General features: G+C 47.0%; 1 protein-coding gene and 1 long non-coding RNA gene across 2 annotated transcripts; both read left to right on the top strand.

Annotated features, from left to right (window-relative positions):
- Positions 1–22976: 22976 nt before the first annotated feature.
- On the top strand, positions 22977–24515 carry LOC135806783 (uncharacterized). The gene is made up of 2 exons (XR_010551271.1): positions 22977–23657; positions 24294–24515. It is a non-coding gene; the product is annotated as an uncharacterized LOC135806783 (long non-coding RNA).
- Positions 24516–35299: 10784 nt separating this feature from the next.
- On the top strand, positions 35300–35992 carry LOC135807014 (uncharacterized). Its single transcript, XM_065321112.1, has one exon. The coding sequence runs from the start codon at positions 35300–35302 to the stop codon at positions 35990–35992; it is 693 nt and encodes a 230-aa protein (XP_065177184.1).
- The last annotated feature ends 36097 nt before the right edge of the window (positions 35993–72089 follow it).

The following is a 72089-nucleotide window of genomic DNA, read 5'->3' on the forward strand; positions in this document are numbered from 1 at the left end:
TTCATTCTTATTCTATCCTATACTACTTTCTACGGCAATACCTCATGATACTCATTAAAAAAAAAAAAAAAAAAAATTCTAAAGAACAAGTATGGGTGGCGTTGTGTCGAGTAGTACGTCCACGGAAGAGTGCTGCCTTGCCTCTTCGGACTCTAGTATTCCCACTGCTACTAGTGGAGAATGGGTTGCAGGATGTGAAAAGAATGGAATTGGGAAAGATGAACCAGGGTGATCTCATGTGAACACCATCAAGGAATGCGTCATTCATGACAAGATTAATCATATCAAGGTTCCATCATCTGTTTTTGGCGGGCTTGATGGTGATTGGTTGACAACTTTGCATTTTCAACCCAACCCATTCTGACTTGTATAAATACGCATGCTTGGCATGCAGTCGAGTCATTCCTTAACCCGATACAGTACTGATCAGTTGCCTCGTGTCTTCACAAACTAGGAAATGAATTCCCTTTACGAGAGATGGTTTCACGTTGCAAAGAGTCTTAACGGAGCGGTTGATAACAAGACTCATGAATGTCAGGTGTGTCATCTGCTAGTACGAGTTGCTGACCATCTTCTTGCATCATACGCAAAGGATGAAGGTGAATGTTCGGAGACTCGTCATGCCTTTGCCATTGACCATTTGTTCGTTCGTGATTCGACATTATTTCACGCGTGGACATCTGCTAAATATATCACTATGAAGAGACCTGACATTCTCAGGTATGCTGCGAGCTTTACTGTTGGTGATGGTGATCGTGAACAAGCTGAACGACTTGAAAGTTGCATATGCGGCATCATGGAAGGTTTATGGAGTCATGCATCAAACGATGTCGTTGCCCTGGAGATGACCTTGGCATATTCAGTCACTCTGTTGGACATGCTGGCACGGAAAGGCGATCGTGCGAAGGTGTTGTTAGCACGAGATTTCCTCATGAAACACATTCATGATCAATCGAGAAGGAGGATGAACGTTCGACTCATCAACACGATGACTGTGGCCCTTGTTTGTTGTGCATTGCCTGTTGTTTACCTGTTCTTATGAGCATCATAAAGATTTATTTGAGAAAGAAAATATTTCCTATCATAATTAGTACAGTGTGTGTGTGTGTGTGTGTGTGAAGATGGCGTACTGGGCTACGCATTTCCATAGGAGTGATGGTGATGAGGCCTCCCTCAAACACATGCAAAGCATGCGGAATGACATTATCGAGATGCAATCGGTTGTGGGGAACGATGACACCGAAAACACCTTGGTTCATGATGTGGAGAAACTGAAAGAGGAGAAAGCCGATGAGAGTAAAGTGGAAGATGTGGAAAGCAGATCTACGCGCTACACAGATCAAGCCATAGCAGCTGATGAGCTGCACGTGAAAACAGATGGATCCGTGTCCATGGATGCTAACCTCGACATGAACGAGCATTCCATCTGTAATTTGGCGTACGATGATAGTTCTTTGACATGTGCTGTCCCTGCCGGTTGGGTCAAGAATGAAATCCGTCAATCCTCATCGAGATTGCAACACGACATCGACGCTGTGCGCAAGATGAAAGGACCTCGTGGTGATCGGGGATTGGGATGGCTTAGTGGAGGTGGCATGCCACTGAACTCGGTAGGGAGAAATGGTGACTTCTACCTCGATGCAACCACGCTGATCGTGTACAAGAAATTCAGCTCGAAATGGATGGCTTTCGGTCGGCTTCATGGATCAAGAGGTGAAGCTGGTCCACATGGAGAACGCGGATTGATCGGTCCTGAAGGCGAGACTGGACCTAGAGGAGCTGATGGGCAAGGGGGTGAACGCGGTCAAAAAGGTGATCAAGGAATACCTGGTCCAGAAGGTCCCAGAGGTGAAGTTGGACCACGTGGAGAACGTGGATTGGTCGGTCCTGAAGGCGAGATTGGGCCTAGAGGAGAAGATGGACAAGACGGCCCACAAGGTGAACGTGGTGTGCAAGGTGATCAAGGAACCACAGGTCCCGTGGGTCCCCAAGGAACCATCGGTGCAACCGGTCCTCCAGGAAACAGAGGTCCTGTGGGCCCCCAAGGAATCGTCGGCCCCATAGGTCCTCCAGGAACCAGAGGCCCCATGGGTCCGCAATCAAATCAGAACCTATCCGATCCGTTTCATCTACTACCTCACATTCGGAGAAACGCCTACCTCTACATATACTCTCATCCTAGCAGATTTGAATCCGTCACCAGGGTGAGCAGAAACAGATACAGAGGGATAAATCTCGTTGACATGAAGGACAAGAGAATCAACGTGAACAACATAGACATGTTCCGAGACGATCACTTCTACCTCAACATTACACATCACCAGCAAGTTTCCATTAGAGAACGATTCGTCAATCTGTTTCACGACAACATGTCTTTTGCAATGTTCCAAGTAATTCAAGTGGACGCACCTGACCCTAGAAACATGGCATTGAAGGCATTCGACATCGATACTGTCGGAAATTTCAGCTTGGATAGTTTGTACGTGTTGTTCACTGCCACCCACATAAGTGGCAACTACTTCACGGGTTCCGGCCATTCATCATTCAACCTACCCGTTTCGTCTTTAGTCAGCCAATTATCGGCGGCTTTGGATAAGCCTGTGTCGAGCATGACGGATCTCTTGGGTACAAAGTGTGTCATAAGTTACGCTCGGAATTCAGAAGGCCTATTCACTCTATACGTAAACTCCTTTTTGATACATTCCAACTTAGCCACTGACCCATTTTCCAGGACCAATGGAATCGAAGATTGCAATTATAGCATTGGTGGTACTCAATTCTTCAACGGCACTTCATCAAAGTTGTTCTGTCATTTGCACTTTGCAGAGAGTTTATCTTCTCATACAATCCAGCGCATACACACAGAACTCATGACACACTACAATATCTAGCACACATATATAGCACACATGCTACACTACATTCTTGAGATGAAAAATAAAACCTATCTATAGTAATCATCATCACATCACCAGAATGTCTGTGATATTGACAGTGGCGAACAACACGTCGGGAGTGAGCAGGGGATTGCACAAACCGAACTTTACTCTAAATGTGAAGGGCCTCGATACGCGCGATAAAGTCCTGCATGTTGAATCGGCTCAGTTTGAAGTACACTTTGAGAACATAGACGAGGCAACGAACAAACTCTATGTGGTACATGGTGTAGAAGAAGAAGAAGAAGAAGAAGAAGAGGATAGACTTTCCATCAAGACGGGAACATACAGCGATGTAGACGATTTGGCGTCTATTATCAATGCCACTCTGAAACGAGCGGGACACGGAGACATTGTGTTTTCCTACTCTCGTCACACCAGCCGCATAAGTGTCTCGGTACCCAGGAATAAACGGTGCTTGTTGAAGAAGGACTCACCCGGATTGGTGCTGGGTGTGGGCACTATTCTCAAGCCATACACGATCGAGGGATCTCACACGTTCCCGTTCGCTGTGGATCTGACAAAAGGCAGAAGACTTGTCCTGCTCTACACCGACCTCATTGGACCTGCTGTGGAGTACGAAGACAATACTGATTCGAGGGTGCTGAAGACTTTTCTTATTCAAACCCTCAACGGTTTGAATAACTACGTGTTCGGGAAAGAAGACAAACGATTGCTGCTTCCACACGAAAACGTGACTAGCATTTCGTTCTGGTTGAAATTCAACACCGGTGAACACATCACTTCCGGATATCCCGTCTACCTTGATCTTCGGATCACCAACACAACTACTTAGATGGATCTTCCAGATGTTCGTGTCCGTCACGTACGTGACATGGTGGAGGATATAGCAAAACGAAAGAAATTGGAGAGCGAAAAGGTGCGTTGCCGGGAGAAGTACGTAATTTACAACACTGCAATCTTGTCCTTTCTCATACTCATTCAAACCATTCTCAATATCCTTCAAGGGAGTGGTGTCGTATCTGGAGAACATCGCATTCGAATCATCGCCATCAGTAGCACGATCATAGGTGTGATCATGGCATGCATTGGTAAACACGTTCTCGACACCAAACGTCAGCTTGTCAAGTGTATTGAACAACTGCAGCAGATGGAGAGAGCTGAAGACTCGTTCATGTTGGAATTGGGCATTACTCTGGAAGATGGGAAGCTCACTAACGAGGAGCATCAACGATTGATAGCGATGATGAACGACTTTCGCAAGACACTGGATATTGGATCTTTGAAAAAAATTCACCCCTATTATAATGTGACTCGCAAGAATGGCACAGGAGATATACTCACCACAAGCTCCGGAGTCCTTCACGGGACTCCTGACCAACACGAAGATCGTTCAGAAGAACATCCTCGACAGGACGGAGAAGAAACTCTCATTGCTTGAGGGTAGACGCGGAGTACGACTCTTTTCCACAGCAGATCGATCACCACCATCCCTGAACAATGAACTGGACATCTCGTCACCGAATTTCATTGCTCTCGGGGAGAGCTATTTCATCGTGAAAATGCGCTATAGTGTCAAAAACAATCTCGATAATCAACCTGGAGACTACACGCGATGGGTGTGCACCACGTCACCAGCCTTTTCGTGGTTCAAGAACATTCGAGTGGAGATCAACGGAACAGAGGTCACGCAATCGAGTAAAGTTGCCGACATGCAGATGGTTCAGCACATCCTCAGTCTAATGGAAAGCAGCAGCGAACGCCTTCAATACGTGGACTCGGATCTCTACGGTCTACAGAAACTGGATCCGCAAAGAGCATTGAGAGGTGTGGATTTATCGCCCTATCAACTTGGTGTGAAGCGTAAGCATGGCTATGCCTTCGAAACAAACGCTGCAAACGCTAATGCAGCACAAGCACCGGATTTCGTCGATGATTTCACACTCAGGCGTGCACCCACCGTCGAGCTTGTCACCAACGAAGGCTTCTCCAACACGGTTCAGGAAAATGCACTTCGTGCAGCTGTTGGACGGTTTCAGTACAAGCTGAGACCCTTCCTACCATTTTTCAATCAGGACGATGCTTGGTTACCCCCGGGTACACAGGTGAAGCTTCGCTTTGATCTGCCACAATCCGAGCTTTCCAGATACATCATACTTAGCGATCAAGGCGGTGGTGCCAACAGTGCGCTGAGTGTCGGTGATATTGAGATCGATCTACTCCAATTGGACTTTGTGTACACTACCTATCGCATGGAACCCAATCTCACCGATCGTGTACGCCTTCCCAAACAACTCTATTTCCACACGTGGTGCCCTCGCCTCATACAAAAGAGCATTTCAGATGATGCTGGTACACTGGAACTGCTTCACAATGCGGACATTCCACGCAGGATGATCCTGTTCTTCACAGATTTGACTCATGGTACCCAGCCAGCATTGGCTGGAGGTCAAGCATCGCATTCTTCGAACAGACTGGCCATGATTCATGCAAATCTCAGTCAACTTCGTGTCACTGTCAACGACGAGACGCTCTTTGACAACCCGCTCAAGTTCCAGTGGGATGTGAGTCGTAATACTGAAGGGCAATACTTCTACGATTACAACAAATCCTCCTACCTGCGTGGCTATAATCTGGTTCAAGACTTTTTCGGCAAGACGTATGGAACGCAAATCCCCATCACCGCTGCAGATTACTGCAATCACTACTTTATGGTGCCTATCAACTTGAATCTGGATCGGACCACAGACAATCCAAGATCGAGAGGAAATCTGTCCATCGACTATCAATTTAGCGACGTGACAAACGCCCCCGTGAGGAGACCTAGCGAAAATGGTGCCTCGATCAAAGTCAACCTTCTCTGCATGGACAAGTACTTGTACACCATGAGCAAAGATGAAGGTATCAAAGCCGAAGTTGTATGAATTAATTCCGACCTAGTAGTAAAAGGGCATCATGGAAGGTGGTGACCTGGAGACCAGACATCGTGTCTACGGTGGTGATTTGAAAACATCGAGTCGACAACACGGTGGATTCTTCTGGAAAAAGAGCTTCTGGAAAAACCTTATTGGTGCTGGACCCGAGGAGCTGGACAAACAGATGGCGGAACCCATGACAAAACAAGATGACATGCAACGCGGTGGACTTGGACCCCTGGCTGCCATGGCAGGAATGACACTTCTTCCCATGCTTTTGGGGAGAGGAGAGCCCGGAGACATCGTGGAAGCACAAATGAAAACGGCTTACAATCCTGCCATGCACCGAGGCGGTCTAGCCATTCCACCAGGATTAGCCGCCAAGGCCATACCACTCCTGACGAATCTGGCTGCTCCCTTGGCCATGGGTACCATGGCATCACTAGGTGACAACGTAATGGATAAAATATTCGGTAGAGGAGTGAGGAAGGGAAGCTCAACAGGTACCATGAAGCGCACTAAAAGTCGTCGTCGTCACGCTCCGAAGAAAATTCGACAACGTGCACCTCGAAAAACCAAGAAGCCAGCTCGTCAAATTCGCTCCAAAGGCCGCAGTGCACGAGGAATAAAGAAACAAGGAAGGACCTTGTTCAAAAAACTAGGACATCGGGCCCTCGACGAAGCCTCATCGTTCCTGTCTGCACCTCGTAGATCACTGACCCGTCCTGAAACTCCATTTGCTCAAAAAATTCGACAGAACATTAACAGTGCAGAACCGTCTTCTATGAGTTCCGCTCACATCGGTCCATCCTACAACATCTGATCATGGACTTTATCTCGCTCCTTGGACAGGAAATCGGGAGGAAGAAAAAGACTAGTCCCGTAAGGAACGACGATGTTCCGAGCACGGCCACTGCTCGACACAAGCTGCACATTCCTGGTCTTCAGTTCGAGTCTAAGGATTGGTTCACGGAAATCATTCCTGCCCTGAAATCCTGGGGTCAAAACGTATTGTTTCTGGGACAGAGCAACATGGGTAAATCCTACTTTCTCATCAAGCTCCTGAAACGTGTGCAACCTGAGCGTATAGTAGTCATCTCCAACACGCCGGCCGATCAGTATCGTCTCCCAAACCTCAAATCCTTCAAGCATTACAGCACCATGCCCGAGTGCATCGAAGACATGGATCTCCAGCCTAACACCTATGTGATCATTGATGACATTAGAGTGATGGGTTTGAAGCACGGCAGTCAAAGAGAGTGTCTCTACAAGTTCTTCACCATGTACAGTCATCATCATAAGTTGAACGTGTTCTTTCTCTCTCAGAGCTTTGATAACATTAAGGACATGAAGATCAATGCAAACTTTATGTATCTATTTCGCTTCACTGATAAAAGCAATATCAAGCGTTATCTCAATACTCTGTTTGGTGGTCTGTGCACGAAGTCATCCATTATCTTTAGATTGTATGAGAAGTTATTGGCGGTGTGTCGCAGACCTATCCTAACCATTGATTGCTCTTCTAATCAGTACTACACGTATTGCGAAGACACTGCATTAAAGGTGACTTTTGAATAAACCCCTCGTTGATGTGTGTGTGTGTGTACGATATTAGTCGAAGAGTTAACCGAAAAATTAGCCGAAAAGTTAGCCGAAAAGTTAGCCGAAAAGTTAGCCGAAAAGTTAGCCGAAAAGTTAGCCGAAAAGTTAGCCAAAAAGTTAGCCGAAAAGTTAGCCGAAAAGTTAGCCGAAAAGTTAGCCGAAAAGTTAGCCGCAACATTGAAAAAAATTCCAATCATGAATAAGAATGGAGCATCTTATGGTGAAATTCTCAAATGGGCTACCGAGTAGTATACAAAGAGTGGGACCCAGAAAGGGATCCTTCTCGATACCCAAGCGTAAAAGGTTGCAAACCTTGCAGTTTATGACGAAACATCCTCAACACATCATTAAGAAGAGAGCAAATTCGTGGGAAGTTCTCGGTATACCACCACTCATGCGGCAAAAAGGAGGTAATAACTACAATGCATACTTGAAAAGCGTTAAGAAAGTTCTTTCCCAAGTACCAGATCACAGTTTGAGCACCTCCACCCTGTTGGAACTGCAAGCCGATCCGCGAGTAAAGCGTCTATATGACACCCACTTCAAAAACAATCCCGATCACATCAGTTACCCGTCTGTGAGAAATGTGATTGCATCCAACATACTCAACTATGATTCCACTACCGATCAAGTTCGCGATTCCGTTTCAGATGTCAGGAAGAAGAGAAAGGCACCTTTAACATCGGTGCCTTTCAATCTACTACAAGATCATGAATTTGACCGATGGATCCTGCAAATCCTGGACAGTTTCCTCCGGCATACAAATATACCGGTGACCTTTTTGAAGAGCAACTATTTCACAAGCCGATCACAACTGCTGCAACTCTACGATGAAGATCGCCTGAGGTTCAGGAGTCGGGTGGAAGCGGCTGCGGATGCCCTGAAGACGCAGACGATGAACGACTACACTACTCTGGTCAACGAGACGAATCGCATCTACATGTCCAGGTACCCGTTTGCAGCCATAGCAGGTGCCATGGGAATCAACAAACACGTCGATGGGTTCCTTCGATCAGAACGAAAGATTCAGGAACTAACCACCCTTGTGATAGCTATACCGGGATCACAGCTTAAGTTTCAAGATCTCAACGATATGACTTCCACCTATGGTAGAACAACAGAAGCAAAATTGATCCATCCCGAGCATTTCATGATCAGAGCACAAAAGGTGATGGTGGACGATGCATCATTCATTCAACAGGTGCTGAAGGACAAAAGCAGGATCACTCGTATCATCAAGGATATCCTGAGCGGACGCTCCATGTGATCACGTGCCAAATATTTTCAGGCTATGATCAAGAATGGACTATCCTCTCAGCAGTGCCGATATCAAAGGAAGATTGAATGGTGTCGGAGGGTTCGTGGGCTGCACGAGTTACGACCTCTTGCCACCCTTGAACAATGGAGACTTTTGTATCGTCAACACCGACAACGTTCTACCGGTGTACGATGCAACGGAAGGCGGACATCATTGGTTGACGGTGTGTCGCGAGCAAAACGTGATCCTGGTTTTCGACAGTTTCGGACGCAGTCTATACACTATGGAGCAAGATTACACTGAACCTGCACTGTGCGATTTCTTTAAAGAAGCCTACGCAGACTGTAAGATCATCACCAACACCCAAGCCGTTCAAGACAGAAGCACAGCAGTATGTGGATGGTATGCCATATTGATGGGAAAGCTATTTTCCAAATATGGTCTGGATGAAGCACTTCGAATTTTCCGAAGAGTCTTTGATGATGACGAAAAGCTGGAAAACGATAAACTGGTTCTCAGTTCAGGTGCCCTGGAAGGTGCTGGAGCCTTTTGGGACAACAAAGTGCAAAAGGCAATTCATGATGGAAGACGGAAGAAGAAGACAGAACCCGCACAGTTCCACACGAAACTGGCTAACGAATTGCACAAGCCCAGACGAGTGCATTTCAAAAGACGCAAGGTGAAGAGCAGAGCAATTGACCATATATGGAGTGCAGATCTCGTGGATATGCAACGGTTTGCCCGAAGCAATAAGAACATCAAATTCCTGCTAACAGTCATCGACTTATACAGCCGCTATGCCTGGGCAATGCCTTTGAAATCGAAGACGGGTACCGCCGTGAGAGATGCGTTCGATAAGATTGTCAGTACATCCGGAAGGACACCGCTAAAACTCTGGGTAGACGAAGGCAAGGAATTCTACAATGCCCCCATGAAACGATGGTTATCACAACACAACGTCATCATGTACAGCACCCATAACGAGGGTAAAGCGGTGGTGGTCGAGCGCTTCAATAGAACGTTGAAGGCAAGAATGTGGCGTCACTTTACAGAGAAATCCACGAACACGTACCTCAACGTCCTACCTCATCTACTAGACCGCTACAACCAGTCAAAGCATAGAAGCATTGGGATGACACCTAACGAAGCATCGAACGGTAGAATACCAAAAGATGCAAATCAACAAGACCCCCTGCAGTCAAAACCTAAGTTCCAAGTGGGTGACGAGGTGCGCCTAACCGTATCTAAACGTCATTTCGAGAAGGGCTACACTGCGAACTGGACGGAGGAAGTATTCGGGGTGGATGAAATCCTATCAACATCACCACACACCTACAGGATTCGTGATCTGATGGGAGAACCCATCATCGGATCGTTTTACGAAGCAGAACTGCAACACGCCAGAGAGACCGGTTTGAGATTCGACAAGGTGTTAAAATACAACAAGGATCAACGTCTTGTGCAATGGAAAGGCTACACAGATAATAAATTCAATACCTGGCTCACAAAGAAGGATGTGAACAGTCTTAGATCATGATTCACAATGATACTCATATCGAAAAATACAAATGAAATGATTGAGTGCTATGTACAAGCTGATGGCGTTCATGAGAATTATCGCATGAGTATGAGGGGTATACTGCTGGACAATTTCACGAGTGCATCAGCACAATTGAAAATATAATGGGTACGGTATGCACAGAGTACGAATGTTATAATCCATTTATCCCATGTACTATCCCAAATAGAGCGTGATCAGCACTAACATCTCCCTTATTTACTCTGCCGCAAGACCCGGGGAATATTCGTGCTCCGAGCGGGGAATATCGCTCTATTGACAGTTGAGTCCTCTTTCCAAGATTCCTTTTGAATTCCTCTCTACCCTCTCTGTATGAGAAGAGACCACGGAATTCCGTATATGTATAGCATCCACCGATCGTGTAGTTCGCTGTGATGTCATTGCACAGTGTATGTATATTATGTGCATGTGTGTGTGTGTGTGTTTGTGTGGTACATGATGCATCCTACAATCCACTGTGACGTCAATGCACACTCCATGATGTGCGCATCCATGGTCCGTGTGCCTTACGTATTTCCACCCCTGAAAATATGAGAAAATTAAGTACTATGAGAGTAAGAATTATATGAGCAGAAAGCTAGAAAAATCCTCCGTCTCATCGACCTTTCAATAGAAGAAAGGCATTCACATCTCAATCTGATATCATAGTCGAAAGATTCCAAACCCGAACAAAAAAGACTCACCATGACCGGGGAGGGGGGCGCCTTTCCGCTTTCGAAACACATCGTGTTCTCCAAGGTCGCCACCTCCCCGTGGCGTGACCCCTTGGTCTTGTTTGAGACGTCTAGACGTAGCCTTGTTTACAAAGGTCATCGCGGCGTGACCTTTGACCTCGAGGCGAAGTAGTCTCAACCTGCAGTTTCATTATTGACTCCTTCTTGCAGTGTGAAGAAGCTAAAATGGCGTGGACATTTTCTGAGACGTGCAGAGCAGAGAAATGGTATTTATTTTCATGCGATAATGAAGAGTTCTCAATCCGTCGCCTCAGTGCTAGCAAGACAACCAGGGATCTTGACCCGATGATAGCACATCCCAGAAGATTCGATATGTCACCACTCACTGCTGCTGAGTATATTATCTGCAGGGTCACCAGTCTGATCTTGAATGTGAAGAATAGGAAACAGCACCTTCCTAAAATCGTCATCGGTGGTGTGGAGGACTACGGAACTATTAGTGAGACTGATGATGGTGTCATACTGCGAAGGTGGACTGATGGTAGACACTCATTCTACAAGCTTAGTGACATGCGTGACGAACCGTGCTCTCAACACATCATCGACCTCTTCGCTGATGCAACCTATTTGGATTCCAGCGACGTAATGCAACTTGTCAAGGAGGTGAACGAGAATGAAGTCTCTCGAGTTGATCGTGTGCGTGTACGACGTAGTACCAAGGCCGTTCAACTCCGTGCCGTTGCAACAAGAGTAACGCGGATTCGTGTGCGAGTTGGTACGATCGACATCGGCGACGATGGATTCATCTCCAAATTACCCGAGTCGACTGTTGACACGATGGCGGTGCAAAGGAGGTCGTCGACTGACAGTTCCATTGCTGACTGGGTGGAACCATTGGTGCACATCAGAGCGTCCGACAACTCCACCTCGTACTGCGTGTCACGGAAGAGATCATGGGTGAATCCATCCTCACACGTATTCGAAGAGTAAACTTTGTGGTCTCTCATCCAATACCAGCTTGATGAAATCAGGACAACAAGAACTGAATTGTACTACCTTTCTCCTCCACTCCATTGCGATATTCACTGTTCGTTCCATTATTCTTTGTAATGACATGAAAAAAAAGGAGTACAAAATAACAGTCGCAACATTATTTTTATACGCAAAAAAAAGGGGCCAAAAATAATTTTCACTAAAAAAAAAAAAAAAAAAAAAAAAAAAAAAAAAAAAAAAAAAAAAATGGGGTCCTAAGACCCAAACCAACATTTTTTTCATCCGCAAAAAAACCGGGCCAAAAATAATTTTCAACGCAAAAATGGGGTACTATTAGTACCCCATTTTCATGTACCTGACATGAGACAAAAACCTCACATAGCTAACTACTCATGCGAAAGGTGTGTGTCATCAAACATCACAAAGTGACCTAGTATGTCAGGCATAGCCAGGATCCAACACTCTTTATTGTGTTTGTGTGTGTCAGCTATTGTAGTATATACATAATTGAGCCCGAGCGCGCTAAAACATGACCACAGCTTTTTTTGAAAAAGTCGAGATAATCGCGATTTGAATTCCGCGGCAAAAAATACGAAGTGCAGTGCAACGCGAGTTGCTGTTGTTGTTCTCCTCAGTCGACTGGACTGTTCCGGATGCAATTTTCTGTTGCAAGTAAGTTTATTTGTTAGAGTTTGTATTCCACGTTGCGCTGAGTCGCCTAAAACTGATCGTCCTCAATGTATCGACAGAAGAGCGTAGTAGTAGTAATGTACTGCGGAGCGGAAGAAGACGACATCATCGCACTCCATGCGCAGGATAAAATATTTTGGGGATTCGAGTCGGAAACAGAAGGAAGACGATGATGGATACAGCGACGAGTCATTTGAGGGCGACACTTTCATCGAGCGTAAAAAGAATTGATGCTGGTAGTCCCACGATCTGCTGTGACGAGTAATTCTACTCTGATGACAACCTGGCAAGCGATTGGCATCGACACTGACTTGGGAGGTGAGTCGGCCGATGATTTGGCCAGAATGGACATCGCTGCACATATCCGGGACAATGCCAGTATTGGTTGCAAGTGCAAAAACAATCACTGGACTCTGCTGCTCCCTCAACTTGCTCAAGTCGATAATTTAAGTACCCTTATGCGGAACATCGCTAGCATGAGCAGTATGCAGCGAAAGCAGTACTCTCTGGCGAGCGGAGAAAACCGTGTGCAGATGGGCTTTAGTGTGGGGAATATGAGTGCGACGTCTAGTATGTTGACGAACAATGTGTGCAGCAGTGTATACTGTATATATGTAGGACTCAGTATAGAGTCCATGCACTATATGATGTCCAGCACCCTATATAGAGTCCATTGGTCCAAAATCCACTATACAGAGTCCAGGAGTCCACTCAGTTAACTGTTTTGATCAGCTTCATCCTGCCGCGCAATCCCCTATAAGGAGTACACTTTTTCTACAAGTCCCCTATTCACGGTCCAGGAGTCCAGTTTATCCAGTCACGCCGTCCTGTGTGTTGTGCTCGAAAGAGAAAACACCTTTTCAGTTTTGCTTGCCTCATGGCAGCGCATTCCTTTCTTCACTTCAGCCATGGCTGCCAGTTCTGCTGTGCAGTTGCTGACAGTAATCTGTCTCGAGGTGACCGAGGAGGATAAGGAGACGTTCAAAATCAAATCTGGAAAGCGTCTTGTGGTTCTCTGAAGACGTTTCATCCGTGCGCGGGATGAAAGCAGAAATTGCAGAACGAGAAAAGTTCAGCACAGTTCAAATCTGACGAGTCAGGTACACTGACACTCTCTTTCGTCCGACGCCACAAGGATCCCCTGTTTGGCTGGCCATTGCTGCCAGGAAGGCGTTTGAACGGTTTCATCAGAGCGAGGGTTGAAAGCAGAAAGCGGAGAACGAGAAAAGTTTAGCACAGTTCCAATCTGACGAGTCAGATACACTGACACTCTCTTTCGTTCGACGCCACAAGGATACCCTGTTTGACTGGACAAGAGCTGCCTGTACCACCGTGTCAAAAGGCTGTCCAACTACATGGCAGGACGATGACTGAGGTAAGGAAGCTTTTACTCGTTTCGATTGGTCTGCTGTACTGTCGTTATGCTTGAATTTTTTTCCATTTTCAAGGATCGTATCGCGTTTTTGTTTGATGTTGCTTGAATGAATGCCATAAAAGTAATCAACCACTTTGTAATAGTCCTCAAGGACTGCAAGGACTTTGCATCAATCGTATACGATCGTCTAGCTATCATCAATTATTTTATTTCATGAGAAAAGTATTTTTATCCCTGTGATAATTATGTGAACTCCACGACACTCTTCCTCTACTACTAGGCTCTAGTATGATGTCAAAATACAATGGGATCCACAAACGCAGTGCCAGTGTACCGTAGTAGTAGTAGTAGGAGGAGGACTTCTTGTATGCCGATGACAAGAAAAAGATTCTCAAGCTAATACATGTACTCGTATTCCATGAAGTAACCGTTTTGATGTCACAAACATGACATTGTGTCAGTGAAACTGCCTCGTGACAACAAATTATTGCATTTCCATCTTGGGGAGGACTGACTGACTGCAACGCTGTACAGATTGTTTAAATCATCTCATTTCAATTTAGTTGCATTGAAGTGAAACACTGTGTACACATGTATGGTGGTGTGTCTGTGCGTCTTGAGTGTGCACAAACAATCTTATTCCTCGTATTACTAATAGATTATTGTCCCCACCGTCACCTGTTCACAGGTCTTTGTGTGGATGGATTTTCATTGAGCATCACATTCGTTGAGAACTTGGTAGTTGTGTGCTCCCATGCATCATTACGGTAATAAGCGTATCCTTGTGCTATCTATTTGTTGCAGGTGTGCTGATCTTCAGAAGCTTGCAGAACTGAGTGCTGCTGAACATTTGCATGGCCATGAGCAATGGTGAAGCTTGCTATTGCACTCTCAGCATGTGCTAGTATTATGCTGACTACTGCACTATGTTATTCTCTTACACTACTACATGTATGTAAACGTGCGTGCATCCGCCCACGTATGCATTCGTTTCGTATAATTATTTGTTATCCCTCTTGACTTTACGTGTAAATGGGTGGACGTTTGCATGGCTGTTGGAGTTGCGTGTGTATTGTGTCTCTACTCTTTTCTTGGTGTTTTCTTGGCGTTGTATAAGTTTGTGTGTGTGTGCGCGCGCGCGCACAAGAATTTGAAAACAAATAATTATAATATTCCTTGTCTCTCCATTATTCTCTTTCGATTCCTTGTTTTTTTCTAGGTATTTTCTTGGCGTTGTGTGTGTGTGTGTGTGTGTGTGTGTGTGTGTGCATGTGTGTGTGTGTGCGTGCACAATAATTTGGCAACACTACATGATTGAGATATTGTAATTTGCAGCGTCTGCGAAGAGACCACTTGATTTGAGGATGGTGTTTGTAGGGTTTTTCATGTAATGAAGTGGATACAGTGGCGCCTCAATACTTATTTTTTATCTTGAGAAGTGAATGATGTAGAGGATTAAAGGGAGAGGCCGTTTTCTGGTTAATATTCACTGCTTACAGCAGATCCTATGTCTAATTTCAAACTCTGGATAGGGGATGCCTATATGGCTGGACTTTATACAGGGAGTGTTGTCCACATAAAGACTCCTTATAGTTGATTTCAAAGTTTGGACTCCATACAGTTGATTTTGGACCAATGGACTCTATATAGGGGTGAAGCCAATTGGCTGGACTCTATACAGGGAGTGATGTCCATCTACAATTACTGTATCAACTTTGAGCTCACAGTTGATTCCAAGTTTGGACTCTGTACAGTGGATTTTGGACCAATGGACTCTATATAGGGGTTGGACATCATATAGGGGCTGGACGTTCTACTGAGTCCAACATATATCTGAAAGTACAGGTGGAGTGTGATGGAGAGGACATGGAGTGCCAACTTCTTCGGCCATCTCACAGATGTTGACCGTGTTTTCGCTGGCGGTTCTCCAGTGGTGCTCCAAACAGGAGGTATTTCGGACACCCAGCTCAGCTGCCTATAGACAATTTGGATGTGGCTGAGTACCTGTCAGCTCATGCTATAAGACCCTGGACAGAGGAACTGACCCGGAAAGGATGAACCAAGGGGCATATCAATTGTGTGCAAAAATGACAATCCCATTGCTGTACATAGAATTTCACCATTTCAACAGTGCTGCATATAATACCATTGTAGCAACACTTAGACATTTCGGATCAATCCAAAACTTTCAGACAGTGAACATTAGGTGTGTTGGATCATTTTTTAACAAAAAACTGAAAATCGAATTTCTGGTCTGTGGTCATATTTTGGCGTGCTCTGGCTCATATACTGCATGGCAAGAGATCCCGCTATGTTTTTAACTTATACAACTCCTGCACCTTCTAGGTCGTGAATTAGCAAACATAAATGCGTCGCAAACATTAGGCTTGGGAGAATGAAGTTGATGACACCACTGAAGCTGTGCTTATGGTTGATAATCATGGTGGTACAGACATACCTGGCCACACTCTCTCTATAGGCTGCAAAGTTCTGGCACAAAGCTCTCCTTCTCACCACCACCACCATCAGTTCGCGCCTGGCGCTTCGTTGATGCATGATTGATTGGTGGTATCCGACATAGCAAGCTGGTACATCAGGTAGCACATAGAAGATGACACAGCAATGGCATAGCTCGATTGCAACGTACGCTTCGTCCCCGCTGGACTCATTAGGCAATCTTTTTCTTGGATATCTTCTTATGGACCTTGACCCGGGAGAATGAAGTTGAAAACACCACTGCAGCTGTACGTATGATTGATTAATATGGTGGTACAACAATACCTGGCAATATGACCGGCACGAAGCGTGCTCACAATCAAGCTATGTCGTTGCTATGTCATCTTCCATGTGCATGCGCTGTACCTGATGTACCAGCCTGCTATGTTGGATACCGCCACCATGCATCGACTAGGCGCCAGGTGAGAACTGATGGTGGTGGTGGGAAGAAGAAGAGCGCTGTGCCAGAATATTAGGCTGTTCACAATATTAGATTAAACATTACCTTGACCTCCGCTTTGCTGCTGCTGCTGCTGCTGCTCTCTCAAATCTATACTCCGTTGTTGTTGCTGCTGTTGTTCTTTACATGCATGCTGCATGGCAGGATCCCCGAGTTCTGACAACTGAATATATGCAGCATACAAATAATTACATCACAAGCCACAAAAATCTCATTGCTAGTGTTCTCTATGAGATTCGTAGAGCCTATGTATTTTAGTATCATTGCAGTTTGATCAGGAAAACGGGTCAGAGTTGCGGCACTGCAAAACACGTTTATGAGGGCATTGCCGCCCTGCTTCTATCAAGAGCCACATTGAAGGCTCTCGCATTTCTGCCACCACGGTGGCCCGTACAGTGCGCGGCGGAATGGTAAAAGCAGCGCCAAGCGATAGCAGTATTTCTGATAAGGACACGATCGAGGCAGATGTGGTAAGCGAATTTTCAGATATATTTAATCCCTCGAGCCTCCCACCCATGCACAGCGAACAAATAAAGATTTACCTGAAGTCCGACGCTAATCACGCCCCACGCACCATACCACATGCATATCGGGAGCAAGTTAAGACCCAAATCGAAGAATTGGTACAGAAGGGAATCATTGAGGCAGTTACAGAGCCCTCGGAATTGTGCCACCCTATGGTCATCATACCAAAGAAAGGGAGCAGTGAGAAGCGTTTAGCAGTAGACCTCATGAAATGGAACAAGCAGGTGAAACGCCCCGTTCACCCGGCGTGCACCATTCGCGACCCGCAATCAGATATTGACACCGCACAATATTTCACGACTCTGGATGCTAGACACGGCTACTGGCAAGCGCCGCTGGCAGAAGAGTGATGCCTTTTGACCACATTCATAACTCTCTGGGGACGATATCGATATTTGCGCAATCCCTAAGGTCTTATGGTGGCGGGCGACGAGTTCAATCAGCGAATAGATACCATGTCGCATTTCAAAATATAGGGAATATGGGCAAAGTGGTAGACGATTGGTTGCTCCACGGCCAGCAGTTGGATACACATGTCGACTCGGAGGACGCGTAGAGTTTTGAACCAGGCGCGAGAACACGGTATCACATTTTCTGAAAAGAAGTTCAAGTTTGCAGAAAGTGAAGTACACTTTTGCGGGTACATGGTAGGCCAAACGGATTGGCGTATGGATGATGAGAAAATGAAAGCAATCAGGGAGTTTCACACACCGAAGAATCGCAACGATCTGAGGTCTTTCTTGGGACTTGCCAAGAAATTCACTGAATTCACACCTTCATTAGCCACACATTTACAGCCGTTGAGAGATTTGCTGAAGAATTCCACAGAGTTCATGGTTGTCTGGGCAAGAGCAAGCAATGCTTACTATGAAAAACACCCTCCTCGATTCCCCCACGTTGGCGTACTTTCGGTTCGACTGTCCATTGTGCCTTGAGACAGACGCGTTGAAGACAAGCGGCTTGGGATTTGCACTGTTGCAGTTCCAAGACGGCGCATGGCGATTGATTCAATGCGGAAGTAAATATATTTCGGAAACGGAAGCACGTTACGCAATGAAAGAACTTCAGTGCTTAGCAATAGTATGGGCAGCACGAAATTGTAGCGGATTTCTGGCTGGCATCGAATTAACGATCATCATAGATAATAGGCAATTAGACCAATGCTGAATCTATACACAATGGATAAAATCGAAAAAAACCGATTGCTACGTTTGATTATGAAAATACAGGCATTTCAATTCAATGCAGAATGGAGAAAAGGCAAGGATCACTTTCCCGCTGATGCCTTGTCCCGAGCCCCTGTGGATCAACCAACAGGGGGGGGGGGGGGGGGGGACCATCTGCCCAATGGTGGACTAAACAGAGCTCACGGAGGATGACGCCGACCATGAAGACAGCGCTTTAAGCATTGGCAGAGTGTGCGCAGTTGAGGGACAGCAAGAGCTGGACATGCAGACGGCAACGCTCAGGGAGGCAGCGGACAGCGACCTGGAATACCAGGTGTTGCTGGCAACGATCTAGAATGGATTTCGACAGCAGACAGCCTACAGCTGCACAAAGCCATATCGGAATGTACGAGAACATTTAACAGTCGAACACAACACTCAGTACATGACGCAGGAACTCCCAATGTCCTTGGTCAATCTCAAGCAAAATCGGTGCCGAGTTCCAGATGTCGTACAAGTGCTTGTTGCTGAATGTGTTTGGGAACTTTTGAAAAGGGGAAGTATACCCTAACATCAATTGATCACCACTTGTAGTCTTTGGGGTGCTGAGTCGAATGGTCTTACAGGCTACAGCTTTTACAGCGTTCCTGTCACACGAGTTGAACCGCTGAACCTTTGAGTTAAATCTTGGTTTGAAAGCTGTAGCCTGTAGGCACGGTGACCAGGTGGCTGGTGTACGCACGAGCACGTGGCCGCTCACTCAACCGGGGTGCAAAAAACTACAACATACGGGCCAATCTTGATCATCCGTGCTTTTATAAGAACAAAATGCCGCTTTTAGTGACATTTTGCATACAAATCCCAATCTTGTAGGGGGGGGGGGGGGCACAGTCACCCTGTTTTGGTGGAAGTGGTGAATTCGATTTGGAATAAAGGAGGAAGGGAGCTTCTCCGCTTTCTCGGACCAAGAACATCCGACTCAGCACCCCGAAGACTACAACTGGTGAAACTTTGATTTTAGGGTATACTTCCCCTTTAACGCTAGCCATTGCTCTCAGATGCCTTCAATGAAAGGTGTCGATCCCTCTGATGATAGCATCTGTGAGGCCCCATGTCACACAATGGTAGAGCAGCACTGTCTTCACATACAAACTGTACAGCACAACTCTAAGCAGGAATGAGGTAAATTGATGCTGGGAGAGTGCGTACAACGAACAGAATGCCTGGGTTGCTAGGGCCTTTCTGTCTTGGACATCTTGCGCTGGGCCTAGCCGTGATCCAAGTGACTTCGCATTTCTCCATGCTAGGAAATACGCTCCTCCGGATCATCAGCCAGGTAGGTTTAGTGGTAGGATATCATTTATGTTCGAAGTAAGTGAAATGTATTGACCACACAAACTGAGTAAAGGAGAAATCTATGTGATACTGGATGCAATTGAAATGATGAGCTTTTTTGTTTTACAAATGACGAGGGTTGAGTTGGGTGTTGCCTCATTTTGTCCACAATCTCACCTATTTGCTCTTCTCCAGAAAACTTGACCAGGGATACTAAGGCATAACCGGCCAGGTCTCTTTCTCACTTCTTTTTGGTTCGTCCTTGTCATTGGATGCTTCTATATTTAAGATTCTTTATCCTCTCTTAAAAATAAAAGGGGGTTTGTCAACTGGAAACTGCTCTATTTAGTTGCTATTCACTCTTTAGATGAAAATCCATACCCAGTCTTTGCATACCCACTCTTTCAGCGCATTTCTCCTTGTCGGTTGTACATGCAAATTCCGACACTCCATTGCATACGACTATTGTGTGGTTTTTACATACGATCTCGCTTGCTTTCGTTATAAAAGGCCAGGTTTGCTCCTTGTACATTGTCCTGACGATGGGTGACTGGCCCGAAACGTCAATAGTTTTTCAACATCATTAATAAAAAAATTTTCATCTAAAGAGTGAATAGCAACTGAATAGAGCGGTTGTCAGTTGACAAACCCCCTTTTATTTACAATGCAGTTGCATGATATCCACCACTTTTTTCTCCTCTCTTAATGATCATGAGGTATTCATCGCTGCATATCAACAGCTAACGGGGGTTGTTTCTTTCTGATACCTGCACATTCTGAGATCCTGGAGACTTCTACCCAGGGCTTCCCTAAGAGTCCCGAGGTGCACATTGCTTTTACTTGCGCATGCGGCATTCTCTCCAAGGTCTATACAATTTCCTGGTGTGGTGTGAAATGTGCGCGATCAGACTAAATCACATAACAGCAGTGGATAGATGTGAACAAGCATGAAGTATAAACAAACAGATCCACGTTTTGACAAAGAAACTGTACATAACTCACCTTAAAGTAATAGTATTCCGTTTGCATGCAAAACCGGGCAATCTTCTGGCAAAGCCAATCAGGTAGACCAGGATTAGACATGGCGGACTTTTGAACTCTGAAGAGAAAACATTTCAGAAAAGACAAGAGTCGGTAGTTACTTGCGCAGTAAATGTCATTGGGCACAGATGAAAACAGATGTCCACACAAACCTCTTCAGCTAAGGACAACCGTTCACCTTTAGAGCCTATGTTGCAATTGACACATGCCCCTGGGATACAGTGTTGACGCACCCCACCACGGCTTGTGCTGCCTGACATCAGACCAGTACAACAAGGCAATGCAACTAGTATTACACTACATACCATCAGGCGAAATAGCACGTCATAGTACATTTGAGATCAGCGGGAAGAAGATGACGACGTCCACTAATTTAGTATCTGTGCACACGAATCTGCTGTGTGTGTGTGACTCTGTGTGTCAGCTATGATATCATCTTCTGTGGTTCCATGCCTAGCAATGAGATAACTCTCATGCCAAGGCTGATTCGCCACAGGTAGACACACTTGCAACAATGACTAGATCGATAAATTACAGTACCCAAAGCATCACACCCAGAGAAAACATCACAGGAGCAGCAGTAGCGTCAACACTCGTACAACCATTGTACAAAGCTGTTAGCGAGTGAGATTTCTCAGAGAAAACGATACAGGGTGCTTGCCTCTCCAAACTCAAACACAAAAGGTGTTCAGGATAGAAGTGTGAGGTTAGAAAACAACCCAGAGCACTATGACTCTCACACGAAATAGGCGAGCCAGCAGTGCTCAAAGTAAGAAGATGAGTTTGGCACTACACAGGATAAGCCCGGGGGTTCGCGACAGTTAGCGCCATGTTGGATTTCCGAATTTTATTCTGAAAAATAATGCCTTTCGGAGTGGAAAAATGGGACGCGATCGATCATGCACAGTTTGACCATGCATGCATGAGGCATGACTTCGCAGCGCGTGCTCGAGTCGAGACAAGATTTGAGGAAGAAGCTCAGCCGCTAGTGGACTTGCGGATTTGTTTTGACATCGGCGGTTTTTGGATAGCTTGGTTCTCCTGCCGACGTGTCGTGGAGATGAAGACGCGGGAGAGGAATCTGTCACCCACGACGCTGCCTCGCATTCTGCGTACTGGACGATTCAAGAAGCCGAGGAGGGGGACGCTTCGCAAGCTCAAACGATCGATCGAGTTCCTGAAAAACGGAAAGGGCGATCTCCACCACCAACGCCACTGGATTCGACTCCCGCGAAGAGGTCGTTCAGTGCCCCTCTTCACGGTCGACGAATCGTTCATCTCAGGTATCTGGCTGTGGGATTGTCTGCGTACCAGAATGCTGGATGTGGCAAACAACAACACAACAACAACCTCTGGCGCTCATCAAGTTGATTGCGTTGAAGAGAAGAGGTACGGCCTTTTCAGCGTACTTGTCATCATCAGTCCGTGTCAGCAGTGTGGGATGGAGAATTTTATGCTCAACACCCTGGCCTCCGTGCTTCCACAAGCAACACCAAAGCTGCTTTGGGTAAGTGTGTTTTTCAATCTCATAAGATTTATTCATTATATTTGCGAGTCATTTCCACCCTATGGCTATGGAAATGTATGAGCACACTGTATGCGCGGCGCGCGCGAGCGTGTGTGTGTGTTTGCATAGACCTGCATGTTTGTGCATGTGTGCACCATACGCATGTATGAACATGCACATGCATATGCGCTCATGTGGACGTGCCCTCGCACACATACTATACACACGTGCATGACCGCTCCCAGGGCATGTTGGTGTGACATGTGTATGCGGGCATCTCCACTCATGCACATGCCGTGGGTGGGTACGTACACGTGCGTGAATGTATGTGTGTGTACGCGCGCGCGTGTTCTATTGCGTGTGAGAGCATGCGTGTGTGTGTGTGTGTGTGTGTGTGTGTGTGTGTGTGTGTGTGTGTGTGTGTGTGTGTGTGTGTGTGTGTGTGTGTGTGTGTGTGTGCGTGTGTGTATTGGCGTGGGCCTGCGTTTTGTAGTGCGTTCAATGATGAGTGTTTTCAATTCTGATTTGCCTGTACTTGTCTCCGCCACCACCCATTATTGCGGTTCTATAATTGTTTTGTGTTACGTGTGTGTGTGTGTGTGTGTGTGTGTGTGTGTGTGTGTGTGTGTGTGTGTGTGCACGCATGTGTGTGTTGATGGTGTGCATTTTTGTGCTGGGTGAACACTCTGATCCCTAAACCGCGATACCGGAGCTCCCAAGCTACAGCCTCACATTGATTTATAGTTCATCGTTGGGAATGAGTTCGCTGCTCATGATGCTGTTGCGGATGTTGCGGCCCTAGCTGAAATTGTCGAAGCTCGCCCTGATGCCAGTATCCTGTAGCACTCTGTCACTTTTGCATCAGCATGTTCGGCGAAGGAGTTTGCAGAACATCAGCAAAAGCGGCTGGCCACCCTTCAACCGTTGGTCCAAGCAACGTGCTTCTCTAAATCAGTTGCAGTGCGGGCAGCTGCTAGTGAGGTGGTGATGAAGCACTTTGTCTTGTCCTACAAACGAAGTGGTGAGTCAGCCATTTCCAGACTGATGAAGGAGCAAGTCGGAGGTAAGAAGCGGGTGACAGCCTCAAGGAAGATAATATTAGCGGTGGCTGAACACCTAGCCAAGAACCAGCAGCAACCCAACTGTAAGTAACGCCCTGTGGCACAGGGCTTCACTTGTTTGTGCGCACCGTAAAATACCATCATTTTGGCCAGTGTGGGTTCACGTTCTAGCTCGCATAGTTGAAGAACAAGAGGACTCAATGTTGTCTGATTCGTTCCAACATGTCAGCTTTCATTGTAGTTTGATATGGGGCAGTGCTAAGCGCTATCACAGCTACATGTACATGTACATGTATCAAAACCAAGTACCAACAGGAGAGTAATCATGGAGAAAAGTAGCTATCGATAATGCGTGCACCCAGGGTTTTCCGGCAAATTCACTAGTTCAGCTATTCCATCCTTGTATTGTTCTGAACGCCGAGGGCTCTAGCGAGTTTATGCAACACCTAACAGCCAAGAATCCAATAAGCTATGACCAAAGCAGCAACAGAGAAGTACAAGCAATATAGATACGTGAATTTACCAATTTTAGGCAAATTTTGACAGTTTTTTGGATTTTTCTCCAGAATATGCACGGTGACCCCTATTTTCGCCGCGGTAAACCTGTTCCAACCCACTCATAGAACGTATTTGAAGTATCCACATGTGGGGCAAACTCAAAAATAAGCTGCAAAAAATATTCAAAGTTTCATTTTTTGCGTCTTTTTGTTCTTCTCCAGGAAATGACGACCTGGATCCCATCGTCAACCAAAGTGTACATTTTTCGGTGTTGATATCATCTTAGTCAATACCTCGAACAGTCTGTGTAATTTTATGTCATATTTTCTGTCCTATCTGGTGTTATGGACGATTTCTCATCAATTTTCGGATTTTGCGATATTGTGTGTTATCAAGGAAAATTGTGTTTTTGGCAAGACCTATTCAGGCAATTGAAAAACTGATGTCACTAAGCGAAAATATAAGGCTGTACCTATTCAAACCTGATGTCAGATTGGGCTGATGTTGAAATTAATTTTTTGGGCCTAACTGTCCCCAACCCCCTTAAATGTGCTTCGTTTGCAAAATAAACAGAGAAACATCTGCATATGCTCATTACTCAGAAAGAAGGCAAAGTTTAGTTCATAGTAGAAGTAGAAAGAGATGCACAGACAAGCAGAAACATAGTTAACAATGGAAAACTTACATTTGCTTGATATACTCGATGTTGGCCGTGGGGTGAGCACCTGGCTGTTGCATATTGCCAGCATATACATGACTTCTAGGCAACGCAGCAGTGGGAGCCAGGCCAGGACTACCACCACGTGTATCACAACCTGGAGGAGCCAAACCAATAAAACCGAGATTAGAAGCACCAGGCAGCGGCGTTGCACCAGCAAATCCGGCACCAACACCATTCCCAGGCGGAGGCAACATTCCCGTGCCTTGGTTTACTTGGATCATGGGGGCAGCAGCTGTTGCTGGGTTTAGTCCATTTACCATGCCCGGTGTTGGGTTCACGCCATTCAGAACATTTGTACAAAACAATATAGCTCTGTAGCTCAGTCACAAGAGTCATTTGGTGATTAGACCAGAGAACAGGTACAGTGAGGGATACAGTACCCGCCAGTGGCAATGAGAGCGCAATGGGATTTGTTCCAAAGTCAAGCAGAAGGTGTGTGTCATCAAACAACGCAAAGTGACGTAGTGCGTCAGGCATAGCCAGGATTCAGCATATTAATTTTGTTCCTGTGCACGTGTGTGCCAGCTATGGTAGCATATACATGCACATAGTACAGTGTATGGCAAAAGATTCCGGTATATTGTTTTCTTGTACAATTCCTACAACGTCTAGCTCCTCAATGCACACCTAAATGCCAGTTGAATTGTGGAAACCCCACAACATCACTATTTGAATGGTCATCCAAGAATGGAGAGAATGCAGTTTAGTCATCCACAATCAGACGAGATCCATCTACCCTTTAAAAAGTATCATTAACACAAGAGCAACTAACCAGGTTGATCGGGTGCCCGTCCTGAACTATACATAGCACCTCCCAGCTCAGTAGAGTAAATCTGGCTATTTATGATCTGACGCGATGATGAGCAGTGTGCAACTGAAAGGAGCAAAGAAGAGGACAGGATACACCATTCTTACATAAACCACAGTGAAAATTGATAATGTATCACCATGGGTCGGAAAATCAGTATATTGTTTATAAACAGTTTCCTCTGAGACAAAATGCGATAATACTCATAAAAAGGACACACTTCAGGCTAATTACAAACATTTTGAAAGTTTTTGTCTTCACAAGTATACTTTCAGGCCTGTATTTCACCTGACGAGAAGGCTTGAAAGTATACTTGTGAAGACAAAAACTTTCAAGATGTTTGTAATGAGCCTGAAGTGTGTCCTTTTTATGAGTATGTATTCATTATTTTCACAGGTTTGAGGGAAAGACCCAAACGGGAAAAGTCTGAAGAAGAAATCGATTGTCACCACCAGGACTCAAACCAGGGACCCTCGTTTGTAGCCAGCGGTGCTCTAACCACTTAGCTATGGTGTAGTCGTCATCCCAGCAGAGCCCGTTCAACATTTTCTTCAGACTTTGTAACTCACACTTTCTGAGAATCCACACAGGCGGGTGGGACTCCGCCTTCACTGTACCCACACACTTCACGTACAAACTAGCACACGGGAAGCCCCAAGTCATATAACTTTTATCATTTATTATTTTTCTTCAGAATTTTCCCGTTTGTGTCTTTCCCTCAAACCAGTGAATATTTGTTATTTATTATTATTAAATTTCATTATACAAAAGAGAAAGACCAAGGAACTGCAAGTTACGCTTTACTGTCCCCTAACACCACCAGTTACTAAACAATCAGCTCATGCGATAACATTGCATGTTATTTATGTTATTTCTTTTACTTAGAAACTTCCAAGTTGGAAGGCTGTTGGAGTGCGCATCCAAGATGTGCTAGAGCTATTAGCCAGTTAGTTGTAGAACGTCAGTACCGTCGGTCAGTGTCGTGCAATGTTTATATCACATGAGCTGATTGTTTAGTAACTGGTGGTGTTAGTGGACAGTATAGCGTAACTTGTAGTTCCTTGGTCTTTCTCTTTTGTATAAATTAAACCTTGGCTCTCCATCTGAGTCCAAATTTTATTATGTATTTGTATGTTCCCGTTAGAGTCGATCAATGATCCACACTTTCGCTTATGCTGAGGAAGGGACACAGCATCAAATGGTGCCAAACAGAGGTGTCGAACAAAATAAAAACAAAGAGAAGCGTATGTGCTTAGGTGGTGAAGGTATAATGTACTCTGCCTACTATGTTAGCTAAAGCACATGAACAGGAATTCGCATTCCGGTGGCTGAGATGAGAAAATTAATGTTTCATTCATTAGTGATAAAATGATGTTGCAGTAATATTAAAGATGATATTGTTTCAGTCATAGGTCATCAACTGAATGTTTCAGTCATTGCCAATAAAATGATGGTATTGGAGTGTTAAGATGATATTGGAGGGATACGACGATATTAAAATTGACGTTGAATCTTTTCGTTGACAAATGGTATTTCTTTCTTAGTGTTACCTGTAGATATTACACTTGGCAAATCCTCTTGCAGATCTGTTGCCATTGAGGCCGATCCTTGGCAATTTCACGTAGATGATCCAAGTCTGACGCATTCGAGAGGCTACCTTGTCCAGCCCGAGTGATGTCGGCATGAAGAACAGTTGGCAGTGTATTGCGAGGACGACCACGCCATCCACCATTGGCTGCAGCCGTGAAATAGAGGTTCTTGGTCATTGCTGCTGGAATGGTGGCGGCTTGTCGCAAAATGTGACCAAACAGGCGCCATATTGACTCTTTGACCAAAGCATTGAATTTTGGTGTCCTGCATCTCTCATACAGGACATTGTTGGAGATTCTCTGTGCCCATTGGATGCCAAGCAGAGATCTCAACTGCTGACGATGGAAGGCATCAAGGCGGGCAGATACTGTTGATGCCAGGCCCCATGTTCCCGAGTTATACACGAGAACTGGCAGGACAAATGCTGAGTACAGCCGGAGTAGACGCTCACTGACATGGGTGCGACGCTTGAATCAACTCAACATAGAGCGAAGCGCTGCAGTTGCTAACTGCTTGCGTCGCACAATATAGAATTTTATCAATTATCAATTATCAACTGTCATCAACTGTCAAGTGAGGGTGTGCAGAGTTTGTAAAAATACATGATCCAAGTCTGACGCATTCGAGAGGCTAGCTTGTCCAGCCCGAGTGATGTCGGCATGAAGAACAGTTGGCAGTGTATTGCGAGGACGACCACGCCATCCACCATTGGCTGCAGCCGTGAAATAGAGGTTCTTAGTCATTGCTGCTGGAATGGTGGCGGTTTGTCGCAAAATGTGACCAAACAGGCGCCATCTTGACTCTTTGACCAAAGCATATTCCCGAGTTATACACGAGAACTGGCAGGACAAATGCTGAGTACAGCCGGAGTCGTAGACGCTCACTGACATGGGTGCGACGCTTGAATCAACTCGACATGGAGCGAAATGCTGCAGTTGCTAACTGCTTGCGTCGCAAGATATAGAATTTTTATCAATTATCAATTATCATCTGTCATCAACTGTGAAATGAGGGTTTGCAGAGTTTGTAAAAATACTAGACTGTACTATACAATCACGGGTGTCACAAGGCATTGGGGAGTGGTACGTCCGGGGGAGGGGGGACCGGGGTGTCCCACGTGGATGTTTTGGCCAGCAGGGCACGTTTTAGCACCCATCGGGCGCTCTGGGTGGACCATCCTCTGGACGAAAAGTGGTACGACCATGGTCATACTGGTTGTACCGTGTGTGACGCCCCTGCCAATATATAGAGAAAAAAATGGTCCACCCAGGGAGCCAGGAACAGCTATTATGTGCAAGGGCAGCCAGTGGTTCACAATGGCAAGATGGTGTCGGAGTGGGCGTCGCCCCAATTTTTTGCATGTTGCACTTTTTTCTAGGGAACAAACGATTACTCTAACTAACGAACAAGCTATCGAATACTCTTTAACTGTATCTATTGCCTTATGTACGCCGTTTGTCAATGGATGGTATGGAAAATTCAAAATGACCCATTTTTGCAAATCGACCTTTTTCTGGGTTAAGAAACAATTACTCTAACCAACCAACGAGTATTTGTACTAACCAACAAGCTATCAGTCATACCACCACGACTCGAACCAGGGACCTTGCTATTCGCTCTAACCAACTGAGCTACAGTATTACTCTTATCCACAATAATGGCAAATCTCTCCTTTTTTGATCAACTTGATAAATATCTGGCTTGCATCTTACTGACAACTCACATCATTTTTTTGCATTTATTGCTCGCAAATAGCAAGGTCCCTGGTTCGAGTCGCGATGGTGTGACTGATGATTTTTCTTTCTTTCGTATCTGGCTTGCAAGTGTTGACTTTCGGAGAGAAAAGAGCAGTACGAGGCATGTGACCTCTAATTTCCTAATACTGTAAAAATCTCCGTGAAGTCCAACTTAAAATTTTGAGATTGCAATTTGTGTTTGCTCACAGTGGACATAGTTTGATGTGCTGCCCATGATATCAAGCGAATGGCCGAGGGCCTTCAAGAGTGGTGTGAGTTACCAGTATGATGCAAGCCAGATATTGATTGATCGCAGAAGGATAGAGAATTTGCCATTACTGCGGATAGGAGTCATACTGTAGCTCAGTTGGTTAGAGCATTGCTCGCGAATAGCAAGGTCCCTGGTTCGAATCGAGGTGGTGTGACTGATGATTTTTCTTTCTTTCGTATCTGGCTTGCAAGTGTTGAGTTTGGGAGAGAAAAGAGCAGTACGAGGCATGTGGCCTCTAATTTCCTAACGTTCGGGACTGGTTTAAATCTGGCTTTGCAAATTGTATTGTTCATTACTGTCAGGGTTGATCTCATTTTCTTTGTGCTGCACTGATTAGTCCACAAAGAGCGAAACAGTTCTCTCCACCAAATAAGGATTTCACTCCTGCTCTTTTAGTAGTTGACCACCCTCATGCAGGTAGTGCCTTTGCTGTTTGCGTTATGCATAGCTCACTGACTTTTCTGTTTGAGCACTCTGGCAAGGTACGTTCGGGCCTGGTTTAAATCTGGCTTTGAAAATTGTGTTTTCAATTCAAATCAGGTCCGGTCTCATTTTCTCTTTGCTGCGCTGATGAGTCTACGAATGACGAAGCAGTTCTGTCCCCGGATTGAGTATTCCGCTCCTGTTCATAGAAGTTTAGCACTCTCGTGGTTGGTATCGCCTTTGCTGTTTGCGTTATGCAGAGCTCTCTAACTTGTCGGTTCTCTTGTTGATTGTGCTTCTTCTTCCTGTTTGTTGTCATCATTATTATTATTAATTGTTTTTTCATGGCAGGTGTACTAAAGTATTTACACACTAGTCAGAACAACAGATGGCTTGATCAGTCACAACTTAAAGTTTCATGCCATCTCAATACTAAGTATTTATTCATATTTCTCTAGGGCAGTCCCCACAGACCTATGGTCTCCTTACGGGGTACCCTAGCCAATCCAGGATTGCGTTACGAAATTGGCTCGGTGAAGCAGCAAGGCGGACCGATGCCGGAACTGAGTACCAGCGGTCGGCGGCTAGATAAGACGGAGGTGAAAACTTGTCTCAGGGCATGGATAACCGCTTCACTTCCTGCGGGTGTCCTGCACAAAGTTGGGACGCCCCAGCAGCGGTAGTGATGTCATCCATGAGGAGTGTCTCCATGGATTTACCAATGATGCGCCGCAGGACTTCTCCTATCCCCACAGGTCGCTATCACGTGATACACACACGTAAAGCACATACGGAGTGCGTGGGACAAAAATCTCCCTGGCATCTGCAGTTTACTCCTCTCTGACATGTTCTCCCTTCGCGGTGACTTCGCTCACACAGATAGAGTCACCCGTGGCAAAGGCAATAATTCCCTTTCTTTACCCATTGTGAAAACTCAAGCTGGATACAAATCTATTTCATTCCTTGGTGCTGACCGCTTCAATGCGCTTCCCGACGGAATCCCTTTGCACAAATCCTATCCCCAATTATTCATTTCGCCAGGAACTTAACACATTCATTCATCTTGGGCACCCTGTAGGAAGACCTTAGGGTCTGTTGGGAATGCCCAAGTAAAGTAATAAAATATAATAGTGAAGTAGAAAAAAACAGGGTCCGTCCTTGGTTGCAATGCGCATTTTATGGGTTCGAGGGCAGAGATACTGTAGTTGGCAAAGCAAATTTTAGATTCCGTTCCAGAACCGCCAATGTCGAGCAGGTACTCCAGCAGCGTAGGGTGACTGACTTTTTCAAAAGCCTTTGACATGCCAAGTAGGCATATGGCATCACCTGCTGCCGATCGTACCTATTTAGGGAGTAGTCGGGGAGTTGGTATAGGGAATCTGGCTCGAGGAGATTTGCCCAAGTGGCGATCTGTGCAATCTCGTCCATTTTGATGAACAAGCTGCAAACTTTGAAACTCAAATATGAAGAGATTGTGTGTCGTCGTTGTCATCGCAGCGACAAGAGTTTTTTGGTCTTTTATAAGGTTTTATTATTGCTATTGATGTAGCTCTGAGCTACTGATTAGAGCAGAAAAAATTGGTCTCTACTCTAAGAAGAGACACGAAGAAGACTCGCGAAAAGCTGCTTGTAGAGCAACAAAATATAAAGTCGGCAAGTTCTTGCTGGGAACGACGCTACATTCGGATCACTGGATCCATACTAGGCTCAAGCGATTCCTCAGGGGTCAGCGCGAAGGCAGAAATAGGCATGCGGGTACAGCCAGAAATGGACGTGTGTACACATAGGAGAGCAAGGGAAGCGCAACGCGAGCTGTAGCAGCCAGAAACGGATACATGCGCAGAAAGGGGAGCGCACCGTGACATGCACGGCAGCCAGAAACGGATACATGCGCAGAAAGAGAGCACACCGCGACATGCATGGTAGCCAGAAATGGATACATGCGCAGAAAGGGGAGCACACCGCGACATACACGGCAGCCAGAAACGGATAGATGCATACTACAGAGAGCAAGTAGAGCACACTGCTAGCTGCAGGACAGCCAGAAATGGCTGGGTTCATACAAAAGGGAATCGCTTGGTGCCAAAAAAGGGGGCACATAAATGATCACGACTGATGTTCGAGACATTGTGAACAAGAAACGGTAGGGGTGGGGTGCAGTCCTAGTATTATGGTCAAGGAATCCAGGGATGATAAAGGCATTGGTGTTCATTATGGTGAGTTTGATTAGATATCTGATGGGCTTACCTGGTAAGGATTGGATTTAGCGGGGTTCTTGGTCTTCTTGTTCTTTGCTACCTTGTCCGTTGCCTTGTGTGGTCTGTCTGGCTTACTTCGCAAATGCTTGGAGCGATATGCTTGACATGTAGATCTACGATGAGCCAGAAGCACAATTGCAGTGTACCCAGTCACTGCACAACTCACGATAACTAATGTAGTTGGAAGCCCAGCGATTAAGGAGGCACAACACAAATAGGGCAAGGAATACAATGTAGCTGTATTGTTTTGAAATTTCTCCGGTGCAAGAATGCTAGACAACCAGGAGCAGAAAGACTCAGGGACACCGAAACAAAGAGAGATGATTATTCCAGGGAGAAGTTACAAAAGACCTGCATTTGCTTCTAAACACAATTTCCTGAACAAAATGCGTCGCCATTGTGTTTACATGACGGCTTACTCACCTGGCTCACAGATAGGACAACGGGACATGTAACGTTACTGGACTGTATCGGCAGCCTTGAGTAAGAAACTAAGGAAGGAAAGCACAAAATAATTATGTGAACAGACTCCGATAACCCAGCAGCTTTTATATGCAGACAGCGAAAGTACACGTTCAACGAATCGGGAAAGAGCGTGGAAGGCGAAAGGTCAAAAGGGGCTAGTCTTTGGCTGAAAAGTACTTCTAGGTAGGGGGTGCAGGGATAATGCCGGCATGCAACCTTATGCATTTTTCCAAGAGTACATGTCTCTGTACTCTTGATTGTACCGATATATGACGTTGTGATCGTGTAGACCCGGAAAACCGAGGGCGTTGCGTTAGGGTCAAGTTGAGGTGTTGGTTTACTCATTGTTCAGATTCAGCTTGGTCAGTGTTGAACCTCAGTGCGGCGGCGGTGTGGGTTTTGCCACCCATTGTCGCTTGTGCTTGTATCTTGCGTTTGAGGCTCTAGGAGACCAGTCAGAGTGGGGAGCATTCAAGTCTCCTGCAAGTACAATCGCAGAATTGGGAAGGCTAATATTGGACAGACAGTCCTCTAGTCTAGGAGGTCACTAAATGTCTGGACTTGGGAGATGCTGTCTCCAGGGGTCTGTAAACAGAGCAGATGATGAGGGGGAGTGAGGGAAGGATCACTGGCCGCAATTCGAGCCAAACCACCTCCAGTCCACAGCGCTCAAGGTCGAAGTGGCGATATTAACAATGTGTGACAACATGGTGGAAGCGGGTTCAAAAAAACCGGTCAACCATTACATAAGCATTAGATTGCGGGAATAGCATAAGTGGACACCGTGTCCTCCACCTTGCTTCATGCTGTCAAACTAAGGGCGCGTTCGAACTGTCACTCTTTGACCTTTCGAGGAGTTTTTCTGAAGAGGTGGCCTTATTTCCCTCTTCAGCAAAATTGGCATGTGTGAGAGAGAGAAGTGCTCTTCCAAGACCTGCGCATTACTGTCGGCCCGGGGTAGAGACTGGGTCGTCTTTCGTTTTCGAAGCAGTTCTTCGTCACACTCGCGCGAATGGTGGTGCTGCTCAACAATCGTTACATGAACGGTTGGTGTGACCACGGTGACGTGGAGATGCCATAATGGTCCGTGCCGGCCGGGGCAAAAACGCAATCTCTTGTGCGGAACACTGATCGGCTTCAGATGGGTTCAGTCACTTAGGGCGCGCTCGTCAATCTTTGACTTTTCGAGGATTTTCGTTTTTCTGAAGAGGTGGTCGTATTGGCCTCTTCAGAAAACGAAACTCCTCGAAACTCCACAACCTCATCCGATGGGAGGGGTGGATTAGTTCCGAAGGGTTTGGAATAGCTACATGTACGTCACGTAGTACGTGGAGATGGTCGATCTGATCGGACGTCATCATCGCGATGACAATTCCACTGAAAAACTCTAAAATGATAGAAACCGTTCATGTAATCTCTTTATAAAAATGGTTTGATCAGTTGATGAAGACAATTCGAACGCGCCGTAATTTTGTTTTATTTGGAGAAGTTTCTCCTTCGCTCTCAAGCCATCGTGCAGTGTTTTCCTGCTGAGTGTTCACCAGCACCTGAGAGATAAGAGTTCTGATTTTTGCTTGCCGCTGGACAAGGAAATGAGCCCAGAGTTGGTTGGTCTCAGAACTAAAAGAAATCAGCGATCCGGCGATAGAAATAACAGAGACACCCATCATTACTTCTTGGCGGCGACTTCATGTAAAGCCAAAAGACAGTACAGGCACAGCAGTGGCCAAGGAAAAAATATGCTACGACTTCTCCTTCTCTACAAAGCGAAAATTACAAACTCGGCGACAAGTAGCAGTTTATAAATCCCGTATGTCACATGACTGTCGCCTTGGAGTCGACCAATGACAGATCAAATTACGCGGGCTGGAAAGCGCGATCCTGCCTGATGAATGGTGATGGAACTAGTTCCCCTGCCCGTCGTCAAGTGACGACGGGCAGTGGACGGAATCCACTGCCCGTCGTCACTTGACGACGGGCAGTGGACAGAATCCACTCATGAGTCTACCATGTACCATTGAAGTGAAGTAAGTGGAGTAGCCCAAGACGAATTCAATACTCTAGTATTCATACTGGTCGGCGTTAAACAAAAAGTACAGTGGAGAATAAGAAACAGTGGAAGGAAGAAGAGCTAAAACTAACAAGGCAGAATGAGTGTCACATTCACTTTGTTTTACAGGCAACTCAGCCATGCGCTAATGCAGGCCGATGCGCAATACTGATAAATCTAAGAAACGTACCTGACAGACCTGGACAGCGCTGTACTCGGCAGAGGCAGACGCGTTGCCAGCAAGAATAAGCGAAGGTTCCTCGGTAAATGGGTCCTCTGCAGACACGATTCCGCAACAATCTTTTCCTCACTGCTCACCTCAGTTCGAAACCCCCTTGCTTAATTCTAGAAAGTCAAAATGTAGTTAGAAGGGCAGCTTCAGAAGGATCTTCGATGAAAGAAATAATCACACTCTACGACGATCTGCCAACATTGCAAAAACAGACTAAATGAACAGACTCAGTGGACTATATAGCACTTGTACTACTGTGGACATGGACATCCGGTCGTCGCTGCTGCTCGCATCAGATCCACGCCCTCGAAGTCTGCCGTCACAGCTTCTTGACAACGCGTACAATAATCATGTAGTTACTTGGCCAAGTAAAGTAAAGTAAAGTTTGCACGTCCGCGTTACCACCGACTATACAGTTGTATTGAGAAACACAACCAGCTTAGGAAGGGCCGAATGGTGACAAAACAAAAGTCGCGTCACCTGCACTTGTGTTTCCAGTGGCATGCATGCAGTGAACACAGTTACATCATCATTTTGACTGAGGACATCGACTGTATCAGCATTGATCTCAAACACAACAGCCAGAGTAACATTTTCCAGCCAGCTTGGAGAGGCCTTCCCCACGAACATTGGAGTGGTGCAAGGTGACCCTCTATCGCCCACTATGTTCAATATGTATGCCGAAGGAGCCATGCGGAAGATCGATGCAGTTAGTAGCCTTGCAAGAACTCAAGATGTACCCCCACCTTCAGCACAATACGCAGATGATACAACTATGCACGCGTCATCGAGGAGTGATGTGGAGACCATGGTAGCCACATGTGAGCCGATCTTCAAAGAAGACAACCTCAACCTTAACGTACAAAAAACCGTCTATTTAACTGCTTCCCGCACTGATGCATCGTGGGAAACGGTCAAGCTCCTTGGTTCCTTGCTGGACTCCACGGAGGATGTGGCAGCCAGGATCGGTGCAGCGAACCGAGCATTCGGCTCGATAGCATGGAAGCGGCATTGCCTGGACTCACGGCTTTGCATGTTCTCGGTTCTCATTGTTCCAGTGCTGCTGTATAACTGCGGCCTGTGGACCCTCACGAAGCGACAGAATGAACAGCTAGATGTATGGCAGAGAAGAAAGCTCCGTTATATCTTCAGAGTCCACTACCCGCACTGCATATCCAACCAAATCCTGTATGAAAAAATCAAAACAGCATCCAATCAGCAGGGTCTGCAAGAGAAGACGTCTTCTATGGTTCGGCCATGTTGTTCGGGAAGGTCCGGGCACGGCTTCCTATGGCGCGCTAACCATGGCCATCGACACGACAAAGATCAAGCGTCCACGAGGACGACCGAGGCTTCGGTGGATTGATGTGGTGAAATCCGACATCTCCCCTCTCGGACACACGCTCGAGGATTGCCTCAACACTGCACGGGACAAAAAGCTATGGCTGGACTTCATTGACAAATGTACATCGGTGTAAAAAAATGGCATGTACTTGTCATCTGCTAGAACCTGTATATGGTTTTTTCGTATGCTATTCTTCCTGCTGCAATCTATTTCATGATAAAAACAGTTGACAGATGCGTGGAACCCATTATTTGGGAGACATGCGACCTGTACTATTATTATCATTATTTGACTGAGGAGCGCGCGAGCGAGACTATTAGTTTTTCAGTACAGTATATCAGTATAAGTATCCGTACAAGAGGCCTAACTTGCCTGGGAAAACCACGTATAAGCACTGTGGCGGGTGCAGTACACTACTAGTTTGCGAGGTTACGTTTCCCAGTGCACAGGTTTCACTTCTTCTCTAGATTTACTTCATGGTGTTCTTGTTCTAAAGCAGCTACTGAGCTAGGTGAATACAGCTGTTTTCGTTGCTGAAAGCCAAATTCTCATCCAACTACAAGGCTGCATATACTCGGCAGAAGCTCACCTAGACGGATCGAAGACTCTCACTACCACAGACGGTAAGGTGAACCTTACTTCGACATCTGCTTCTACTAATTTTGCTGCATTTTCCCATTGTTGGTACATATTTTTCGCACGAAAGCAAAGTTGCGTTAAAGCTGTTAGTGAATTACCCGCAGGTAAAACGTTTCATCAATCAACACATACACTGGGCAGATATTCTCTTGAAATGCATGCAGTTGTGGGAAATGAAAAATCGGGTGTGCAGTTTTTTTCTGTTTGCACTACCACAACCATTTTGGTCTGTCATTGACTCAAGGCTTATAATGTTTTCCGCTGGAGATAGGTGATTAGGGCTCCGGCTTGAGTCTGGATGCAATGAAAGTTCTGGAACACCATGTAACAGGTTTAATCAAACTTGAAAAGTAAGAGGCCTGGTTGAGCGTGCCTCGACCAGTTATATGCAAAATGTGATAGTATACATGTGGCAATGGCGCCAATGAAGGTGCTAATAGACAGGCGTAAGACGCATGAGGTGCGAGGGAGTGTAAAGTTATAGAGAACAGGGGAAAACTGTTACATCATCCCCCTCCTATGGAGAGGAAGGAGCTTATAACCCAAATGCTCAAGTGGAATAGAGTACAATAAGCGCAAACACGTGCGAGACGAAAAAAGGCTTCGCACTGAAGTAACACAATAAGACGACTGAAACTCCATGCAAATAAAGTGTAATAAGCTCAACAAATGTGTAAGGTGAAACTAGAAGTTCAACTGCAAAACTCAGCGGGCAGAAGCCAAGGTTTTGTACTTCTGAAGTGGAACAATGTCATTACCAGATTCATCCAACAAATAATGTTCAGGGTCCCAAGTGGCATCAGAGTAGCCTTGCCACTTGACTAGGTACTGAAGCTGATTCTGCCGGCGGCGGTGACTGAGAATGTTCTCCACCACATAGCGGGCATGACCATCAAGGTCCGTGATAGGCGGAGGCGTAGGCTGTCTCCTATTAGGAATAGCGTTCTTCTCGTAGGCACGGAGTGCCGACACATTAAATACCGGGTGACAGCGGCTGGTATGAGGCAACTTGAGCTTGTAGGCATTCGGGCCGACCACATGGGTTATAGGAAAGGGGCCAAACCACTTGGGGCGTAATTTATGGGATGGTCGGTCCCGAGCTTCAGGAGTCAGGAGGAAATCCCGGTAGACCATTACCAAATCTCCCACCTTCAGCTTTCCCTCGACCCTTGTCCGATCTGCATAGAAGGCCTGACGAGCTTGAGCTGCCACTAGCGCATCTTGTGAGATCTTGACCGCGTCTTGTCTTGCTTGCAACCAATCAGCTGAATCTCTGCCTCCCTGAATAGGGTTGAGGAAGTCGGGTGGCGCTCTGGGATTTAGACCGTAATTTAAGAAGAACGGTGTGTTTCCTGTAGATGATTGAGTAGCGCTGTTGATAGAAAACTCACAGAGAGGTAGGAGCATATCCCAGTTATCTTGTTTATGATTTACAAAAGCCCTCAGCACATCCTCTACTATTCTGTTTACTCGTTCAGTTAGGCCATCTGTCTGAGGGTGATTGGCAGTACTAAATGCTAGTTTCGTTCCTAAGCGATCAAACAATTCCTGAAAAAATGCTGCCGTAAATCTTGGATCACGATCACATACAATACTAGAACTCAAACCATGAAGTCGAAATACATGTTGAATATACAGATCAGCACTTCCTTTAGCGTCAATAGTAGAGGAAGTAGGTGCTAAATGTACACACTTTGTCAAGCGGTCTACAAATACATATATAGCATCATGACCTGTATCGGTCCTAGGCAAACCCATGATAAAATCCATCGAGATATCCGCCCACGGCTGACTGGGCACTGGTAAATTCTGCAAGAGACCAGTTTTTAGCTGGCCGCCTTTAACTCGTTGGCAGACGTCACATGACTTGACAAACGCCTTTACATCCAGTCCCATTCTGGGCCAATAGAAATATCTAGAGAGTCTGAAATAGGTGCGATCTCGACCGGGATGCCCCGCAGTCACACAGTCATGGTATTCTTGAAGCAGGGCGAGTCGGAGTTTGCTACTCTTTGGAATGCATAACCTGTTCTGTGGTGAAGATCTGAGATAAAGATAACCGGGTGTTTCATTTAGAAGGTAACGGTCGTGCAGATTGTCATGGCTTGAATTTTTCAGTCTCCTGATAATGGGAGCAAGATCCTTGTCGCACTTGTAACCGCTGACAATTAACTGCGCTAAGTCTGGATTAATCTCTAGGGTATGCTCTATGGCATTCAACTGAATGTTAGGAGGATAGGATGACCCGCCTATTTCAGAATCACTGAACAGATCTGGACGGCGTGAAAGCGGGTCGGCAATGTTTTTCTTTCCTGGTTTGTGAAAGACCGTAAAGTCATAGTCAGCTAAAAACTCTACCCATCTTGCCTCACGCTTGGTGAGAGTCGGTTTGGTTCGTAAATAGACAACACCCATATTATCAGTCATCAGGTCAAAGTGGCGGAATAGATAGATTCTCCAGCACTTTAATGCAAATACCACAGCCAACGTTTCCCTCTCGGCCGCAGTATAGTTGCGTTCTGCAGCTGACAGTTTCCGACTACAATAGGCTACGGGATGCAAATCCATATCTTCTCCCTGCTGCAGGAGCACACCCGCCACGGCAAAGTCACTTGCGTCAGTTTCTACCATGAAGCTTTTCTCAACATCGGCCAGTTGCAACACTGGCGCCTCGAGTAATGCTGATTTTAGAGACTCGAATGCCTTCTGTCTAGCAGCGCTCCATTCAAAGCGTGAATTTTTTCCGGTGATTTCTTCTAATGGACGAGAGATGGTCGAGTGTCGATCTATGAACCTTCGGAAATAGTTTGCAAAGCCAAGAAACTTCCTCACATCAGTTACTGACGACGGAGTTGGCCATGTTTCCACAGCACTTATCTTCTTGGGATCAGGGGAAATTGATGTGCCGTTGATTTTATGCCCCAAGAAGAGAACTTCTCTCACGCCAAATTCGCATTTAGACTGTTTGCAATACAGCTCACTATTTCTAAGTGTTTCTAGAACTGTTTGAAGATGATGCTGATGATCTTCCCAGGTCTTGCTGAAAACTAGAATGTCATCCAAGAATACTACAACGAATTTTCGGAGATGCGGTTGCAGAATAGAGTTCATGAGTGACTGAAAGGTGGCCGGGGCATTAGTCAGCCCGAATCCCATGACTCTAAATTGGAAGTGGCCGAACGGCGTATTAACCCTTTAAGAGCCGCCCCATACTTGAATGCGTCGTAAACGACGCATTCAAATGCAAAACTTCAAAAGATCGTAACTCAGTCCAATCTCGCTGAAATCCAGTCATCGAAATATCCAGGGCGAAGAGAAAACTCTCACCTGTCGGGAGAAGCAATCCGCGAAGCGCTGCGAACAACGGTTCCTGAGATAAATCACTCGTAAGTTGAGCCGCGATCGCGGCAATTTCAAAAGCGCGCAGTGCGACTTTAGTATTGAGAATTTTGAGACTTTTCGTCGCGCTGGTTTACTCGAATTTGCACGGGTTTCACTGTTGATATTGTCAAGAGTACACAGCGAAAAAATTGGAACTCCACGATCGAGTAAAATGAAATATCTGGAGCGGGACGCAATTGGACGCATTTGGGGCATTTTTCGTACTGTCGCTGCGATCGCTGGATAGACGGTGTGCTGGCTATCATGATCGACCTCATTCTCTTCCTCTCGCGGAGACCGTTCCAGGAAGCTCTAGATTGTGAGAATTGAGTGAGTAGAACTGAAGCTATGATCCAAGGAACACGAAAAAATGCAGAATTTTGAAATTTTCCTGTGGCTCTTAAAGGGTTAATGGCCGTCTTAGAAACATCCGAGTCTTGAATTCTGATTTGATTGTAGCCTGACCGCAAGTCCAACTTGGAGAAATATGCACTGCCCTGGATCGTGTCGAATAAGTCATCAATATTAGGAAGACAAGCTTTGTTTTTGATCGTAATTCTATTCAATTCTCGCCAATCGCACACCATTCTCAGAGTACCATCCGACTTTTTCACAAAAAACACAGGTGCACCGTATGGCGACTTACTTGGCTCAATGAATCCCTTCTCAAGTAATTCTGATAGCTGTGACTGGAGCTCGTCCATCTCTGGTTTCGGCAGGCGGTAGGCGGGTCGAGACGGTGGTCTGGCTCCATCTTCTATCTGGATTTCATGGTCGACTGGTCTCTTCGGTGGAAGCTCATTCGGCAGCTCGTCTGGAAATAAATCCTGGTACCTCTTGAGCAGGTTCTGGATGTCTTGTTGCTCTGATTCCTGGAGTTGTGGCCCGGAACGATTCTCCTCGTTTGCAGCAGTGACCCATGCAAGAAACCCCTCGGCTCCACTCCTCAGGGCATGACGAGCTTGTCGGCCACTGATAAACATGCTTTCCACAGATGGCCGGTCGGCTGTCGGCGGGTTAGCTGAAGGCAATTTGGCAACAAAGGGCTCACCGTCCAACTGAACTTCGTTCGTACGGAAGTTGATGCTGGGGTTGTTCCTTGTAAGCCACGGCTTGCCAAGAATAGCGTCGTAGCGAGTCAGGGGATACACAGTAAAGTGCTGTTCCTCACTGAAGCCCCCGACTGTCACCCTTAGCGTGCGTGTGGAAATCTGCGGGACCTCGCTGGTCGAGCCGTCCGCCAATGTTACGCTCAGCACTGCTGAGCTTGCATCCGTGTCAAGATGATGCTTTCGAACAAAACTGTCTGCAATGAAGTCATGCGTCGAACCGGAATCTATCAGCATCACTGCACGGCGACCGCCGATCTTTCCCTGTATGCGCAGTAGGTCGTGTTCAGGTTCATTGCCGACGCTGACGTTGCTGACATGACACCTTTCTGCAACGGGACAATTTCCTACAGCTATGGGTGTCTCCGGCTCCGTAGGTTCCTGGAGAGCAACGTCTTCAACCTCCAGAGCTCCGAACCGGTTAGCGACTGGTACCGGCGTGGGCGCTTGGGTCGTCGCCAGTAAGCGCACCCCCTTTCTTACTGGCGACCAGCGTTTGGGTAGCGCTGTCCACCCTCAGTACAGTCTTTAGCGAGGTGGCCTGGCTTCCTGCAAGCAAAGCAGTGTCCCATTGCTCGCAGTTGGACACGCTCTTGGTCCGTCAGCTTGCGGAGGCCCTGACCACGGAAGCTGGGCACGGAACGCGACTCTCTACTGGCTGGTGGCCCTGACGACTGCTCCACGGTGTTTGCTGCCATGACAGCTTGCTCCAGGGTACGTGGATGCTCACGCATGACCTGTCGCTGGATGTGCGGCACTAGACCCCTGACGAACAGCAGCGCTCTGGTGTGGTGGTCGATTTCCGGCACTTGCAGGCTGAGGCGAGTGAAAGCAGCAATGTATGCGTCCAGCGACCCGCGCTGCGCTGCGGAAATTAGTCCCATACGCGATGTTTCCTCGTTGTGCCGTGGTCCGTACACATCGCCAAGTGCCGCTTTCAGAGCAGGCCAGTCGGAAAACACTTGGTTAGCTTCCAATGCCGCTATCAACCAAAGACGAGCGTTTCCAGTCAAAAATCCTGCCGCGTAGTCGACCCTCTGTGCCGCATTTGGGAGTGCCAACGACCGTAGGGCCATGTCCATTGCAAACGTCCATTCTTTGAATGTAGCGGAATCTCCTCCAAACACAGGCGGCTCTTTCGTAAGGCGGGGTGTTGGCTCCCACGGTTCCGAGTTCGGATGTATCGTTCGGTTTCCTTGGCTAACGCGCTGAGCGGTCTTGATATCGTTTATCAGCCGAACGACGAGTACGAGGAGCGTAAGCAGAGCGACCAGAACACCTGCCAAAAGCAGAGTAGGAACCATCCTCTGCTACCAGTGTAACAGGTTTAATCAAACTTGAAAAGTAAGAGGCCTGGTTGAGCGTGCCTCGACCAGTTATATGCAAAATGTGATAGTATACATGTGGCAATGGCGCCAATGAAGGTGCTAATAGACAGGCGTAAGACGCATGAGGTGCGAGGGAGTGTAAAGTTATAGAGAACAGGGGAAAACTGTTACACACCAGAGGCTGCCATTGCATTCCCAGCCTTTGTTTATGCTGGAAGCAAGGAAGTCGTGACGTGTGGGTGCTGCCTAGGCCTCGACCAAATATGCTTGCGCATATTTCGGCATATTTTGTGAGACAGTTCATATTATGGCATATTGAGCGAAAATGGGAATATTGGAATGAAGCCAGCATATAATTCAAATATTCTGGAGATATCGCTAGCTACAAGCGAGGGTCCCTGGTTCGAGTCCTGGTGGTGACAGACAATTTTTTCTTTAGACTTTTCCCGTTTGTCTCTTTCCCTCAAACTAGTGAAAATTCTGAAGATAATGAGGACAAAACATTCATATTTTGGACAAAATCCGTTTAGAAATGCCTTTTATGGATGATTTTGGAATGGTTGAGACGTTTGCTACATTTCCACATGGATGAACACTATCGCTACGGTTGCTGGGGACACACCCCAGCCATACTATTCCGCATGTGTTTTGATTTGCACCATAAGCATGATAGCCGTGAAGCCAACGAATATTCCAAGTTTGTAATTTTACTGAAATGATCTACACTTTCTGCTTATGTCGAGCATATTTTGCCATATCTTTTTGCATATCTTGCTAAGCCTTTGGCATATTAGCAGCCAAACGTGTTAGAATCGATCAATCCGATGGCAATCACTGAGTGGAATTGTCATTGGCGGCTCCTCTTCTGGCAAGAGAAAAACTGAATCTCTAATCTACTGGGTCGAGGCCAGGCAGACTTTCAGAACCATCGCGCCTTGCAACACGAGCTTACGCCCTCTGGGGCCCTAAGTAGTCCGACAAGAAATTCATACTGCATGGCGACAAAAAGGCAGTTGGAGCAGTCTGAAATCCGGGACTTGCCGAAATCCAACCGTGACGGAACTAGCCCACTTCAGCCCCCGCATGGTAGCAGAACACAAGGCTTTATCTCGCTGACTACCCATATTACGGCCACGGACAACTCCGCTGCGGACGCTCTTTCACGCAGACGATTAGTCCATTTCCTCTCATCGGCTCCCTAATCCAGCTGCTGGACTCGGCTTAGTCCCGAACTCATGCTATGCGGGAGCAACTAATCATGGCAGCAAACCGGCTGAACTTCTTCTCAACCAATGCGCGCCTCCTTTTTCATTCGCTGTGTAGTCTATCTCTCTCAGCACACGTGGGTAAGCACGCAAGCACACACACACCCACGCACACGCATACATACATACATACATACATACATACATACATACATACACACATACATACATACACACACACATACTCTCTCTCTCTCTCTCTCTCTCTCTTTATCCTCCTCTCCTCCAACCCTCACCCTGCTTCGCCTCTAAGTGCTGTCGCTCCCCTCCCCTTCCTACTCGTACTAGGCGGCATTACACCAAGTCTCAGCATGCTGGGTCTACTTTGCTGTTTCGGGGCTTTGTTTGGACATGGCGAGCTGTTATCTTTTTCCTTGCGGCTGTCGTCGCTGTTGCCATTGTTGTTTAGATACCACGGCGAGCCAGCAGTAAGTGCCGGTGTTGGCGGGCTGGCGACCTTGTCTTACTTTCAGTAATTAACACTTTACCCGAGGTGCGACGGATTAATCCGTCACGACCGCGCAGGGCATATTGCAGACACGCGTATGTGCGTTACACACACACTCACACATTATGCGCACCCGGCGGGCAGGGCGATTGGCCCATGCTGCTTATTCAGTTGTACTAGCGGAGGCAGGGGCGATTCCCCTTCGTAATCGCCCGTGCGGCGGAATACCCGGCGGCCTGATACGGCGGCGGTGCGAGCAAATGCAGGGGTGGTTCCCTTTTGAGCTCTGTTTGTGGCGGCGGCAGAGGCAGGGGCAGCGCCCCTAGCCCATGCGGCGGTTGACCCGGCGGCCCGACATGGCAGTTGACCCAGCGGTCCGATATGGCAACTGACCGGGCGGTCTGATATGGCGGCTGACCCAGCGGTCTGATATGGCGGAGGCGGCTGACCCAGCGGTCTGATATGGCGGCTGACCCAGCGGTCTGATATGGCGGCTGACCCAGCGGTCTGATATGGCGGCTGACCCAGCGGTCTGATACGGCGGCTATGCGAGCAAATGCAGGGGCAGCGCCCCTTTGCGCGTGTTGTTTGCGGCGGCATTGGTCAAGGCAGGGGCAGCGCGCCTCGCCTGGGTGGCGTTATGCCCGGCGCTTCGGCTATGTTTGCAAAACGCAGGGGCCGCTCCCTTTTGAGCTTTGTATGTTCACAGCTATGTTTGCAAGATTCAGGGGCAGCTCCCCTTGGGGCCTGGTACAGTTATGTTTGCAAAAAGCAGGGGCAACTCCCCTCCGAGCCTTGTATGTAATCGTTTACAGCGATGCTTGCAGAAAGCAGGGGTAGCTCCCCTTATTGCGGGGTATGTTTACAGCTATGTTTGCGAAGAAGAAACAAAAAAGGGCTTGGAGCTGGGTATGTTTACGGCCACGTTTGCAAAATGCAGGGGTAGCTCTCCTTGGAGCTTTAGCTAGTTGACAGCTACGCGACAAAATGCAGGGACAGCTCCCCTTGGAGCTTTGGATGTTTACAGCTATGTTTGCAAAATGCAGGGGCAGCTCCCCTTGGAGCTTTAACTAGTTTACAACTGTGCGGTCAAAATGCAGGGGCAGCACTCCTTGAAACTTTGGATGTTTACCACTATGTTGGCTAAATGCAGGGGCAGTTCCCCTTGGGGCTTGGATGTTTACAGCCAGGTTTGCAAAATGCAGGGGTAGCTCCCCTCAGAGCGTTGTAGGTTTACCGCTAGGTTTGCCAAATGCAGGGGCAGCTCCCCTTGGAACTTTGGATGTTTACAGCTATATTTGCAAATACAGGGGCAGCTCCCCTTGGAGCCTTCTACGTTTACAACTATGTTTGCAAAATGCAGGGGCAGCTCCCCTTTGAGCTTCGTAGGTTTACTGCTAGGTTTGCAAAACGCAGGGGTAGCTCCCCTTTGGAGCTTTGGATGTTTACAGCTATGCTTGCACACTGCAGGGGCAGCTCCCGACAGTTTTTTGGACGATCGGCGGGCGGGAAGCCGTCATCAACCTAAGAGGCAAAATACAAGAATAACTGAGAAACTAATAGTTGTATACAACGCGCCAACCCTTTGCCTCTGTTGTCGGCTCTGCGGGGGGCAGCCAGGTATCCCCCTCGTGCGAACACCACCCGTGGAAGCGGAAAAGTTGTGACGGCGTATTCAGTAGTGCCCAGCACCAGCAGGACCTACCAATCAGGGGAAAGCCTAGCAGTCCTTCATGGCAATTCCCTTGGTAGACCCCCTCAAGCTGACACAGGATCTGGCAACCAGGAAGGGGCCTGGACGGCAGCTCCAGGTCACCGGAAGGTGGTCAGGGTTGACCCGCAAGAGATGCATGTGCGGTGGAGCCTGTGACTAAACGGCCACCCCTTGGGGCCAGAGAAAGCGGTCTTGAGGGGCAGGTGGTCCTTAGTTGGAGGCTTGCACCGCAAACTATGAATGTGAGACCGTCCGTGCCCGGCGAAGGTGTCCATAGTACCAGGCGGGTAGCTAGTCACACTTGTATCCAACACGACAGCCCTTCGGCTGTTGTCTGCCCAGCTTGGGGCGCCCAGGTATCCCCCCGTGCGAACACTACCCGCGGAAGCTGACAAGTCGTCAGCGTATTCAGTAGTGCCCAGCACCAGCAGGAGCTACCAACCAGGGGAAAGCCTAGCAGTCCTTCATGGCAATGCCCTTAGTAGACGCCCTCAAGCTGAGACAGGATCTGGCGGCCAGGAAGGTGCCCGGACGGCAGCTCCAGGCCGCCGGAAGGTGGTCAGGGTTGACCCGCAAGAGATACATGCGCGGTTGAGCCTGTGGCTAACGACCACCCCTTGGGGCCGGAGAAAGCGGTCCTTAGTGGCAGGTGGTCCTTGGCTGCAGGCTTGCACTGCACAACCATTATGAATGTGAGACCGTCCGTGCCCGGCGAAGTGGTCGGTAGTACCAGACTGGTCGCTGGTCACGGTGGTCTTTAGCTACTGGTTTCACTGTATACCGAATCAGACATGCCATCACAGGTCTACAGCGAACAGCACAGAGATCGACGGGACCAAGAATAGGGGATAGCGTGCGGCGAGGCCACCCCCATTATTTTTGGGAGGCACGGCTTCATGTTAGAGCAGTAAATTGCAGTTAGGGACTCAGCTGAGTCAAGCTGGACTCAGCGTGTCAAGTTTGGCATAATACAATAAGCGCGCTATCCCCAAACAGTTGTGTGGTTATTGTGTGAGTGTATATGCAGGAGTCCGCGGTCACGTGAGGGGGGAGTGATAAATGGAAGTTTCCGGAGGAGGAAGGAGGAAACTGTAGTTATCACCAACCCTCACCGCGCCCAGCTCACGCCGCTACGGCGTGCAACCTGAGCTGGGCGCCCGGCCCAGTATGGAACTGTCCTCAAGCCAGTCACGTATTTGGCAGCCCAGTGAGCTGTCTACCGGATCGCAGCGTTTAGAAGCGCCAAATGCGGCAGGGCCAGTCTCAGGCTGGTCGCGTAGGCGGCAGGCCGGCGGGCGACCGGCAAGGCTGCATTCGCATTTGGATCACCGAAGTGATACAGGTGCTTCGACGGCACTCCGTGGCGCATCAAGGAGGCATCTGGGGCCCAGGCAGCCCGCCCGTAAGCGCACCACCGTATCAGGTATGTGCAGGTGGAGCAGCAGAGCAAGATGTGTGCCGGACACTCACCATCATCCGGTCGACTGCATGGTTGTGCGACTTTACACAGCCGTCACTCATTACTTGCTATTGCTTGCAGAAGGCCAGAATTTTTTTTTTCGCTCTTTCCCTTCTTCCAGGCCCGGCTTCATGTTAGAGCAGTAAATTGCAGTTAGGGACTCAGCTGAGTCAAGCTGGACTCAGCGTGTCAAGTTTGGCATAATACAATAAGCGCGCTATCCCCAAACAGTTGTGTGGTTATTGTGTGAGTGTATATGCAGGAGTCCGCGGTCACGTGAGGGGGGAGTGATAATGCTCTTTTTTAAGCATATTTGGTGTAGTTCATGTGCCAGAGAACACGGTTGGTCTTCACAGTGTGTGCGTTCACTACAGTGCATGTGTGCGCTACAAGCAGTACAATGTACAGTCAACTTCGCTAATAACGACTGCGGATATAACGACAATTCGCGAATAACGACAGAATTTCCATGCCCAGAGCAAAGTCCCATCCCACTGTAATACATATAATGAGACTTCGGGTATAACGACACTTGGCAAATAAGGACACCTTTTTGATGTCCCGTCGAGTGTCGTTATAAGTGAAGTTGACTGTAATGTAAGGCCTAACTTTTAGGGCGCTGGTCTAGGGATGCATCCCATCAGAGGATGTCAATGCCATTCTCAAACCACACACACTTCACCCACATTCCCACAAATGGCGTACTAGCTCAGCCCAAGGCTAGGCTAGGAGGCTGATCCCCCAGTTCTTTGGCCACCGACAGTACTGTACTAGCTCAGCCCTCTGCTAGTGGATCTACTCGTTAGCAACAATCCTAACTAGCGCACACACAACAGCACTGCTTTTGTACTGCAATCAAGACTAGCGTCATGCGCTTTGTTTTGCCGCGTAATCACAACATTTATGGCGCCCAGCCCGTTGTGCTGAAAAACAAATCTTGCTTGCCCTGTTGTGCTCTTTTTTTCTTCTTCCAGACAAGGGATCGTGCTTCAGCAGTGTTTCTTTTCTTTGCTAACTGTGCTGCCAGCCCAAGTGTCACCTCGATGTCATTCGGATTTTCCCAAGTTGCACATTGTACTGTTGAGATACCGAATTCAAATAAATTAATACCAATACCAATACATGTATATTGGGCGATTTCTTGGTAAAATCTCAGAATTCGGCCAAAGGATGGGCGATTTTCTGAAAAGGCTACTTTTCGGCGAATTTTTCGGCCGGCCGATTTGGGAAAGGCCTAGGCCGGAGGACATAAAAGAGGCCGGAATGACTTTCACCACAGTGCGGGATCTCGGCCTGGCGACTGAGTGGGCAAGGGAAAAACCGGCATGGAGAGCGATGGTCTACAACTTTTGATACTGAACTAGAACAACGGAAAGATTCATCAAGAGATAGCAGCGGACCGAGCATTAGTGTTGCACAATATTAATGTTCCATTACGCGCAACTGTGTTATTATTAGTATTATTATTGCCTGAAATGAGAAAAAATCGCCAGACCCACCAGGACTCGAACCTGGGACCCTGCTTGTCATGAGCAATGCTCTAACCACTGAGCTATGGGACCAGGCTGAACCTAGAAGGCGCTGACAAGTTTTTCACTCCTACAGCCTCCCATTATAATGGAACTCACTTCAATTTAGACTACGTCTTTGGGAAATCCTCAAATATATATAATAAATAATAAAAATAATAAAAGGCAGCTCACAACATGTGCCTTTGAAGTTCTCCCGATCCTTTCAAAAATTAATCACTTTTCTTTCACTTCTGGTAGGGTCCAGAAACTGACCGTGGTTGGTCCCCTGGGGGAGGGAGAAAGACCCAAGTGCCATCAGTATGTGTGGTACGTGTTGTGAGCTGCCTTTGGAGTGAAAAAACTTGTCAGCGCCTTCTAGGTTCAGCCTGGTCCCATAGCTCAGTGGTTAGAGCATTGCTCATGACAAGCAGGGTCCCAGGTTCGAGTGCTGGTGGGTCTGGCGATTTTTTCTCTTTTCAGGCAGTTCACTTCCCCAACTGATCCTTTGTATTAGAATTTCTCCCAATCCGTTCAAAAATTATTATTATTATTATTTGAAACTCGGATGTTGAGCCATAAATAAATGTAGAAGAGAAAAGGACATATGAATACGAGTTAAGAGTAACTCTCCATCACTGTAACATCCCCTCTTTGGTCTTTCCATAACCTTGAACCTTCCAAGTTGGAAGGCTGTCGGTTAGCGCTACGGAGATGTGTTGAAGCTAGGTGTCAGAACGTCGAATGTCTCAGTACTTTGTCAGTTTTGTGCCTAGTTATTGCACTTTCTCACTGTATATAATATCATGTTACAGTGATGGAGAGTTTCTCTTAACTCGTATCCTTATGTCCTTTTCTCTTCTACAAACTTTTCCCGTTTGTCGTGCGTGTTGTGTGTTGTGTGTACTTTTCCCGTTTGTCTCTTTCCCTCAAACTAGTGAAGACAATTATTATTATTATTATTATTATTATTATTCTTGAATTGTTTGCAGGCAACCTGCCTACACTCAAGAGAGCACTGCATTTCACACAAATCCATTGGTATCGTTACAACGTTTCGGTCTTTATGACCATCATCAGGAATGAAGTGGACATGGAAAGAACAGCAGTATAAAAGAAGGAGGCAAGCAAGCAAAGCGCGGTACATAGTGACAGCGCGCGTAGAGAAGTGCAAAGCGCGTCATGGCGGGTGTGCATTACTACATATACATGACAACACAAGCACAAACGGTGAGGAAAGTAGATACTGCGCTACAGCAGTGATAACAGCCCAGTTCCAGTCTCACACCACCAGTGAGGTGTCTAGAGCCCCGCGCCACTCGCAGTAAGGTGGTGTTATAGCAGATCCCAGCCACTGTTATTGTTAATTTAAGCGTCCTTCAAAATTTTGAATTATTATTATTATTATTATTATGTCTCTTTCCCTCAAACCAGTTAATATTATTATTATTATTATTATTATTATAAGCAGAGAGGGCTGCTGGCGCCTATTTACGGCTCCATTGTGTTCACAAGCACGTGAACTCACTGGTACATGGTCCCTTTTTGATTCCTTATGGCCGCATTTGATAATATCGCGTCGTCCGATAATGCCGGCAGAATTTTGAGCAGAATACGGGTTACTTTTAGAAATGGAGCAGATTGAGCAGAATTCGGCAGAAAAGTGCGGAAGAAGGAGCAGAAGCAGCTACGAAGTGCGGAGAGGGCTACTGGCGCCTATTTACGGCTCCATTGTGCTCACAAGCACGTGAGAATCCGGCAGAATACGAGCAGAATGGGGCAGAAATTTACGGACCGGCGGATTCTGCTCGAAAAGGTGGCAGAGCTACGCTGTGTTTACATGAAGCGTTTCAACCCGGGTCAGATTTCAACCCGCCATGTGCACAAAATGAATGGCGCGTTTACATGACGCATTGCGCTTGACCCCAAGGGGAGGGTTGAAATCAACCTGGGTCAAGAAAATCGTACAAACGTACTTCTGTGCGTATCTCGCGCCTGGTTTGAACGGCACTGCAGATGCAAATTTCGCGCGAACGGATTCACGTGACCATACAGGACTGTAGAAGTGGACTTTTGGCGGCATATCAGTATTTGACCCGGGTCAACTGTCTTCATGTAAACGCTCACCTCTTTTGTCTATCGTACAGACTTTCAACCCGGGCTGAACTCGACCCGGGTTGAAATTTCTCATGTAAACACAGCCTAAAAGTGAGTGCGCGCCCGAAAAGGTGAGTTCGCGCCTGTAAAGGTGAGTACGAGAGTAGAGGTAAGTTCGCGCCTGTAAAGGCGAGTACGAGAGTGTTTTGTGCCTCCGGTGGTCAAGGCAAGGCTGCCTCTGCTTTCCTCAAGCGCATTGCATCAATGCTGGCCGAGAAGCGGAAGGAACCGTTCTCCATGGTGATGGCTCACCTCCGTTGCCGCCTAGGGTTTGCCCTCATCAGATCGGCGATTGCAAGCTTAAGGGGGCAGCCTACCCATAAATTTCATATGGCATTCAATTGACCGTAACTTTGGTGTTTCTCAGTGGATTTGAGTGAAATTTTGACCACACACTCCTGGCACTATGCTGGCCCTGAGGACATGATTTACAAGTTCTTGCGCCTCACTGACACGCTTTCCAGGCCGGAAAAACTCAAATTTCCGGCATAGTGCCACGGTGTGCGAGCCACCCAGGAGCCAAACAAATGCATTTACATTTTTTTCACATTTTCGTGCCCATTCTGTCCGTGCGCGGGACCCAAACCTAAAACAAGTCCAGAAGCAGCCATGGGTGGTGGGGTAGGGCCCCTCAACGTGGCCCTGGAATCTGTCACAACGGAACGAGTGGGCGTTCTCTCGCGGACTCCCACAGACCCAAGTCAATTTTTGAATTTTTTAGGTTTAGGGTGTGCTACGAGGTCGTACCTTTGATACAAAATCCAGTGCTGGGACCTCCACAGCAAGCCATTTCCACAGCGCTGCACACCAAATCCAGGATGCCCTCAGAAACCGGCAAAGACTGCCACTCACGTTTCACTACTGCCTAGTACTGAATCCTACCTGACTTCTTGACACGACTCAAACTTGCCAAAGTCACTAAATCAACGTCAACTACAATAATCAAGCCACATATCTGCAACGTCACGAGGGTGCTGGCAAAAGTCCTGCTGCACGGCGGCGGGCTTCGCCCGCCGCCGTGCAGCCCAATACGTGGTTTTTTAACGTGATTTTTTGGACTTTTTTACTTGGGGCAAAATTCTGCACACTTTCGCGTGTTTCCATAATACGACAAGTTGCGCACGGTCTGCTCACATTCAAATACAGTGCTGCCAACAAATGACAGCATGCAACAAAAAAATCTTTCCTTGCAAGGGCACATTTTCGGCCATAACTCTTGAACGGCTGGTCAGATAGGGACACAATTTTCAGAGAATTTGCAGCTATTCATGCTCTTTCAACTGACGTAGCACTCAATATGAATTTACAAATTCGATTTTTCAGCGAATTTTTGGGTAGTCTGCCACCATAAGAGGTCATCGATCCAGGCGAGCACCTTTGGATCAGCAGCTGGAGTGCCCCTCAGCTTTAGTGAATGCTGAGTGTCGTCTGGGTTAACCCTCACCTCCTGTGATATGGCTGTATTGTTTTCGCTATTAGTAACAGTTTTCTTTGTTATGATTTCTTTTTTTCTTTTTCTTTTTACCAGGCGTGGGCCATCCCCTGAATTCATAGGTGCCAAACATTCTTTTTTCTTTAGTTTTCTTTTTTATGATTTCTTTTTTTCTTTTTCTTTTTACCAGGCGTGGGCCATCCCCTGAATTCATACTCATAGGTGCCAAAAAAAAAAAAAAATTGATCAAGTACGAGAGTGAAAGTGGTATTAGGAATTCAAATAAAAAAATAAAAAAATAAAAAAGTGAGTGCGCGCCCGAAAAGGTGAGTACGAGTCTGTGCGCCATAAAAGGTGAGTTCGAGTGTGCGAGTGCGTACGAGTGTGCGAGTGCGTACGAGTGTGCGAGTGCGTACGAGTGTGCGAGTGCGTACGAGTGTGCGAGTGCGTACGAGTGTGCGAGTGCGTACGAGTGTGCGAGTGCGTGCATATGTGAAATCGTGAACCTAACAATATGCATAATATGCTGCCTGCTGCGAGCGAGCGAAATCAGCCAATCGAGGTAGCTCATCAGCCCACTCCCGGACCTTAGTCGATACAAAGTTCTCTTTGAAATCAGCTGAGCCGATGGCTGCCCCCAGGTACCGAGCTCCATTACACGTAACGACGACACTGGTGTCGCTGAACAGCTCAAGTGCCTCACGATAGCAACGCTCCTTCACCACCAGAATCGATTTTGATGCATTCGGGAAATATCCATAAGCTGGGCCATTACTTGCCAAGATGTCCCACCAACGACGGAGCCTACGCAACACACTCGCTGCTGCGGAATCATCTGCAAACCAAGACTGGATAGACCCGGCTTGTTCTGCTTTGTGCACGAGAGGCATCATGCCAATGGCATACATGTACATTGCCAGAGGACTACAAGTACACTGCTGATCCGTACATTTCGTCAAGTGGTGGATGAGCTGACGAAGTGCGGAGCACTGGCAGACTGAATTCAATAACGAAAACGGCAGGATACACCATTCTTAGTCATTCCGACTAGTTCACATGCGAGGGAGCACGACGTAAGGATCGACGGTAAAATTAATGAGCAATAAAGAACAACTTAGCAGATCGATTGGGAACATGCAGTGAACTACAAGTACACTGCTGATCCGTACATTTCGTCAAGTGGTGGATGAGCTGACGAAGTGAGGAGCACTGGCAGACTGAATTTGGTAACGAAAGGAGCAGGATACACCATTCTCGCTCCACATGTACTGGCACACACAGAGACATAGACAGCAATAGCGACTACAAATAAAGTGAAGGGTAGTTGGCCGCAGCCAGATGTGAAAGGATACACCATTCTTAGTCATTCCGACTAGTTCACATACGAGGGGCCGCGACGAAAGGATCGACGGTAAAGCAAAGGGACATTCCGGCACTCACAAAGTGAACACCAGGAACGGGAACGCAACCCTACTACAATACACATAATGCTTTACGGCAGCTTTCTAAGTATATAATATAACCTAACCAGTTGATTATATGGGAAATATTAACCTGTATATTGGTTTATATTCCCATATTCAACTGAGTAGGTTACATTATGCTTATACTGAGCTGATATACAAACTCCCCTAGTGTGATCCTAAAAAAAAGGAGTTTATATACCAGTTTATACACCAGTTTATACACCAGTTTATATACCAGTTTATATTCTCGTCATCGAAGTACCTGTTATATGCAAAATACAAGTCTGGAGTGTTGTGTGGGGAGAGATGAGAGTTTGTATACAAGCTCAGTATAAAAAACGTTATTGTGTAAATTAGAAGTTCTCCATTGCCGTATACTGCGCATCATATTTCGTACCGATCGTTATATCTCAAATCTAGACTTGTATGCTGCTGCATCCACTACCACTCTGCAACATTACCTTGATGCTTCCAAGTGCACCCTGGCACATTCAATGTTTCTTGACCAGCACCCTGCTCATTTACAGTCCCTAAATTGGTTCAATTCAGGTGGCACCACCCGAAGCTGCGTTCGTCTCCCCCTAGCTAGGTCTACCCTATTCGTAAATTCCCCTTTCTTTTTCTCCTACTCCACGTGGCTCCAACTGCCTCCCAGTGTTAGACAAGCTCCAGATATGCCCAAATTCCGTACCCTCGTCAGACAGCACTTCAGTATCTCCCAGTCGACAAAGTCACAGTCACCACTTCCGCTGCATAGCTCGCTGAGCATCCCATTGCTTTGTAAGTTGCTAATCCCTTCCCACTTTGTGTACGTGCTCTTCATTTTCTTTTTTTCTCTTCTTCCGTGGTTGGTCTCACCCCCTCCTCAATTCAATTGGCTGTCTTGACATGCCACGAGGTGCAGAAATAAATAAATAAACAACACACGAGAACTACTGGTCTAAATTCAGAGACAATTTCAACATAAACAAATTCTTTTTCTGCCTACACAAAATCGGCTTGGTGGGAAAAATGTAGATAGACTCCAATACACGCAAATACCTTTGACTACGTGAACGAGACCAAACAGAAAAGCAATCATCAGTATAACTAGAACGACAATCACTATTCTGAACAAGATGGTTAGCAACAGAAGATTCATACACCCTAACACCACTACTAGAACCAGTACATACTTTGGAATTACGTGACAATGAAACCGACCTGACATTCCTTGCCGCTACTGCCAATCCAGACGAGGCCGATGTAGATGTCAGTACCAAAGGCACGTCCGTTAATGGCACTGCCTGCTGCGATGATGCTCCCTTTGACGTTCCAATGGCTGTTGATGTTGACGAAGAGGAGGAGGGAGATGAGGAAGATGCTGACGACAACGATGACGACAACGACGGACACGATAAAGACTCTGCCAACCTCGCCCTAGAGCGAGTCACTGGTCCCGCAGACACACCATCCGGTGGTTTCTCCCGTGGCCGGCCACGCTTTTTGCCACCGGAGGTGGACACACCGGATGACGGTACCAAGGAAGTCAAAGAAGACGAAACCGCAGATACCAACGATGATGACGGGATAGAAGGAAGAGACGGTAAAGACGAAGGCAATGACGAACAAGCCGATGCCAACGAAGAAGACAACGACACCCCAGTTGGTTCCGTCCCCAGCGAGGGTGCACCTCCAGTGTCAGTAGCATTCTTTGGGGGACGACCTCGTCTAGGCCTTGACGCCCGTGCCTCAATAATAATAATAGTAATAATAGTTACAATTCGCATGTCACTCATGGAAGGATCCATGGGCTTAACGCATCTGACAACGAAATCCAGGCAGAAGAGCCAACAAAAGGCATCTCATTATTGTTAGAACGTATCGCAGTAAGAACAACTACGCAAGCGCAGCACATTTTTCCACAAGCATCAGCCATTTTGTCTTGTCTAGACCCACTTTAAAACACTCAGAAATATCAATATTGGCTCGCCTTAGATCATTTTAAATATTGTCAATCCATCTGAGATGGTGTCGGCCACTTGGGCGCTTGATGTCCCGGGTATTAATTGCCATCTCCAGTGCTTGGTAGGACGCTGAGTTACGTCCTTCGCGAACATGGTCCAGCCAGAGCAGCCGACGTCTGCGACAGGTGATGCTGACTGGGCCTTGTCACGTTGAGGCGTACCTAACTTGCCCGAAACTCGATAACAACTTCTCGAGCAACTGCACTGTCCAGCATTGTCTTGTACCACGGTATTAGAAGCTGTTGTGTGAGTATCCTTTGCCCAGGTGGACGACAGTTGAAAATATAGTCTTCGTTTTTCCCAGGAGGGCATGCCCAAAGGTTAACAGCGACAAAGCCTCGCTTTGCTACATAGTCCTTATAGGCGATAAGCAGCTCATAATACACTTGAGTACGCAACTGCTTTGGCCGGAAGAAATGGACACTGTCCAGATACGAAAGGTATACACGCCTACAATAAAAATACGCTAAGAAAAGAGAGCAAGTCTTGAAGAGATTTCACTCAGCAGTCAACGGTGTTATATGTAGTACATGCACTTGTACAGCAAACTAAACAAAGTCAAAGACGAGAGAGAGAGAAAGAGAGAGAGAGAAACCGAGAGAGAGAGAGAGAGAGAGAGAGAGAGAGAGCGAAAGAGATAGAGCAGAAGCACAAGATAGATATAGATCTTACCGCCTATAAGGCTCGGGATAGTCAGAATCAAACTCATGCACGATCATGCCAAAGACGCACACGTCCTCGCCATCAATTTTCACAAAAGCAAATTGTTTTGCTACATAAGGAAACTGTGTACAAAAAAGAACATTTTATAACAGCATAATTAAAAGTGTGTACAAAAAAGGTTCATTTTGTACACAGCACTCTCAGTTCCGATACTATTCACTGATGAGTGGAACACGAAAATCGATTTTGAATAACATAAAAATCCTTTCAAATTCCATAAACTTGTTGTTGTCTGGCCATGTCTGCATCTATTATACTCTTTATAGCACTCATAAAATTGCTTTCTCCACGCCGACTGATTAAATTTTACTGTATAATTATTGATAGGAAACACAACCAATCGACAACCAGTGGACACCGATTCGTTTTGACAGAAACGCTTTTCTCCAGAATTCAACAGTGACTTCTTCTGGTTGATGATAGAGAATGAACGAAGCAGATCATGATGGCAGAAACCCCAGCTTCTACAGCTGTGTAAATCAGTAGCAAGGCGGGAGGCAGCAAAATGCATACTGTTATCTCCGAGTAGAAAATCTACAGTACATGTGTTAAGCAAGGCTATGAATAAGGTTAGATCATCGCATCTTTTCAGCCACGCAAGTTGTGTGGAATGTTGCTTTGCGTCCTTGGATCTTGGTTTTAACGTATTGTCCAATGGTCTTGCCAGCCTGTATCATCATCGACATACATGAACATCCGCAAACGTCCTTCACACCTGAGACTTTCAGCTCGTGCGTATCTTGGTTGCGCTTACCTTTCTCTCCTTGTGTTATTTCTATAACTTAGAACCTTCCAAGTTGGAAGGCTGTTGGATTGCGCATCCAAGATTTGCAGGAGCTGTTAGCCAGTTAGCTGTAGAACGTCAGTACCGTCGGTCGGTGTCGTGCAATGTTATCGCATGAGCTGATTGTTTAGTCACTGGTGGTGTTAGTGGACAGTATAGCTTAACTTGTTGTTCCTTGGTCTTTTTATTTTTTATAAATTAATCCTCGGCTCTCCATCCGAGTCCATTCTTGCACACCTGATGAGCCGTCCTTATCTATACGGCGATACAATCGTCATGTGAAACTGCTGTTTGTTACCGCTGCTTATCGTCCATCTAAATTGTCATAGTCGAAGTACAGTGTTGTTTTTCTGAGGCGTTCGGTTTTGCATGATTCTTGTTCGCATAGCTTCCCGTTTTATTGATCATCGCATCTTTTCAGCCACGCAAGTTGTGTGGAATGTTGCTTTGCGTCCTTGGATCGTGGTTTGATCGTATTGCCCAATGACCTTGCCGTGTGTATCTTGGTGGAGCTCACCGTCCCCTCCTTATGTTATTTCTAACTCAATTCCAAGTTGGCAGGCTGTTGGAGTTCGCATCCGAGATGTGCAAGAGCTGTTAGCCAGTTAGTTGCAGAACGTCAGTACGGTCGGTCAGTGTCGTGCAATGGTATCGCACGAGCTGATTATTTGGAACTGGTGGTGTTATTGGCTATTATAGCGTAACTTGCAGCTCCTTGATCCTTTTATTTTTTCTAATTTAATCCTTGGCTGTCCATCCGAGTTCATTCTTGTGCACCGTATGAGTCGTCCTTATCTCTACAGCGAAACGATCGTCGCGTGCGAAATTGCGGCTTTCCCGATAATTATTGTCCATCTAAATTGTCATGTTCGAAGTACAGTGCTGTTTCACTGAGGCGGTCGGTTTTGCCTGATGTTTTGGTTGTCCTTTCACTTCAAACTATCTTAAAACTACATTTGTAAGTTGGCACTGTTACAGTACCATGCCAATCAGCTATTACATGATTTTTCTACCTACTGTCGTTCTCGTTGTTTTTGATGATGTTGTTGGTGGCGTTTCACGGTTTCATAAACTCTGTCAATATATGACTTACTATTAAGGTTTTGATTGTCAAAGGCTGCACTAAAACTAATGTCCTTGAATAATTATGATATTATTTAATTAACCCCGAAAAAACAATCAAGTTAGAATAAAATCTAAAACATGTATTTACAACCAAAGCAGTCGGCGCGCAATCCATGAGACACAGGTATACGCAGGGCAAAGAAAGAGTGAAAGCACAACGCTGCACGAGTGCCATCTGTCACGTGACTGGCGTCCCCACCAAAGCCTAACCAGGTGATAATGCGGCATGAGTGCCATCCGCCAGGTCCCCCGCAGCATGCACACCGTCCAACAGCCCTCGATTCACATCCGGAGGGCCCTGATAGGTTCCGGTAAGCAAGAGCTCAGGTCAAGTGCAATGCACTAACGAGCCTGACGGCACTGAGCAACAAATGAATTCAAACGTCTTTTGTTATACGAGCCACAGCCTCCACGGAAGCAAGTCCACCGCAAAAGGCAAAGTGATAATCGGGTACGCAGCATACCCATGGCAACGGGGTATTCGAGATAATTATGGCGCTCTACAAAAAGTGAAGCCAAAGACTTCAAAAACTGATTGGTTTCAGGTTCAGGTCCAGTGAATCCATAATAATAATAATTATTATTATTATAAACAAAAAATCGTACTTCGAACTTTTTTGTTCATCATTTTCTCCATATCACATTATTATTATAAATAATTATTTTGAAAAGATTTGGAGAACTTCAAATTCAAAGGATCAGTTGGGGAAGTGAACTCCCTGAAAAGAGATAAAATGGCCAGACCCACCAGGACTCGAACCCGGGACCTTGCTTGTCATGAGTAATGCTCTAACCACTGAGCTATGGGACCAGGCCGAACCTAGAAGGCGATGGCAATTTTTTCTTTCCAAACGCAGCTCACAACACGTGCCACACATACTGATGGCACTTGGGTCTTTCTCCCTCCCCCAGGGGACCATCCACGGTCGGTTTCTGGACCCTACCAGAAGTGAAAGAATTATTATTAATATGCACGAGAGGATGGCGAGAGACATGGCTCAGCATCATGGAACCCGTACATGGTGGCGGAAAGCAAAGATCCTTTGTAATGTGAATCGCCCGTCTCCGGTTATCCCTGACCTCTACCATAACAACCAAGCCTACCCAGCCACGAGTAATACGGAAAAGACGAATCTCCTAGCCAAAGTGTTTGCGAGCTACAGCCAGGCGCCACTGCTAACACCTGACCTGCACTCAGCTGGTATTTTAACACCCACGTCCACTGTGAAGTTCTCCATACAACCATTCTCTGTGCAGTCCGTATTTGACACGCTATCCAGACTTCCCATTCAACGTGAAACCGCTGGACTGCTGAACATCCTCCGTGAAACAGCTGAGGTTACGTCACAGTCTCTTTCCGCCCTTTTCAACCGCTGTTTGCTGCCCAGTACTCAGACCAGGGAGTGGAAATCTGCCGTTGTTGTACCTGTGTTCAAGGGAAAAGGTAATCCTTCTCACCCAGTCAATTACCGTCCTATATCGTTGTTAAATGCAGTTGCCAAATTGTATGAGTCTATGATTAGCCGTCAGTTTTACTCGTTTGTTGAGAGCTATAAAATTATCAGTTCCAGCCAGTTTGGCTTTTGTCAAAAGAGGTCAACAGTTGACCAATTGGTACAGCTTACCTCAATTGTTTCGCGTGCATTTGACTCTAAGTCTTCTTGTGACCAGCTGTTCCTTGATTTTTCTAAGGCCTTTGACAGAGTTAGTCATCATTTAGTTATTCAATCTGTTTCAGGTTGGTGTTCTCTTTCTGCCTGTTCTTGGGTGAAGGACTTCATCAGTGATCGTAGTATTTGCGTTCGCATTGGTCAAACTCTTTCTGACCCTTTGCCCATCACCGCTGGCGTACCCCAAAGTTCCCATCTCGGCCCGCTTCTTTTTAACCTGTGCATCAACTCCTTTCCTGATGCCCCTGCTTCTAGTATCCTATCCCTTTTTGCTGATGAGTCTAATTTAATTCTTGTTTCTCCAGCAAACACCTCACTTCCTATCCATCATGCATTGCTCCAGACTGACATTGATAAGTGTTGTCAATGGTCATCAGCTACTGCCATGACGTTTAACACCAGTAAATGCGTCCACCTACCCTTTCAAAAATATGCATTAGCCCCCGGCCCGTCATCCCCCTTGACAATGAACGGTGTGCCTATTCAGAAAGGTGATATCCACTGTCATCTCGGCGTGACTATCACTCCTTCACTAAATTTTTCTGACCATATAAAATCTATCACCCATAAGTTTCGCAGTCGTGTTTTTCTGTTGCGCCATATGGCCCATTTCTTTTCTGCTTCAACCGTGAATTTGCTCTACAAGTGTTACGTACGACCACTGTTAGAATACGCAGTCCCTGTCTGGTCATTCGCCGTATGCCATTCAGATTCGCTTACGTTAGACCGACTGCAAGCCGTTGCTGCTCGTTCATATCTGCTTTGTAAGACCCGGCACCCTCCTGAGTGGGAAACCCCGAAGCAGATTCTTAATCGTACTTGTGACTGGTCATCCCTGAAGTGGCGTCGTCAGATTCTGCCCTTGCTGTATTTTCATCATGTCTTTTACCAGTTTCCGTCTTTGCTAATTCGCTTCAAATTCAATGTATCCCTTAGTTGTCGTCACCCGTCCTCTATAGTTTTACCTCGTTCTGGCGCCCGTTTCCTTAAATCCCCTCGATCTTCTCCGCTTTTTCCTCCTGGGCGATCTGCTCAAACACGTTAGGCCAGTGATTACCCTCAAAGTATGGCATACCGGTCGGTACGCTGACTTGATCTTGAAGTGTAGACTGGTGAATATCCTGAAAGATCAAAAAAGTGAGAAAGGATAAACAACATTAGATTGCCAGTATAATAATAGGGATCAAACGGCTACGGTTTTCACCTTAACGGTTAACTGCTACGCTAACAGTCGATTTATCGGAGTACAACCTATAAGCTAGAGCAGTACGGCGTGTAGCTAGTTTGAACAGTATAGTACAATATCCTTGTTTGAAATGTACCGTGCGAAATTACTACTAATTCATGCAAATGTCTGCATGCTCATTCACATAGATTCACAGATCAGAAGCATTAGAGATGTCCTGAAGTTGATTCAAATTGTAACGGATGGTACTATGTAGTGTACATTTATGCATGTGTGCGTACACCATAGGTTGGAAAACTGCCAAATTATGTAAAAATGCGTACTTCGAAAACTCGAAAAAGTACCAGCGTAAACTGTTAACTGGTATCTTTTCAAATAATAATAATAATAATAATAATTTGAAACTCTGATGTTGACCCAATTAATGTAGAATGGAAAAAGAAATATAGATACGAGTTGAGAGTAACTCTCCATCACTTTAACCAGATACTATATACAGTCAGAAAGTGCAACAACTAGGCACAAAACTGACAGAGTACTGAGACATTCGACGTCCTGACACCTAGCTTCAACACATCTCCGTAGCGCTAACCGACAGCTTTCCAACTTGGAAGGTTCAAGGTTATGGAAAGACCAAAGAGGGGAAGGCAGGCGCAACGAAAACGAGCACAAGCTACAGTCCCAACGGAATAAAGAATGTCGATTGTCACTGGACGATGACGAGACCAGTAGGCGATTTGACAAAGCAGTCTAACTACAATTCAAAGCAGCAAAGCAGCACGCCATCCAACTTGGGTGGGTCAAAAATATCAACTCGTATCTATATTTCCTTTTCCTTTCTACAAATAATAATAATGATAATTACAGTTCGCATGTCACTAAGCGAAGGATCCAAGGGCTTAACACATCTGTCAACGAAATCCAGGCAGAAGAGCCAACAAAAGGCATCTCATTATTGTTAAAACGTATCGCAGTAAGAACAACTACGCAAGCGCAGCACAATTTTCCACAAGCATCAGCCATTTTTTCTTGTCTAGAGCCAGTTCAAAACAGTCAGAAATATCAATATTGGCGTGCTTTAGATCATTTTTAATATTGTCAATCTATCTGAGATGGTGTCGGCCACGTGGGCGCTTGATGTCCCGGGTATTAATTGCCATCTCCAGTGCTTGGTAGGACGCTGAGTTATAGGCCTTGACGCATTATGCTAATATTTTCGTTAAATTATGCTTTTCGCATTGCTGAAAAATGGCAGAATTATGCTATTTTTATGCTAAAAGTTATCATATTATGCCGCATTATGCTCACATATGCTGCTAATGTATATGATGCTTCTGTGCAAAATAACACGGGGATTTTTTTGTATAGGGCGTTGTACTGTAGTAGCAAAAGTTCAACGGGGTCAACGCGCCGTCCGACCTACAATTGTAGCTACGACCGTCACTGATTGTAGTGGACTGGACATGTTATCAAGGGAGTCGTAAACCTACGACTTCCTGGTGCATCTACTTGTACTTGTACTTGTAGAACATGTACAACTTTATGGAATTTGATGCGAACAGGCGGATTATTCCAATTTATGTGATTCGTATGCAATTTGCCTCGAATTATGCGATTATTCGATTTTGGTAGGAATTATGCGAAAAATTATGCTAGCATAATCCGTCAAGGCCTATTTTGGAGAATCCTTTTAAATAAATACAATACAAAAAAGATCCCTGAGTTGGTTTGCAAATGTAGAGGTTCAGTGGTGTCTGCGCCACTCGGCAGGTAGTGTATTAAAGAAAATTGCGGCACGATTAGAAAAAGAATTTACTCCATCAGTTGTCCGGTGCTTAGATATGGCAATGGAAGCATTAGAGTGGCTTCTAGTTCTAAGGCCTGTTGTGATCGGTGGAAATAATTCCGTTAGGGTAGGCAGTGAGATGATGACATGATTTCTATGAATAAACTGGGCAAAGTTGAGAATCATAATTATAGTGTTCAAATGGATAAATCGCCAATGTGGTCAATAATGGCGTGATGTCGTCCTGTAACTTAGCACCTCAGGCAGCTCGCACAGCACGGCGGAACACAGTAGAGAGCCTTTGGCGGTCCTTAGCGGACAGCTTCGTTACAAAACACGAACAACAGTACAAAAGATCAGGTAGAATGACTGATACAATAAATTGCCTCCTGGCCTTCCTGCTCAATTGCCGAAAGGACCGACGAAGAGCGCCAATCTTAGCACATGTCTTGCGAATTACAAAGTCAATGTGAGGCGACCACGTTAGGCGGTCATCAATGATGACCCCCAGGATTCGGGTGCTGGTAACGCGGGTCAATACCTGATCGTTGAGTATCACAGGAACAGACAGGTGCAGGGGGAGTTTGGAAATGAACATGGCGACAGTTTTGGCAGAGTTGACTGACAACCCTAGGTCCGCAAGATCTAGAGCAAGCACTGAAAGTACCTTGTTGACGGCGTCGACAGCTTCATTTGGCGACCTTCTACTGGCATACAGCGTCATGTCATCCGCGAACATCGGCAGCTTGCAGGAAAGAACATCAGCTGTGAGCGGCAGCTTCCGCACATTTAAATTGAAGAGCACAGGGCCCAGAATGGTGCATTGAGGCACGCCACTAGTAACTGGTACCAGAGGAGACGTTCCGATGTAGGTAACCACGCGCTGCTGCCGTCCACGGAGGTATGACTGCAACCAAGCCAGGGCTATGGCAGAAATACCCACGGCCGCGATTGCGATGAGAAGTTGCTGGTGTTGCACGGTATCAAACGCCTTCTTCAGGTCAACGCAAACAACAGCTGTATGCAGACCCGCTTTGCGGGCTAGCAGCCAATCATTCGTTACCTTTGTGAGGAGTTGCTCGGTCGACCGGTGCTTCCGGAAACCAAATTGATCTTCATGGAACGGGCAACGTTCTTGGAAAAACACCTGGAGACGAGAGAACACGAGCTGCTCAAGGAGTTTGGCGAGAATAGATGTTAGAGACACCGGGCGGTGATTGGAAGGGCAATTACGGGGGCCTTGTTTTGACTTCAATATCGGGGTGATGTGGGCAATTTTGAACCGGGATGGAAAGTGTCCAGAAGAGAGGGAAGTGTTGTACAAAATGGTAAGTGAAAGGGCGACTACGTCTTTCGATACCTTTAGCAAAAAAGGCATAATTCTGCTTTGATGACCTAGGCAAAAAAAAGCATAGAGATGTTATAAATTTTTCACTTCTCCCATTTTTAGCATAACCTGGGATTAGAACCCGCACTATCGCCCTACATGCATTCCCCCATACAATTCGCATTCATATTCATTCTACCAAGTTGCTTCACGTTATGATCTTGCGTTTGAAAGCTTTATTTGAATATTGCGGCCAGCTGTTTGTGACCAGCTGTGTTTGATGGTACGGTACGGTACGGGACAGATACGGGATAGTGCCAGGCGTGACACAAACACACAAACACATTAACACCAAATTAAAGCTGTGTGGACCCTGGCAAGCGCCAGACGTTACTGAAGTAACGTCTTCTGCATAGCTACGGGAATAATAATGATAATTACAGTTCGCATGTCACTCATGGAAGGATCCAAGGGCTTAACACATCTGTCAACGAAATCCAGGCAGAAGAGCCAACAAAAGGCATCTCATTATTGGTAGAACGTATCGCAGTAAGAACAACTACGCAAGCGCAGCACATTTTTCCACAAGCATCAGCCATTTGTTCTTGTCTAGAGCCAGTTCAAAACAGTCAGAAATATCAATATTGGCGTGCTTTAGATCATTTTTAATATTGTCAATCCATCTGAGATGGTGTCGGCCACGTGGGCGCTTGATGTCCCGGGTATTAATTGCCATCTCCAGTGCTTGGTAGGACGCTGAGTTACGTCCTTCGCGAACAACATGGCCCAGCCAGAGCAGCCAACGTCTGCGACAGGTAATGCTGACTGGGCCTGGTCGCGTTGAGGCGTACCTATCTTTTCAAACCGGTTCTAAACCGGTTAATCGGACTAAAGTATATCCTCACAAAGAACGTGCACTACGAGGTGATTTGTAATAATTTTACCTGAAAGTAAAAAAAGGCTATCATTTCGTTACCCTGGCGAGTTTTGAAGTGTGCATGGTCTCATTCTGTCACTCTGTATAGGCCTTGACAGATTATGCTAATATTTTCGTGAAATTATGCTTTTCGCATTGCTGAAAAAATTGCAGAATTTTATATGCTATTTTTATGCTAGAAGTTATGATATTATGCCGCATTGTGCTCACATTATATATATGCTCCTAATGTATAATGGTTCTGTGCCAAATAACAGGGGACTTTTTTGTAGAGGGCGTTGTACTGTAGTAGCAAAAGTTCAACGGGGTCAACGCATGGTCCGACCTAGCTACGACCGTCACTGATTGTAGTGGACTGGACATGTTCTCAAGGGAGTCGTAAACCTACGACTTCCTGGTGGATCTACTTGTAGGTCTACTTGTAGAACATGTACAACTGTATGGAATTTGATGCGAACAGGCGGATTATTCCAATTTTATACGATTCGTATGCAATTTGCCTCGAATTATGCGATTATTCGATTTTGGTAGGAATTATGCGAAACATTATGCTAGCATTATCTGTCAAGGCCAAACTCTGTATGTCCTCTATCCACGTAATAACTATGGACTTCTTGATCGAACACCACAAACATGAGAGACACAGTGTGGGGTTGCCTTGCATGCATTTTTTCACCCAGAAAAAGTGTGTACAAAATTTTACAAGTGGGTAAAATAGGGTCTAACATCAACAAAATATGACCTAAATTTGTCAATAAGCTTGCAATGGGAAATCAAGATACATCTGAAGCAAGTCACATGCAGAGAAAGCAGACAGGTTTTGCAGGTTGCCCAACGTATTTTCTAGAAAGGAAAAGGACATATGGAAACGAGTTAAGAGTAACCACACCCTGCTCATTTACAGTCCCTTAATTGGTTCAATTCAGGTGGCACCACCCGAAGCTGCGTTCGTCTCCCCCTAGCTAGGTCTACCCTATTCGTAAATTCCCCTTTCTTTTCCTCCTACTCCACGTGGCTCCAACTGCCTCCCAGTGTTAGACAAGCTCCAGATATGCCCAAATTCCGTACCCTCGTCAGACAGCACTTCAGTATCTCCCAGTAAACAAAGTCACAGTCACCACTTCCGCTGCATAGCTCGCTGAGCATCCCATTGCTTTGTAAGTTGCTAATCCCTTCCCACTTTGTGTACGTGCTCTTAATTTTCTTTTTTCTCTTCTTCCGTGGTTGGTCTCACCCTCTCCTCAATTCAATTGGCTGTCTTGACATGCCACGAGGTGCAGAAATAAATAAATAAATAAATAAATAACTCTCCACCACTGTAACTAGATACTGGAAAATGTTCTCCCTCCAGACGCTCCTAACTACCTAAGACGCGCCTTTCCATACAACATCATCAACACCTGGAACGCGCTGCCATCCTCCCTCTTCACCAAACCACCATCTCCTAAGGGCCTACAATCCTTCAAAGCGAACGTCCACTACCATCTTCGCCGAAGCCAGTGGCTTTGGGCCACAGACTCCCTCTAACAGTTCAGAACTATTTCCATCCTGAAGCTCCCCCCTCCCCAAGCATTGCATGATGTTCACTGCATCGGATCTGCCTTTGAATCTATTTTTCTCTCTTCTTGTTCTCTCTCCACCCCCCCCCCCCTGTTTAGAAGAGTATCTCTTTGTCGTTGTTACTATAATCGAGTGGCACATTCGCACTACAATTCTACGAGTGCTAGTTTGAAAATACGTTACGAATTTGAGCAATTGTTACGTTGTACAGCAGGTACGAACAATAATATATTTTACATACTCACCGGTTTTCGTTTCGGAGTCCCGCGCTATGACTCAGCTAATTTCTATTTCGTTTGACTTGTATTGTCTGACTAGGGGCGCTGTCACCCCGTCGGGTGCAAGCACCCTTGGACAGAAGCACTTCACTTCACAACAAGTGTTCATTTTCGTTTTCCTCTTCTGCTTCTGTTGCACAGTTTGAACTAACTTTGAATGTGTGCTTTTTTCGTACTCTGCTCTCGATCGAACCATGCGCGGATCGATCTCCATGCATAATTATTTATCTCCCGTTGCCATGACTTGCATAAGTACAGCGTTACGTACTCACTCGCTGCTTGGCACGCTTGCAGCGCGTCTTTCTTCTGTTGCAACCCTGTGCCTGCGTGCACGGTACGGGATTTGCGATGCCACATCAGCGTTGGTGTGTCGTTGGGCTTCGTTGTTGTTTTGTTCTTTGCTGAGTGTGGTCGTTAAAACTGAGCAAGAACGGGTCGTTGACAAGGCGTGGTTTCGATGTGCATGCCCTCCTGTCAACTCCAAACTATTGGTAGCAGAGGATGGTTATCACGGAGCCATTATGGAGGTAAAACTAGAAGACCTCGCACGGAAAAAGCGAGAACTGAAAACGGATTTCACAAATACGAGGAGAAATTTGACAGTGGAGTCAACGAATGAGGTGCCGAACCAGGATGACGTGAAGGCATGGAGAAGCCACTTGACGACAGTGTATGACGAGACCAAGAAGGTCATCATGGAGTTCATGGAAGCGGTGGTGGACACTGACTCTAGGAGACATGCTGGTCTCCAGAAGCAGTACAAGCAGCTGGAAGGCCAGTATTCCGATGCCATGGAATTGGCCAGGAGTGTGCTCATCAGGAGCAGCAGAGCGAGCCTGGCAGCGTCGACCAGGCAGACTCCCAGTCCCAAGCAATCGCCACTGAGAGGGGCAACGCCTTTACTGGCGTCAGTACGAGAGGAAAGCAGAGAAATTCTAGATCTGCGTGCGGCGCTCCAAGATGCACCGTTTCTTGGTCGCCAGCACGATGCGCGGGTGATGTTGCCCAGGGCTGCAGACTATGGAGAACGGGTGAAAGTAGAGCCGGACAGTCGTGTTGTAATGTTCAGTGGTCAGCGTGTGGGGGAACCTGCCGAACCCTTCCCGACCGTTGCCATGGCAACCGCGTCAGCACACGCGCCACCGCAAACGGATATGATCAACAGCAATGCATGCACCGCTTTATCTGCAGCAGCCGCAGAGTACCAGCCACGTAGTTCAGTGCTGCCAGCGTCATTTGCAACTATGACCACGGGCAGCAACGATCCTGCTATAAATCAGGAACAAGGCTCTGCCTTCCTGATCCACGATCCTGCTGATCAAACACCTAGTATGATGTATGCAACGTATGGCAACAATAGTGCTAGGCCGCAGCAGGCATACATGTACCAACAACAACAGCTGCAACCGCAGTGGAGTGCGAGCAATAGTGCAGTCGTGTACAACTCACCTGTGCCTACTGGACCGTCGCACACCATCTCTGCCGGAGCGTCACAGTACGGTGCGAGACCCAGCGCTGGCATGCAAGCACCCCGGACCGCAGTATTCGCCCCAGCTCCGACATATGTTGGAGGCACCGCAGCTCGACCTGCGCCACGGACTGCTCCAGCGGCAGCTGCACAGATCAACATCGCCAGCAAGTTGAAGCGGATCGAAATTGCCGTGTTCACCGGAGAGAAGCGAAAATACGAGAGCTAGAAATCCGCTTTCAGCGTTTGTGTGGACCAGCAGCTGCTCTCCGCTGAATTAAAGCTGCTGCAGCTCCGACAGTACTTGGCGGGTGAGGCACTGGATGCCATCGAGAGTCTCGGCTATTCGGCAGCAGCATACGATGCTGCTCTGCGGCGGCTGGAGCGACGCTTCGGTGGGAGTCGCCGGCGCCTTGCGGTTAGGATGGAAGAGCTGGAACGATCTCCACCTATTCGATCCGGTAGAGCCCAGGACCTGGAGCGCTTTACCGATGTGCTCGACATGGCAGTGGTGACGTTAAAGGATGCCGGTATGCACACCAAGCTAGGTACCGGCATTCTCTACCAGCGGATCCAGCAGAAGCTGCCGGTGAACTTGTTGGCCCAGTATCGCCGCTGGATAGTACACCACCAAAAGGACGAATCGGTCGAGGTGCTGCTGGAGTGGCTGAATGCCGAGGCAGAAGTTCTTGCTGCCGCCACGGAAACTATCGAAGGCATCAGCCAGCAGCATCACGTCAGAAGCCAATTGTCAACCAGCGGGACAAGTCGAAATCAGCCGACTCGGACGGCAACGACTCACGACGCTGTGCAACCGCGCACGACCACGTTCGTGACAGCTACAAACACCGCTGGTACCGTGCCGACCGCAAGGTCCACATGCCAATGCTGCAATGGTGGCGGGCACCCGATCTGGCGTTGCCCAGAGTTTGAGAAACAAACTGTAAGCCAGCGCTGGGCAGCAGCGAAGCGAAGCAAGTCATGCTATAGATGCCTTGCGACTGGACATAGCGGCAAGGATTGCCCACGGGACCGGGAGTGCGGTATCGACGGGTGCACGCAGCATCACCATCGCCTGCTGCAAAGTGAGCCCCGTCAACCGCCTCCAGCGTCGTCAACCCACGCCTCCGAAGAGACTGGAGCCATGCAGCCGGAGAACTTCAGTGCTGTCTCCCTCGGAAACAGCACGAAGGGAGAGGAGAATAGAGTACGGACGGTGACGTCGATTCGGACAGTTCCCGTTCAGCTATCCAACGGCAAGCGGTCGCTAACTGTTAACGCGCTGCTGGACGACGCCAGCACGCGCTCGTACATAGCGAGCAATGTTACGGCAGAACTCGGCCTGATTGGATCAAGCATGTCGCTGACCATCAGCAAGCTGAATGGACAGCAAGAGACCATTCACACTGTCCCAGTATCGTGCACTCTGCGAAGTGTTGACGGAGCCACGTCGACGACTCTCCATGCGTGCACAATCGAGCAGCCAACAGGCAACATGGAAGTTGTAGACTGGCACCACCTGGGAAAGCAGTACGCACATCTAGCCAATGTTGAGTTTCCGCCGCTACCGTCGAAACGCCACATTGACGTGCTTATCGGTGCCGACTATCCGGAGCTTCACATGGCGTATGAAGAGCGCTCGGGTAACAGCCATGAGCCCGTGGCGCGTCGGACGGCATTAGGTTGGACCTGCATCGGCCCAGTCAACCAACCAACGGACGAGTCCATCGAGCTGACTGCGGTGACCGTCGACCAATGCCACAGCGAGCTGAATCGTCTAGAGCCAAGCCGCTATTCCGACTGGGTACGAATGTGCCGTGTTCATGCTTGGTGTGTGCGACTTGCTACGAATTGCTCAGTACCACCCGCACAGCGAGAGTTTGATGAATTATCGCCACAAGCGATTCGAGACTCTGAGGAGTTCTACATCAAGCGAGCGCAGCAACAGTCGCTACCAGAGTATGCTGCAGTTAAGGCAGGCAAGCCGATCCCTGCAACCAGCAAGCTAGTCTCGCTCAAGCCGATGATTGACGACGCCGGCCTGCTACGCGTCGGAGGTCGACTACAGCATGCAGACTTCTTGACTGCAGAACAACGCAATCCGATCGTCCTACCACGAGGGGATCATGTGACACAGCTGATTGTCAAGGCATGTCTCGAACGAGGATATCACGCGTTCGGTGTCAGCCATACGCTAGCCGAACTCTCGTCGCGCTACTGGATCGTCGCTGGCCGCGAAGAGGTGCGAGCTTGGGAAGCCAAGTTTGCGAGGTGCGCCCGGAGCCGTACGAAACCGGCAATGCAGGTGATGGCGCCACTACCTAAGGTCCGAGTCAGCCTGCCGCTACTCGCATTCGGCCGAGTCTCTGTAGACTACGCCGGACCGTTTATGACGAAGCAGGGTCGCGGCAAGACACAACACAAGCGGTACCTGTGCTTGTTCACCTGCTTGCAGACGAGAGCAGTGCATCTCGAGCTGTCATACGCGTTGACAACGGACTCGTTCCTGCAGGCGTACGTACGCGTCACCAATCGACGGGGAGTACCGATTGACGTCATCTCCGACAATGGCACGAATTTCGTCGGCGCCACTAATGAGCTTGCTCAGCTAGTCAAGCAGCTTGATGCAGAGGCGATTCAGCGGCAGACAGCGGATCAGCAGACTAGCTGGCGTTTCAACCCTCCAGCAGCACCACATTTCGGCGGAGTGCATGAGGCGTTAGTAAAATCGGCAAAGCGTGCTATCTCGGCGATTCTGAAGAACGCGGAGGTCACAGACGAGGAGCTATTGTCTGCTATCGTCGGCGCGGAGGCGCTCATGAACTCACGGCCACTGTCCTACGTGTCGGCAGATGGTCGTGACCCAACTCCGCTAACGCCCAATCATTTCATGTATGGCCAAATCGGTACTCGGTTCGCACCTGCAGGAGTGGACGAGAGCGAGTTCAACCCTCGCAATGCTGGCGTGTAGTGCAAGAACTCGTGCTGCACTTTTGGCGGAGATGGATGCAGGAAGTCGTGCCAGAGCTGAACCGGCGACTCAAGTGGAGGACGGCCGAGACAGACCTCAAGGTCGACGACATCGTTCTAGTGACATCCCAAGACAACCCACGGGGCACTTGGCCAATGGGTCGCGTCACCGAAGTGCACCCTGGTCCAGACGGACACGTGCGAGTTGTGAAGGTCAAGGTGGGCGACAAGACCTACACCCGCCCAATCGTGCGTCTTTGTAAGCTGTTCTGTGAGTAGCTCCTTGTTTGCCTATTTCAGAACAATAATCAATTTCGAATTGTTTGGTCACTGTGAATTTCGGCACAGTGAGAAGGGAGAGAAATGTTTAGAAGAGTATCTCTTTGTCGTTG

This window comes from Sycon ciliatum, chromosome 1, assembly GCF_964019385.1.
Source record: "Sycon ciliatum chromosome 1, ocSycCili1.1, whole genome shotgun sequence".
NCBI classification, from domain to species: Eukaryota; Metazoa; Porifera; class Calcarea; order Leucosolenida; family Sycettidae; genus Sycon; species Sycon ciliatum.

Excerpts from the sequence above, each read along its gene's own strand:
- LOC135807014 (XM_065321112.1), top strand. The coding sequence starts at position 35,300 with ATGTATGCCGAAGGAGCCATGCGGAAGATCGATGCAGTTAGTAGCCTT.